This window comes from Crinia signifera, chromosome 5, assembly GCF_055691185.1.
Source record: "Crinia signifera chromosome 5, ASM5569118v1, whole genome shotgun sequence".
NCBI classification, from domain to species: Eukaryota; Metazoa; Chordata; class Amphibia; order Anura; family Myobatrachidae; genus Crinia; species Crinia signifera.
Window position 1 is genome coordinate 26,526,910 of NC_139221.1, and position 54,626 is coordinate 26,581,535.

The following is a 54,626-nucleotide window of genomic DNA, read 5'->3' on the forward strand; positions in this document are numbered from 1 at the left end:
CATCGCATCTTAAGCATATCGCAAGGCACATACGATGCATGCGATATGCTTGCGATTTGTGCTAGATAGAGTGTGCTGCCCACTCTATCTCCCCTCCGATCTCTCCTTAAACGGGAGCGCGCATCGGGCTAGGAAGCCCTTACAATGCATACAATCAGTATGCGATATGTATGCGATATGGCTTCCGATGTTGACGATATCGTCAACATCGGAAGCCATATCGAACCGTGTGTACACACTATAAGAATCTGATGGTGATTGGTTGTATGGTGTATGCAACGCTACATATACAGTACAGTAAAAATCTGATGGTGATTGGGTGTACAGTGTGCGCGGTGCTACATATACAGTAAAGTAAGAATCTGATGGTGATTGGTTGTACGGTGTGTGCAGCGCTACATATACAGTACAGTAAAAATCTGATGGTGATTGGGTGTACAGTGTGCGCGGCGCTACATATACAGTACAGTAAGAATCTGATGGTGATTGGGTGTGCGGGGCGCTACATACAGTATTTATAGAATAAACTAACCATTTAATCAATCACTGAACATGTGCAAAAGTGTATGGTGTGTGCGGCTCTACATATACAGTACAGTAAGAAGCTGATGGTTATTGGGTGTATGGTGTGCTTGGCTCTACATATACAGTACAGTACGAATCTGATGGTGATTGGGTGTACGGTGTGTGCAGCGCTAAATATACAGTACAGTAAGAATCTGATGGTGATTGGTTGTACGGTGTGTGCAGCGCTACATATACAGTACAGTAAAATCTGATGGTGATTGGGTGTACAGTGTGCGCGGCGCTACATATACAGTACAGTAAGAATCTGATGGTGATTGGGTGTGCGGGGCGCTGAATACAGTATTTATAGAATAAACTAACCATTTAATCAATCACCGAACATGTGCAAAAGTATTAAGGCAACCTATAATGATGTGCACAAGATATTTAAAAAGGCTCAGAATACATTCTCATCCATAGTAATATAATAGTTCTAAAGGTGAAAATAATTTTAAAGGCCCACATACACTGGGTGACTTTGAGCTGAAAGCAGCTCAGTTTTGCCGTTTGAGCTGCTTTCAGCGCAAAAGTCACTCAGTGTGTACAGCCCAGCGCAGGATGTGTGGCCACACGCCCAAGCAAACATTACAGTGTACATACGTTTTGAAGCAGGGGAGCTGGCGAGCCTCTCTGCCAGGGGCATCTTGCACTCCGTAGCAGCAGCTTCTGCAGTACCGCACACTCCAGTGTACCCACTCGCTGTGTAAGTCATAGCCCACTGCTAGCAGTACAGTTTCCTCAGCTGGGCTGAATGATCCAGTTTGAGATCCATTGGGAGTCTTGCAGTTGCGTGTGGGAACCGACTTGACCCTGGAGACCTTGGGGGGGGGGGGGGGGGGTATTGGACCCAGGTTTGATGCTGCTTTGCAAGTGTCCCTGGCCATCAGTAGCAAGTGAGGGCATTTTTTGCACATGTCCAGTGGGAGCAGCGTAGGCACAAGGAGGAGATGGGTGAGGAATGGGTGGGGGAATGAGATGCAGTGTCAAGGGTGTGGGAAGGTGCGTGCAAGGGGGTTTAAGGGTGTAGTGGGTGAAGGCCAGTGTGTGCTGACATGATGGGGAGCAGGGGCATGGAGCAGGGAGTGTGTGATGGGGAGCAGGGGCATAGAGTGGGGTGGCTGAGGTAGGGGGTGTGATGGCGAGCAGGGGGAATACAGTGGGGTGGCTGCGGCAGTGTGTGTGTGATGGGTAGCAGGGGGCATAGAGTGGGGTGGCTGAGGCAGCGGTGTGTGATGGGTAGCAGTAGGCATAGAGTGGGTGGTTGAGGTAGGGGGTGTGATGGCGAGCAGGGGCATAGAGTGAAGTGGCTGGAGTAGGGGGTGTGATGGCGAGCAGGGGGCATAGAGTGGGGTGGCAGAGGCAGCGGTGTGTGATGGGGGAGCAGGGGGCATAGAGTGGGGTGGCTGAGGTAGGGGTGTGATGGCGAGCAGGGGGCATAGAGTTAGGTGGCTGAGGCAGGGTGTGTGATGGGGAGCAGGGGGCATAGAGTGGGGTGGCTGAGGCAGGGTGTGTGATGGGGAGCAGGGGGCATAGAGTGGGACGGCTGAGGCAGGTGTGATGGGGAGCAGGGGGTGTGATGGGTAGCAGGGGTCATAGGTGTGTGATGGGGAGCAGGGGCATAGAGTGGGGTGGCTGAGGCAGGGGGTGTGTGATGGGTAGCAGGGGGCATAGAGTGGGGTGGCTGAGGCAGTGTGTGTGTGTGATGGGTAGCAGGGGGCATAGAGTGAGGGGGCTGAGGCAGCGGTGTGTGATGGGTAGCAGTAGGCATAGAGTGGGTGATTGAGGTAGGGGGTGTGATGGCGAGCAGGGGGCATAGAGTGGGGTGGCTGAGGTAGGGGGTGTGATGGCAAGCAGGGGGCATAGAGTGGGGTGGCTGAGGCAGCGGTGTGTGATGGGGAGCAGGGGGCATAGAGTGGGGTGGCTGAGGTAGGGGGTGTGATGGCGAGCAGGGGGCATAGAGTGGGGTGGCTGAGGCAGGGTGTGTGATGGGGAGCAGGGGGCATAGAGTGGGGTGGCTGAGGCAGGTGTGATGGGGAGCAGGGGGTGTAATGGGTAGCAGGGGTCATAGGTGTGTGATGGGTAGCAGGGGGCATAGAGTGGGGTGGCTAAGGCAATGGGGTGTGATGGGTAGCAGGGGGCATAGAGTGGGGTGGCTGAGGCAGGGGGTGTGTGATGGGTAGCAGGGGCATAGAGTGGGGTGGCTGAGGCAGTGTGTGTGTGTGATGGGTAGCAGGGGGCATAGAGTGGGGTGGCTGAGGCAGTGTGTGTGTGATGGGTAGCAGGGGGCATAGAGTGGGGCGGCTGAGGCAGGGGGTGTGTGATGGGTAGCAGGGGGCATAGAGTGTGGTAACTGAGGCAGGGGGTGTGTGATGGGTAGCAGTAGGCATAGAGTGGGGTGGGTAGCAGGGGGCATAGAGTGAGGTAGCTGATGCATGGAGTGTGTGATGGGTAGCAGGGGGCATAGAGTGGGGTGGCTGAGGCAGTGTGTGTGTGATGGGTAGCAGGGGGCATAGAGTGGGGTGGCTGAGGCAGGGGGTGTGTGATGGGGAGCAGGGGGCATAGAGTGGGGTGGGCTGAGGTAGGGGGTGTGATGGCAAGCAGGCGGCATAGAGTGGGGTAGCTAAGGCAGGGTGTGTTATGGGGAGCAGGGGGCATAGAGTGGGGTGGCTGAGGCAGGGTGTGTGATGGGTAGCAGGGGTCATAGGTGTGTGATGGGTAGCAGGGGGCAATGAGTGGGGTGGCTGAGGCAGGGGGTGTGATGGGGAGCAGGGGGCATAGAGTGGGGTGGGTAGCAGGGGGTGTGTGATGGGTAGCAGGGGGCATAGAGTGGGGTGGCTGAGGCAGGGGGTGTGTGATGGGTAGCAGGGGGCATAGAGTGGGGTGGCTGAGGCAGTGTGTGTGTGTGATGGGTAGCAGGGGGCATAGAGTGGGGTGGCTGAGGCAGGGGGTGTGTGATGGGTAGCAGGGGGCATAGAGTGTGGTAGCTGAGGCAGGGGGTGTGTGATGGGTAGCAGTAGGCATAGAGTGGGGTGGGTAGCAGGGGGTGTGTGATGGGTAGCAGGGGGCATAGAGTGGGGTGGTTGAGGCAGCGGTGTGTGATGGGGAGCAGGGGGCATAGAGTGGGGTGGCTGAGGTAGGGGGTGTGATGGCGAGCAGGGGGCATAGAGTGGGGTGGTTGAGGCAGCGGTGTGTGATGGGGAGCAGGGGGGATTGAGTGGGGTGGCTGAGGTAGGGGGTGTGATGGCGAGCAGGGGGCATAGAGTGGGGTGGCTGAGGCAGGGTGTGTGATGGGGAGCAGGGGGCATAGAGTGGGGTGGCTGAGGCAGGGGGTGTGATGGGGAGCAGGGGGCATAGAGTGGGGTGGCTGAGGCAGGGGGTGTGATGGGTAGCAGAAGACATGCAATGGGGCACAATTGCAAATTCAAACTGAAAACCTCTCATTTAGGGTAATATTTTTCCTGGCTGTGGAACTGGAGAAACTGATTTATTACCCAGATTCCCACTGATTCCCTTAAAATTTGCCATTTAATTTTAAACGAGTCCAGTTCCCGATAACAGTTGGCTTTGCACTGACCATAAATAAAGCAGAAGGTCACACACGTAATGTAGCTGGAGGTGACCTAAGTGGGGAATGGTTTTCTCATGGCCAAATTCATGTGTGTTACATAATGTGTTCTCACGTCTGAAGGAAAAACAACAAATGTCATCTATAAAGATATTTTATAAGTCACTCATTTCTTATCTTTTAGTTACACACATCACTGTTATTGCTAGAAAAATGTACCCGTGTGAAGCAGGGGCGGGTCGCTAGTGTGTGTATATATATATATATATATATAGAAAATTCTCCCAATAGGGAATGCACACTCTCCACAATATCAAAGGGAACACACTTTGATAAAATCAAATCGTGGTTTTATTTTCATTTGGAGATATCCATTATTCATATGTCATAATTGCAGAAGCCCCGACGTTTCGGTCCCACATCTGGACCTTTATCAAGGAGCCTGAAAATCACATAAGGCCAATCACTACAAGTGAAGTGCAAAATGTGCTTTCAAAGTTTACAATGTAACATAAATCATAATAACAAAAAAGTTCTAAGCCATGTACTTACAAAGGCAAAATCGTTCAGCTTATGCAGCAGCACACATCAGGCAGATCAGCGTGGTTCAGGTACACCAACCATACCAGTGACTGCCCAGGCCCGGACTTATATACCCTGATATCGGAAGTCACATGTGGAGCTAATTCCCGCCATTTTCGCGGGTGACGCCGCACTTCCGGAAGCAAGTTGCCGGAAGTGTGCATCCAGTTAGAGCAAACAGAGACAACGCTGTATTTCTGCATAGCCCGCGATACCGGATATCCGGTAATTGGAACGCATCTTGGTTGCCGGCTATTAGCCGGAAGTAGGAAGTGGACGGAACACAGAGAGTGATCAATTGACACGCATGTAGGTGACACGCATCCCTGATATAGGTTTGTGACTATGGCAACAGTATAATGCTACCAGCGCGTGCGTCTCTGGGCTAAATGTATGATATGGTAGTAGTGACTTATAGTATCAAGGGTAACGCCGGGGACCTGCTGTTACCGATGCCATCGGACTAATGTTGGAAATAAATCCAACGAAATTGGTGTGAAAAACATTAACCATAACGATGGTCAGTATACATGAAATATAATATTTGTAGACAACCTATTACATATGCGTCATTATTTTGTATATACCAAGTCCAGTGGCATCGAGCAGGACAATTTAAATAGAACAAGCGATGTGACAAAAATTAGTGAAAAAACATGTGAAAAAAATTAGAAGAAATAAAGAAGTGCAAACCTGCAGAAATGTCTGTATATCATATAAATAATATATATAGAGAGAGAAAAAAATAGTGCTATCTAGTGCACCCATTGGTGTAACACCGTAATCAAACATTGGTGTTAGATACACGAAATTATACATACACACCGGAATATTTTATATTTATAAAAAATCATTACTAATGGAAGTTAAATACGTGCATAAATGCAGCTATCAAACATATCCAAGAGGGAATGGATGGTAAATAAGCAACAATATTATAGATTAATATAGTCTATCCCAAATCCTCACCTATTTATCAACCATTTAACGGCATACACTGGACTGATTCATATTGGAAACATATTATCCATTGTGTCTGAACCTGTCAGATCAATTTTAAGCAAAGATCAAGCCTCATGGATTTTATGAATTCCATACCCTGTTTGCCCTATTATTTATACTTTACCCAAAATCCACAAGTCCCCAACTAACCCACCCGGTAGACCCATTATTTCTGCCCGTCTGTCCCTCCTTCAGCCTTTAGCCATTTTTGTTGACTACCATTTACAGCCGCTGGTGATGTCCGGTAACACCTACATCCAGGATACCAATGATTTCATTAAGAAACTCTTGACGACTGATACCTCTAATACACGGTATCTAGCAACGATGGACGTCAACTCCTTATATACCGTGATACCGCATCTTGACGGTCTGAGAGTACTACGCAAAGCACTAAACTTGAGAGGCCTCCTTGAACCCCCCACTGAATTCTTAATGGATCTGGCGACCCTTATTCTCACCTGTAACCACTTCCTCTATGGAAAAAGCTATTATGTCCAACTAGCAGGGACCGCAATGGGTTCCAATCTAGCGCCAGCATACGCATGCTTATACATGCATGAATATGAAAATCAACATATTTTACCACGCTTCGGTGAAAAAATGACACTCTATAAACGATACATCGACGATGTATTCGTGCTATGGACTGATACTGCTGAGAACTTAGAAGCAATGGTTGCCCATCTTAATACGTTGGATAGTCCGATACGTTTTACACATGAAATCCAGCCGGACTCCATCCATTTCCTAGACATCAATGTCTCATTAATCAATGGAAAAATCAATACATGCTTGTTTAGAAAAGAAACTGATAGGAATACTCTTCTGTCTACCAGTAGCCAACACCCCCCTGCTCTTAAGGAGCATCTGCCGGTCTCGCAATATATGCGAGTCATTCGCAATAACACCTTGCCTGAAATGATGGAAATACAACTTAATGAGATGACCAATCGTTTCATTGAAAGAGGCTACCAACTAAAGAACCTCAAAAAATGCCTAAAAAAGGCAAGACACAACATGGTAACTCAGGCACAGACCCCCATGACACCCAAAACCAACAAAAAACCACGCATGTTATATGTAAACACATATGACCATGCATCGTCATCTATTCAGAAAAGCCTCAAGAAACATTGGCCCATAGTGGCCTCAGATAGACACTTGAAGTTACATCACCATGGCCCCCCAATGATGGCCTATAGGAGGGGACCCAATTTAAAACAAATCTTGATGCGACCAATGCTGAGTCCTGGTCCTGAGAAAAACACCACATGGCTACACTTGCAAAAACCGGGGTGCTACCGGTGTGCTGGTTGCACAACGTGCAACAGCATGCTATCAGGCCCCACTTTTCCCCATCCCCACTCTGGGAAGCCCATCAAATTACATTTTCGTCTGCATTGTCTTATGGACCATGTTGTGTACCTGTTGACCTGCCCATGTGGTTTAGCTTACACCGGAATGACCACCAGGAAGTTCCGTGAGCGAATGGCAAACCACAGAAACTCAATTAGGACAGCTCTGGAGACGAAAAAAACTGACTTACCTATTCCAAGGCACTTTCTAGCTGCCGGGCATCAAATTGCCAGCCTAAGATGTCGCCTTATTGACTGGGTGCCCCCTCCCCAAAGGGGCGGGGACAGAGCTCTCCTTCTCAAGAAAAAGGAAAGCAGATGGATTCATAGGTTGGGTACATTGGCCCCCAGGGGTTTAAATGAGAATAATCCCTTGAATATTTTTCTACACTAAAATTCATAAAATCCATGAGGCTTGATCTTTGCTTAAAATTGATCTGACAGGTTCAGACACAATGGATAATATGTTTCCAATATGAATCAGTCCAGTGTATGCCGTTAAATGGTTGATAAATAGGTGAGGATTTGGGATAGACTATATTAATCTATAATATTGTTGCTTATTTACCATCCATTCCCTCTTGGATATGTTTGATAGCTGCATTTATGCACGTATTTAACTTCCATTAGTAATGATTTTTTATAAATATAAAATATTCCGGTGTGTATGTATAATTTCGTGTATCTAACACCAATGTTTGATTACGGTGTTACACCAATGGGTGCACTAGATAGCACTATTTTTTTCTCTCTCTATATATATTATTTATATGATATACAGACATTTCTGCAGGTTTGCACTTCTTTATTTCTTCTAATTTTTTTCACATGTTTTTTCACTAATTTTTGTCACATCGCTTGTTCTATTTAAATTGTCCTGCTCGATGCCACTGGACTTGGTATATACAAAATAATGACGCATATGTAATAGGTTGTCTACAAATATTATATTTCATGTATACTGACCATCGTTATGGTTAATGTTTTTCACACCAATTTCGTTGGATTTATTTCCAACATTAGTCCGATGGCATCGGTAACAGCAGGTCCCCGGCGTTACCCTTGATACTATAAGTCACTACTACCATATCATACATTTAGCCCAGAGACGCACGCGCTGGTAGCATTATACTGTTGCCATAGTCACAAACCTATATCAGGGATGCGTGTCACCTACATGCGTGTCAATTGATCACTCTCTGTGTTCCGTCCACTTCCTACTTCCGGCTAATAGCCGGCAACCAAGATGCGTTCCAATTACCGGATATCCGGTATCGCGGGCTATGCAGAAATACAGCGTTGTCTCTGTTTGCTCTAACTGGATGCACACTTCCGGCAACTTGCTTCCGGAAGTGCGGCGTCACCCGCGAAAATGGCGGGAATTAGCTCCACATGTGACTTCCGATATCAGGGTATATAAGTCCGGGCCTGGGCAGTCACTGGTATGGTTGGTGTACCTGAACCACGCTGATCTGCCTGATGTGTGCTGCTGCATAAGCTGAACGATTTTGCCTTTGTAAGTACATGGCTTAGAACTTTTTTGTTATTATGATTTATGTTACATTGTAAACTTTGAAAGCACATTTTGCACTTCACTTGTAGTGATTGGCCTTATGTGATTTTCAGGCTCCTTGATAAAGGTCCAGATGTGGGACCGAAACGTCGGGGCTTCTGCAATTATGACATATGAATAATGGATATCTCCAAATGAAAATAAAACCACGATTTGATTTTATCAAAGTGTGTTCCCTTTGATATTGTGGAGAGTGTGCATTCCCTATTGGGAGAATTTTCTATATGTGGAGGAATGGACCTGGATCTGTACCCCCTATGTGCACCCCACTGATACTACAATTTCCATAAGTGAGAGTGCGATCAATAACTGGACTATATATATATATATATATATATATATACTAGGTGATTCATCGCGTCCTACGGGCGCTCTTCACACCGGCGTAAGGGGCTGCGCCCCCTTAATTTGTGAACGTTTGTATTGTGAGAAATATGGTTAGAATTGTATGTAAGATGCCTGTATTGCAGCTTGAGTTATAGGTGAAATGTGTTAAATAGAGAGCATATGATTTGGAAGGGGGTGTGTATTGTTTTGTTTAATTAAAAAGCAATTACAGAGTAAGATGTACATTGATAGTGTGGAGGGTACAGTGACATTTGTGGGGGGGGTGCGTGTTGTTGAGGTGTGTGTGTGTGCAATAGTATAGTAGGGTGTCTTTGAGTCAGCGGCTCCCTACTGGCGGAGGTCACGACACAGGAAAACAGGAGGCTGGGTAGTGATAGGGGTGTGTGGGCATAAGGGGGACTAAAGAGGAGGGTGGGGGACACTGTGCAGCTTCTGCCAGTGGGTGAGGGTCCAGCGTGGCAGCACAGGAGTACAGGACGGTGCCCCTGAGTCAGTGTCTCCTTCTACTGGGTGGGAGTTAGGGTGCATGAGAGCAGGAGGCTGGGTGGTAAAGCATGATAGGGGAATGTGGGCAACACAGGGTGAGTGGGTCCCCACTGATGGAAGTTACGTGGCAGGAGAACAGGAGGCAGGGCAGTGATAGAGGTGTGTGGGCATGAGGGGTAGTAAAGGTTTTTGGCTGTTGCTGAGTAGGGATAGGGATTGGTGCACACGCCATCGATGGTTGGCATTGATGGGGATTTTGCACCCTGCCATCGATAGTAGTAACATATTACTTGGATAACCATCGATTGTTGTAGCTATCGATGGTCATCCATTATATCTGACTGAATAGGCCGTGGGTCAATCAAAACTTGGTGGCGGGACTTCCGGGTGTGGGGGGCGGACCTATGCTCCGTGTCCCGGCACCATAATTGAAATCATTGATGGTCGATGGGCATCCCTAGAACTGGAGGAGGGTGGGGGACAGTATGCAGCTTCCGGCAGTGGGTGAGCGTCTCCTCCCACTGGGAGGGAGTGAGGGTGCATGAGAGCAGGAGGCTGTATAATAGTGGTATGTGGACACTGATAAAAGTTGTGGCGCTGGTGCAGAGGACCGTGGGGACACTTCTGGCAGTGGGGGAACCTGCAGCGCGGCAGCCAGGGCCGGATATCCCACCCAGGGGCGGCACCTGCTTGTGGCGGTACAGGATCCCCCTTTGTCATGGGGGGTACGTGAAGTGCGGGAGCGGGGTCGCGAGGGTCCGCTGGGGGGTGGAATTGCCGGAACGGGGTCAGGGGGGTCTGCAAATTGCGGGAGGAGGGGTGTACGGGGATCCGCGATTAGTGGGAGGGGGTGGAGGTCCGCAAATCGCGGGAAGGGGGTCCGCAAATTGCGGGAGGGGGGTTGTCGGGGTCAGTGAATTGCGGGAGGGGGGGGCTGGGGCTGTGGATGTCCGTAAATGGTGGGAGGGGCGTGGGGGGTGCCATGAATCAAGGGAGAGGGGACCGTGAATAGTGGGAGGGGGCATGAATCGCGGGAGGGGGGGTCGTGGGGGGCTGCGAATCGCAGGAGGGGGTTTGCGGGGGTGCCGTGAATTGTGTGAGGGGGGGCGTGAATCGCAGGAGGGGGTCTGCAAATTCCGGGAGGGGGTGCGGGAGGGGGGTGTGAATGGTGGAGGGGTCCGCGAATCGCGGGAGGGGGGGCGCGGGAGTTGCCGAGGGGGTCCGCAAATCGTGGGAGGGGGCGCTATGGGGAGTTCCGTGAATCACGGGAGGGGGCAGGGATCTGCAAATCCGGGGGGGTTAGAATCGCGGGAGGGGGGCGCAATTGCGGGAGGGGGGTCACAAATTGCAGGAAGAGGGGTGCTGTGAATCGTGGGAGGGGGCGGTGGTCCGCAAATGGCGGGAGGGGGAGCGTGGGGGTCCCGGGAATAGCGGCAGAGGTCACAGGGGTCCCGCGAATTGTGGGAGGGGGCACTGCAAATCGCGGGAGGGGGGGGCGCGAATTGCGGGAGGGGGAGTGCGGGTGGTGCCGAGGAGCTCCGCAAATCGCGGGAGGGGGGGGGGGGGCGCTACGGGGGGTTTCCGTGAATCGCAGGATGGGGGCGGGGGTCTGCAAATCATGGGGGGGGGTTGGTAGAATCGCGGGAGAGGGGGCGCGAATTGCGGGGGTGTGGATCATCTAACAGACCACACTTAGGTCGACAGTCATTAGGTCAACGGGGGAAGGTCGACAGGGGTATAGGTCGACATGGGTCAAGGTCGACAGGTGTTTAGGTCGACATGGGGCAAAGTCGACATGGGTTAGGTTGAAAGTTCATTAGGTCGACATGGGTTTTTCACAGTTTTTTTACCCGAATGTCGACACAGTCGACATGGACACAGTTGGAGGTGAACCGCACCTCCTCGCTTGACTCGCGATGCTTCAGAAACTTTTTTATTCTCCCACAACGCCCTAGTGGATGGTAGGGCATGAAATACCGCCTGTTGGCACATGTCGGCTCAAAAAACAGTGAAAAACCCATGTCGACCAAATGATCTGTCGACCTAACCCATGTCGACCTTGCCCCATGTCGACCTATACACCTGTCGACCTTGACCCCTTGTCGACCTATACCCCTGTCGACCCAACGTGATCGACCTAATGACTGTTGACCTAAGTGTGGTCTGCGAATCGCGGGAGGGGGGGGTCGCGGGTTTCCCGCGCGAATCGCGGGAGGGGGGGTCGCGGGGGTCCCGCGAATCGGGGTAGGGGGGGTCGCGAGGGTCCCATGAATCGGGGGAGGGGGGGGTCGCGGGGGTCCCGTGAATAGGGGGAGGGGGGGGTCGCGGGGGTCCCGCGAATCGCGGGAGGGGGGTCGCGCGGGGGGTGATGGCAGAGGGGGGGTGCGGGAGTAATGGTGGAGGGTGGCTGTGGAGTAATGGTGGATGGTGGGCGTGTACTGTAGCCCTGGCTGGGCGGGGAGAGGTGATGTCAAGGGGGTGGAACGTTATACACATGAAAATGTTCTACACATAGAACACTGGTCTTTTCCCTAGGGGGGGCGGGCTTGTGTATCCCGCTGGGCGGGAACATTACCCACACAGGGGATGAGTGACAGATCTGGCTAAATATATAAGAGATATATATATATATATATATATATATATAAATATAACGGTGTGGATAGGTGCGGCACTCCCAACAGTAATAAAGTACACGAAACTTGTGGTAAGTTTAGCAACGTTTCAACGTCATTTATTAGACGTTTTCATCATGCCTGATGAAAACGTCTAATAAATGACGTTGAAACGTTGCTAAACTTACCACAAGTTTCGTGTACTTTATTACTGTTGGGAGTGCCGCACCTATCCACACCGTTGTCTATTCCTACTGGTGAAGGCACCCAACCACTACCTACCTAGCGTCGGAGCTGTGGATGTGCCGGTCATCCGTCCAATCTATATATATATATATATATATATATATATATATATATATATATATATATATATATATATTACAAGATTTCTGCTACTCAGCACCCCACGTTTGGAACTCATTATTTCCCTCAATCTCCCCAGCTGCGAGCTGGCAATAAAAACACACACCTCTTCATTAGAGCCTGCCCTCGCTTCTCTGTATTCTCCTCCACTACTCCCTCGCTTATGCTCAGTTTACCCTTCAACTATTCTCCCCTCCACATAGCATGTAAGCTCCCACAGGCAGGGCCCTCCTTCCTTGTGTTTTATCCCTAGCACAATCCTTGCCCAAGTTCCTCTTGTCTCCTACACTCAGGGGTATCATCTAGTAATGCCTTAAGCACGAGTAGTGGGAGATCCAGCACTGTACCCCAACACTGTCGTACTCACTGTTTCTAAATGATCTACCCTGTAATTAATTGCATTTTTTTTTATATCAATTTTTTTTCTTTACAGAAAGCCGCTGACCAGACGCAACAGAAGCCATAATGTGTCTTCCAGTGCTGGCCATGTCCCTCGTCATCACCTTCTCCTCCAACTTGGCCATGGCTGTTAAGAAGGAAATCCACTCCCCACAGACGCTGTCAAGAGGTTGGAGCTGATAGTAACTGTGGGGCAGATTTATTAATCTTGGAGAAGAGATAAACTGGAGATAAAGCAGAGAAAAGGTAAAAGGAGATAAAGCACCAGCCAATCAGCTGTGTTTGAAAAAGACAGTTGGGAGCTGATTGGCTGGTGCTTTATCTCCTTTTACCTTTTCTCCGCTTTATCTCCAGTTTATTTCTTCTCCAAGCTTAATAATTCTGGCCCTGTGTTCATGTTCCCGTTAGTAGAATAGTCTGATATTAATTACTAGTTTGTAGACCACAGCAGATGACTGTTCAGCAAGTAATTAGGGCAAAACTGAAACAGTAACGCTCATAACTGATTATAACAAATCTGAATTCCTTTACAGCGAGCAATTATCCTAAATATCCTTTTTTTATTATAAATATTATTATTATTATTATTAATAATAATACTAATATACATTTTTGCCTGGGTTTGGGGTATTTCAAATCTGCAAATGGGTAATATGTCACTACAAGTCCCATCTTTCTGAAACTTTAGTTAAGCTCCTTGAAACCTGTAAAACATTTCTATATTTTTTTTACTGTGGGAGACATAACGGACTTACTGTGGGAGACACAAAGACGTGTATTCTACTTAACATCTGATGGGCAACCAATCCGAATCTACTTCTTGTTTATTTAGCACCCTTTAGAAGATAGTAGACAGGATCTGATTGGTTTCCCATAGCAACATCACATGTGAAGTAGAATACACATTTTAGTAAATTTCCCCCATCAAGTCTTGGTGCGAAAAAAGTGGAGACGTTGACCAAAGCATCCAATCATCTTCTACAATAACTGTCATTTTTTAGACTGCTAGATTAATGACAGAAGCTGATTGGTTACTTTGGATAACGTTTCCACTTTATCTCTCTCTCCAAGGATACATCTCCCCCGAAGTCTGTGTGGGTTAAGGCTTATTTTGTGCCTGCCTTTTATTTCTGTGGTCCTCAGAGGTCCAGCTGGGGACGGGCGATGCAATTTAACGTGGTTCATCCTGCGAGAAGGTGGTCTACTCTTACAGCAGCCTGGGAGACCTCCCCAAATGGGTCCGGGTGATACAGTGGCCAGATAGACATGCAATAAGTCGATATGGTCAAAAGGTTGCCATGAACTGGTAGACATATGGCAAGTTTGACATCAGTTTTTCATGATTTTTTTTCCTTTAAACCGGCTTGTACTTACTTCATCATCTATATCGGCATAGAGGGAGAATATACTAGTGCCCGAAACCTGGTATTAATGGGTGCACATATAGGCCCTTATTCTGATCGCTTCGCTCTGACCTGTGCACAGGCTGAAGCAAATGTATCAAACCAAGCCTAGCGAATGGATGGCCGGCGCCGCCCATTCGCGCGCCTAATTCGGACGGTCGGCATGCAAATTAAGTTTAAAATTAAGCAGTATTTTTTATATGTTGCTTAGCAAATGATAAAACACTTTTAGTTAGTAAAACACTATAAAGGTGCTAGTGCACTAGACTTAAGTCCCATGATTCCTGGGGAGATAGAATGGAGGTGGGGAGAGGGGATCTGTCCGTTCCTATTAGGCCCTTTTGCAACACTCCCAACAACATAATAAGGGGATGTTTGTTTTACCGTCCACTCTTGGGGCACAGTCCTGCGCTATTAGCGGCCTCCTCAACAGATGTGTATGCTGGTCCAAATGGATGTCCAGTTTTCCTTCCCCAGGATTCAATGGGGTCTGGGTGGCAAGGAGTGCCACCCAGACCCCGTGCCACCCAGACCACTGCTTTTTTAATTGTATTTGATCACATCACGTGTAATAAATTGTGTTTTTTATCGTGAAACCAGTCCAATTGGTCCCAGTATTTTAAATTAGCGCTGCTATTCGTTCTGTTTGCTTTTTTGCTTATCCCCTTTCAGGGACTGACTATCCCTACTTAACAGCAGCTCCGTGTAACACACTCAGTCAAGCGCTACTAGCATCACCCCCCAGGGGGCGCTGCATCTTCTCTTTTTCCTTCGTAGGCATGCAAATGGATGTTTTATGTGAACAGCGACCATCGAATGATGTGGACAGCGCTCACCCATGCACAAGTGGTCTAGACCACTCGCACATTTGAGAGAAGAAAAGCCGGGATATGGGCGGGCAGCTGACATCCGGTTAAGTCATCTCTCCGCCCCCCACACGCATGTCACGACCGCATTTCCATACGCATGACCTGCGTTTTCATGGAAACGCCCATAAAATCCAGGGCGTGCGCATATGGTAATGATCCTGATCAGGCCACAGCGCCCCTCTCCACCCCCTGCTCGGGAGGCCCAGGAGCGAGCACTCGGCGACTGGAATTCTTCGAGTTTGCTCTCTACCTCCGTACAGACACGTGCATGCGTATATGCACAACATCGGTACACTGGCCGAATTCTCGTCCGAGCGAAGAGATCTGAATAAGGGCCATAGTGTTTGTGCACCTATTGAAGGGCAATTGAATAGGTCCCATCAAATAATTTCATCGACCCCCTTAGTGCCTAAATCGTACTTTGCAAGAGGTGCCTTGAACCAACGCACACACACACGCACACACACACACACAGAGAGAAGTACATAAAGCAATGTTTTTTCCCCTGTAGGAAGAATGTTATTATGAAAAATAATACCTTGAAACACTAAAAAACAGTGTTTGCTCTGACTGTGCATAAAGACCTTTACGGACATTCCAGTAACATAAACCGCTGTGCTCGTGTATCAGTTCCATTACTAGGTTTCATTTACAGACACCGTAAGTTTAGTGAATAAAGCGTTCTTTTGTTGTATATGTTTATGACTTATAGGTTTGGTCTGTGTCTAGACGTCCAAGTGACGCATTGTGGCCCTTATTCAGACCTGATCGCAGTACAAATTTGTTCTCAAAATGGGCAAAACCATGTGCACTGCAGGTGGGGCAGTTGTAATATGTGCAGAGAGAGAGTTAGATTTGGGCGGGCTGTGTTGAAACTGAAATCTAAATTGCAGTGTAAAAATAATGCAGCCAGTATTTACCTTGCACAGAAACAAAATAACTCACCCAAATCTAACTCTCTCTATACATGTTACATCTGCCCCACCTGCAGTGCACATGGTTTTGTCCATTTTGAGAACAAATTTGTACTGCGACCAGATCTGAATAAGGGTCTATATAAAAGTTGTCACAAATCATACAATAAATAGTGTTATTTCCTTTAGGTTGGGGGGACACCATCTCCTGGGTTCAGACCTATGAAGAAGGATTGTACAATGCAAAAAAAAGGTATATATAAAAAGAGGCAAATTTACTGCATGCAGGTGATGTTGCCCGTACCAACCAATCAGTTTCTTTCTATTATTTCTCTATTGCATCCTAGAACATGATAGACAGAATCGGATTGGTTGCTATGGGCAACAGAACCCCTCTTCATTTTTACATATTGACTGAAAAGTGTGAGGGGTTTGGATCGTTTGGTCAACAGTGCCTAGGGTGATAGTCAACAGGTCGACTACTACTGGTCGACAAGCAGAATGTCAATACATGAATAGGTAGACATGCATTAGGTTGACGTGCATTATGTCGACATGGACCGTTCTGGGAGGGTAGGCCAACCTGGGTTAACCTTTTGACTGTGGACTTAGACACTGTTGACCTAATGCCTGCACTGCAACCTCATTGCTCCACTAGATGGCGACAAGCTGGTGATTTCCATGGAGAGTACTGCAGGCTGGGCCCTGAATGTATCTGATTGCACTGTTACAGTATGAATGCTTTGTGTGCATATACTTCTCATGATCAAGCTAATGGAAGTTCTCAGAGGTCCCCTTCACAAGGCACCTCATTCTTTTTAATGCCTTCTGAAAACAAGTAGCCTTCTATTCGACACCCCAAAAAAATGTGAAAAACTCACCGTCAAACACGCTGCCGTCGCTCTATCGCTGGCGTCCACCTTCCATTTCTGTTGATCTAGATGAGGCCGACTATCGTTAGGCGTCTAACTAGATGGGTTTGACTAAGCGTGGTGGACCATAACATGGTCCATCTAGACATCGTAGATCCGTCGGCCTGATACGATATATGTTGGGTATTATGTGTAACATCCAGTACAGAGGATGCCTCATGTGTGTACACCCTGACCCAACATCTCTGCTCTCTTCTTTTCCAGCAACAAACCCCTCATGGTAATCCACCACTTGGAGGAGTGTCAGTACTGCCAAGGTATATACCAACATCGTACGGCTCTACGTACATACTGATCAGGAGCAGCGGTTGTTGTACAGCATATATCCAGGATTTTCTGTTTATATACAGTTGTGCTCATAAGTTTACATACTGTAGGAGAATTTGTGATTTCTGGCCATTTGTCAGAGAATATGGATGATAACTCACAAACGTATCTGTCACTCATGGTCAGTGGTTGGGTGAAGCCATTTATTGTCAAACAACTGTGTTTACTCTGTTTTAAATCATAATGACAACAGAAACTGCCCAAATGACCCTGATCAAAAGTATGCATACCCTAGAGATTTTGACCTATTACAGGTAACCATTCTCACCTGTGATTTGTTTGCTTGTAATCAGTGTGTGTGTGTATAAAATGTCGGTGAGTTTCTGGTCTCCTGAAAGACCCTTGCATCTTTCATCCAGTGCTGCACTGATGTGTCAGGATTCTGAGTCATGGAGAATGGTCAAAGGATCTGGGGGAAAAGGTAATTGAACTGTATAAAACAGGAAAGGGATATAAAAAGATATCCAAGCAATTGAAAATGCCAATCAGCAGTGTTCAAACTCTAATTAAGAAGTGGAAAATGAGGGATTCTGTGGAAAACAAATCACGGTCAGGTAGACCAACAAAAATTTCAGCCACAACTGCCAGGAAAATTGTTCGGGATGCAAAGAAAAATTCACAAGTAACTTCAGCTGAAATACAGGACTCTCTGAAAAAAGTGGTGTGGTTGTTTCAAGATGCACAATAAGGAGGCATTTGAAGAAAAATGGGCTGCATGGTGGAGTCGTCAGAAGAAAGCCATTACTACGCAAATGCCACAAAGTATCCCGCTTACAATACTCCAAACAGCACAGAGACAAGCCTCAAAACTTCTGGAACAAAGTAATTTGGAGCGATGAGACCAAAATGTAACTTTTTGGCTACAACCATAAATATTACAATTGGAAAGAAGTCAACAAGGCCTATGATGAAATGTACACCATACCTACTGTGAAACATGGAGGTGGATCGCTGATGTTTTGGGGATGTGTGAGCTACAGAGGCACTGGAAACTTGGTCAAAATTGATGGCAAGATGTCAAACATCTGTGTTTACAGAAAAATTTGCACTCATCAGCCCGGAAGCTGCGCATGGGACGTACTTGGATGTTCTAACATGACAATGATCCAAAACACAAGGCCAAGTCGACCTGTCATTGGCTACAGCAGAATACAGTGAAGGTTCTGGAGTGGCCATCTCAGTCTCCTGACCTCAATATCATTGAGCCACTCTGGGGAGATCTCAAACGTGCAGTTCATGCAAGACAGGCCAAGAATTTACAGAAACTGGGGGCTTTGTGCCAAGAAGAATGGGCAGCTTCACCATATGAGAAAATAAAGAGCCTCATCCACAACTACCACAAAAGGCTTCTAGCTGTCATTGATGTTAAAGGGGCAAAACAAGGTATGAACTGGGGTATGTAAACTTTTGATCTGGGTCATTTGGGCAGTTTCTGTTGTCATTATGATTTAAAAAGAGTAAACACAGTTGTTTGAGAATAAATGGGTTCATCCAACCACTAACCATGGGCGGTATTCAATGAGGCTGATTCGCCAGGTTTTTATGGCGATTTTGTGCTGTACAGCGAATTTCTGACTAAAACGGTGAATCACCCTATTCAATGACCAGATGGCGAATACATTTCAAGGTTTTTTTCGCCATGATTCACCGAGTAGCAATCGCTATCTTTTTATGGTGAAGTGGAAGGTGAACTTTTAAAATAAAGTGTTTTGTTGGTGTCAAAAAATCTGAAATTTTATTCTGAGGAGGGGCATGCTATTTTTATTCATGTGCTGTAAGCACATGAATATATATTTAATTTAAAAAAAAATATATATATATATATTTTTTTTTACACAGACCAGCCAGCAGGGGGCCGGAGCCGAGCCGCTCATTAGATATTCATATATTCACTTCACCCGATCATTACATATTCATGATCGGGTGTAGTGAATATACCCGGTCCCCTGCTGGCACCCCCGGGGGGCAGCCTGTGCTGCCTGGCACCCGGGGAGCCCACCTCCCCCCCACAAACGTTCTGGGGCAGGCAGGGAGACTTCCATCTCTCTGCCTGCCGCCGTCCTCAGGCTCCCTGCGGCGTCCGCCGCAGGAGCTCAAATTCGCCGGTCAGGGGCAGCGAGCCCCTGACTCGTTGAATACCGGAGCCGGCGAGGCTCCGGAACGCGGCGACCAGTGGCGAATGTGTAGCGAATCCTAAACAGGATTCGCTGCACGTCGCCGGTATTCACATTGAATACCGCCCCATGAATGAAAGAAATGTTTGCGAGTTATCATTCATATTCTCTGACAAATGGCCAGAAAATCACAAATTGTGCTAGAGTATGTAACCTTATGAGCACAACTGTATTTCATATATGACCATATGTATCTGTCCTAGTATTCTGGGGCTTATGAAGAGTTGGGTGAACATTACACTAATGTATAAGATTTGCAGAACTGCACATGTGTAGTGTCCATGCATAAGTCTACATCCATCCCTTTGTGTATAGTTGACTTGAGCGAGAGGGGGAGACTCAGCATTTAGGAGGTTTATCGCTGGCAGGTTCTTAAGGAGTGGTGAAATGATCTGCAGTGATGATGATGATGACCAGCAGCGCCTAGTCGTGTCTGATTGGCTACTTGTGCCTTTTCCCATCCAGGATTTTTTATTCATTAGCATTGCAACTATATTACCTCAGGTAACCATATCCTATATACATTACTCCATTCTTGCCTGCCCTCCCAAAAGCTGCGGGAGACTTTTGATTTTTGGGGTAGCCCCCTGCAGCCCCAGAGAAGGTGGCTCTCCCACAAGGAAGCGGGCAGGGTGGTGTGATGATCAGCAGCAGTCACAGAGGCCATGGGAAGGGGGCGGGGCTACATGGACAGAAGACATTACAATTAATATGTCCTGGGCAGGATGTAATGACACCCATTTTTTTAAAGGGGCAATCACTTAAAGGGCAATTCCATGCCTTGTAAGTGATCACCCTTTTAAAAAAAAAGTTCGGCCAGCATCCGACATGGCCGCCAAAGTTGGGCATTGTTACATCTCGCCCAATGTGTTAACAATTAAACTACATCCCCATTGTTAGAGGACTACTCTTTCTATTCATGTCATATAACCCAGTGGTCATTTCCCGTCAGCTCTGAAGAAAGCGTTCGCAGAAAATGAAGAGGTCCAAGAATTAGCCAAAGAAAGTTTTATTCTGCTCAATCTCATGGTAGGTGACCGGTCATCCCTCCAGAAAACACGTTCACCAGGGGCTTTGTATTGCATTATAATATGAACTGGGGGCAATGTGTGGTGTGAAATAATAATTGGGACTTCACTGAAATGTTGCATTGTATGAACTATGAGCACTACATTGTGGCGTAATATGAAATGTGGAAACTACAATGTGGCATAAAAGGAACTGGGGCCCCTTCATTGTACTGGAGGCACTACTTTGTTTCATAATATGTACTGGGGGCACTACACTGTGGCATACTATGTACTGTAGGCACAAAAATGTGTCATTATGAACTGGAGACGCTTGAATGTGGAATAATATCTACTGGGAACACATTATGCTATATTATGGATTGGGGGTACGTTGTGGCATAATGCGTACTGAAAGCACTACAATGTGGCATATTGTGAACTAGGACACTACTATGGGGCGTAAAATGAGCAACTGCTTTATAGAAGGTTGTTTCTCTAGAAGCATAAGGATAGGGGCCCTTTTATAATGTGGCTATGGGGCCCATTTCCCTGCAAATGTTTCATAAAACATCTCTGCAGTACAGAATTTCTTATTGCCGCAAATAGCAGTGATAATACATTATAATTGTCAGATGTAGGACATAAGGGTGATAGAGTGATAAACATCCAGCCAATCAGTTCCCAACTGTCAAATTATAGGCTGTGTTTGAAAAATGTAAGTTGAGAGATGATTGGCTGGTCATTATCACTCTTTATCACCCTCGCATTTATCCAGTTTTAAGGCTTAATACATCTGCCCCATAGTCCGCTCTTACTGAATACATGGTTTGTCTCTCCTATCAGCATGAAACTACAGATAAAAACCTGGCCCCAGATGGGAAGTACGTTCCCCGTATAATGTTTGTCGGTAAGCAGAGTACATTATATACAGAACTGAGACAATACACAATTTTATCCTCCATATGACATACTGTATATATGCCTCCTTATTCCTGTACTGTAAGCACAATAATGTCACTTTATGTGTACACAGACCCGTCCCTAACAGTGAGAGCTGACATCACCGGACGTTATTCCAATCGTCTTTATACTTATGAACCACAAGACCTACCAATTTGTAAGTAATGCTGGTATCTGTAACTGGGTGACTTAGGGTAAGCTCCGACCTAAGGTTATGTGTCAATCAAACGATCTAGGTGGGGATTTTCCACTCTCAGGCTCCCCTGTAACAATGCTGATCTTTCCCAGGTCTTACCGCCAAGTGGAGCTTGTACAGGGCACATTGAGAGATCCTTTAGGCCAGTGGTTCTCAAACTCTGTTCTCACATTTTCTAGGTTACTCAGCAGGAGCGCTGTGTATCACCAACTGCCCGAATTCAAGAACCTGTGCTTTAGATTAATATTTGCTATGGGGCTGTACTGGGGAAGGTGTGGTATGCCAGTCCAACAGTCACAATTCTGTCGGTCGGTATACCGACATTAGAATACCAACTGCCGGTACACAGACAGGGGGGCAAGCGCCAGATTGCCCGCACAGCTGCGAATGGATGTTTTGGCAAAACATCCATTCGCAGACTAAGGGGTAGACACCCACATCATTCATTGGTCGCCAACCATCGAATCATGTGGAGGGTGCATGCATATCTGAGGTCACTTAGATTTCCGTGCACACTCAACAGGAACTGGACGGGCAGCTGCCCGCCCCCCCACACCCGCATCACAGGGTGATATCCTTGGGAATGCTGGGCATTCCCATGGGCGAGTCCCTCGGCCCACCATCTGCAGTCTTGGGTTTTGCTGTGGTCATACGCACCCGGCACATGCACAGAAATGCGCATTTAAAAAACATTGTGGTCACATGTGAGCGTGTAGACCAGCATAACCCCCAAAGAGTGGGCACTGTAAGTAATGCCCATCCAGTTTTTGAGCCCTTTAACTGTTGCTCCAATCAGACACAACTGTTGCAGACACCCAAAACTTATCATTCTTGTTGCACCCAAAAGTAGTGACTTAATGCAGCCAACCCATCTAAACTATCGGGCATATTGCCAATATGGCGGATTGATCTCCTAACAGAGGTACTTTCACTGGTTTCTGCTCACCGCCTCAGGAGCAGAAGTAATGGGGCGCGAGATCGGAGCAGCAATTGAATAAGTCCATCTTGCGTACATTAATTAGAGCTAAAATAAAATGACTATTGAATCCCAACCGTAGATTTTGCACATAAGCAAAGATTTTAGAAGGTTAGCTACAATGGGGTCTAGAATTTTTGCGAATCATGACACTTTCTCTGCACAAGGCTGTATATATATATTTATAATACTAAGTGTATCTTTTTTGTTTTATGCAGTGATAGAAAACATGAAGAAAGCACTACATCTTGTTCAGACGGAGCTCTGATTGTCTATCCGGATTGCCGCAATATTGGGGTCTGAAGACTGGAAGGGGTCCGTCATCATCGTCAACTGTCAACTGTCTTTTTTTTTTTTTTTTTTTTTTAGATTACTTTTCACTCCGGTCCTTAGAAAATTGATATCCAACATATTACTGGCCACCAGTGGCTTTGTGGCTCTTTTCCCAGAAGCCCCAGCATTGGTTCCACCGCTCCCTCCAAAGTGTGTGTTAATAAAAGTGTTATAAACTGAAAAAAATTGTAAAAGTCCATTCAATCATTGTTTTACAGTAATCTATGAGAATATAACAATCTTCTAGAAAATGACGATATGTTGTCGTGTATTTAATCCTATGGAACTCTCATTGGTGCAGCAGGTGCAGTGTATTGGGGCTCTAAGGAGTAAGGGGCCCACTGTTTTTCCCTGCCACCTTCTGCCTCTCCCTGTCATTCACTGCCGTGTTGCATATTGTGAACTTGATTTGAGGTTGAGGAGGTGGGCCCTATAATATTTCTGCACCCACAAGTTCCGCCACTGCCTATGCTTTTATACTCTTTGATAGTATTCCACAAGAAGAATAGCAAACACATATCCTACGGCCATAAAGGACTATTTTTTTCTTCAGAAAAACTGCTATTCCTACTTTCCTCAGACTTTCCGTTGTTGGGGCACTGTCGTAACAACATGGTGATAATCATATTCCAGAAACAGGATAGAGGTTAATTGCAAAGTGCCAAACATTTACTGCTTAGTGCAAAACCAACTGTGGCTGAGCTCGTCCGCGATTTGCCTCTTTGTTTCCGCTAAAGCACGAGAGCTGTAACACAAGATGGCGGCGATTGCAGAGAAGCAGATGCCAACTGCCTGTGGTGAGGAGTAAATGCCTTCCAGGCACAATACGGCACAGTGGCCCTGGTGTCCCCAGTCCTGGTGATATCCTCAGGTGACAGAGTCCGTCAACATTCTCTGACCATTGAGAGCAGCTATTCATGGTCAAACCATTGTTGGTTTGTGGAAGCGCATGTGCAGCCAAGCATACGGGGGAGGGGGATCTTGGACCACACCCTCATTACACACATCAAGAGGTGCTATCATGCTGGGACTTATAGCACTACAAAGAAAGAAAATACCGTGCTGATACATACTTTACAATAACTATAATAAGCTGCGCTATCTAATATTGAGCATCGAGGTTCTTGGTGTATTTATGTGCCAAGAAATACTAGCAGGGGTGGTTTGGGACTCTGGGGGGGGGGCTGTGGCGGCGGTATGTAATGCGTGCCCGGGGGGGGGAGGGGGGGGCGGCTCACCTGCTGCTTCTGTTTTCTGCGGCCGGGAGGAGGGGGAACAGGAGCTGGGAGTCTGGGAGGTGCTGTGCAGCAGCCCTCCCGTGGACATTTTGGATTTGGGCAAAGTGCTGCGGACAGCCAGCCCAAGGGGGAGCGCGGCTGGCCCCTTTTTAATGAGTTTTGGGCCAGCCCTATCGGGAAATTGCCCGGTTTCCCGGTGGGCCAATCTACCCCTGAATACTAGGCCACCAACCAGCATCTAGGTGACCTCATCTCTGGTGGGTCCCTAATCCTACATTTAAATAGCGCGGGACCCCCAAAAAGTTGGAGAAAGCCAGTCAGCCGGGGTTTCACTAGTGAGAAGCTAATGTGTTAGAGAGTTAATAAGAAAGAGATGAAAGCGAGGGGTTAAAAGGTGGACTATTCACAGTGCAGATAGAGCCTGGGGTCAGCCCAGCATCTTGGAGCGTTCTAGGCACATCCCCATAGTGATGTAAGCGTTGGTGCTTTGAGGCTCCGCACCTTCACCAGAGGCTCCGCCTCCTTTATAAGCCCACATGAGGACTATTGCATATGGAGGCAAGAATGTTGGAAGATATGCAACGTATATGTGTGTGATGGTCATGCAATGGCGATTTGTTCGAAAAGTGATTGACAGTGACCAGTTGTGGGAGGTAATGGGGGAGTGGTGGGAAAAAAAAACATGTGAGTCACCACCAGTTTGGGGGCGGGGTGTTACTGCCTGTGACTATGATCCCTGTATGCAGTTACAATGGCTCCAGCGTTAGTTACTTACCTTACTTCCAGCAGCCACGCTGCCACCGAAGGGCTATTCGGAGAGGCAACGTTCGATCGATGAGTGTTCGAAGGTTGCGTCTTTGTGCCTCCAGTGCAGGAGTAGCCAACTCCAGTCCTCAAGAGCTACCAACAGTTAACATTTTCCAGAATCACAAGTGAAGTAATTATCTCCACCTGTGAATCTTTTGTAATTTGGCAGTGAGTGAAGAGTGCACCTGTGTCCCAGCTAGGTGGTCTGAAAAAAACATGAACTGTTGGTTGCTCTCGAGGACTGGAGTTGGCTACCCCAGCCCTAGTGGGTGCATTAACACAAATCTTGGAGGCCGCAACATGTGCACATTTTCCCACAACCGCTGAATACAGATTTGTAGCTGCGGTGGCATTGGCACACATCTCTGATTTTGGCGTTCTTTTGCTCCTTGTTGTGTGAACATTGGATCTGCATCTTGCGCGTGCCCTGGTGCGGTAACACCAGCCTCCATCTTCTCTCTGAATCAGCATTGATAGAATACTACTACTGCTTTAAGTGTAAGGACAGAACACTCTATGGGGAAAGGCGTTGCTGCGGGTTACTGCCCCGTCACAACAGGTTCTAATGACGTATCAGGTGTCAGTAGTGTTGTGTTAGCTGGAACTTTTTTAAAGATCTAAAATGAAAAGCAGAAGTTGGCGCTTATTCACCTTATACATACGGAGTACATACAGGAGACTGGCAGATGGGATGCTGGATGCCAGTAGACAGACAGCGGCATGCCGAAGATCAGAATCCCGACAGGGGCTGGTAAGTATACTTACCTTCTCCCTCTATTCTCCCCGTTAGCACCTTGCCATTAACCCCCCTAACCCTCCCCTTTGAGAGCCTAAACCTACCCCCCGACCCCTTTCCTTCGGCCTAATGCTAAAAAACTCTAGTATACCTTCAATCGGGATGCTGGCAGTCAGACTGAAGTCATCTTCAGCTCTTGCTGTGGGCGCTAAATGTCACCCCCATTGCCAGCATTAACAATGTCCAAATCCACAGCGGCATGTAACATATAAGTGGAAAGTACTTAAAAGTCACACCAAGCCCCACCCACAACACGTTTCATCATCAGCACTTCTTCAGGGTCTTGGCTTTAAATGAATGTTAGAAATAAACTTTCCAGGGGTATATGAGGGGCAAAATGGTGTTTACAATATATTATGAGCCTGATTCAAATGGTTAATCATCTCCCATATAAAGCGATGGGAGATCGTGCAACAATATTCATTTGATCACACCAATCGCAACCACTATGGCCAGGTTAAAGCGGCTAAAGCCAACCAAGGGAATGGGTGCGATGCAAATAGTCCAGTTTGCGGGTGACTTTTCTTGCCTCTTGGCTCACCAGGGGGGTCGAGCTGAAATGCCGGCGCCAACAGCCATATGTGTCGGAACGGAGCTGCATTTAAAAAGCTCCGTAGGGTGCCCTCTTGTGGCTGCCGGTGTGAAAAACATTTGAATCCGGTCCTATATATCTATTATACACTTTCATATATTAAAACTGTTTATGTGGGTTTATATCTGAGGCGCATACATTCAACATGGAACAGTGTACATGTAAATACATAACCATCATCATCAGTGCACAATCTGGCACCCAGTTTCTGCACGCACAAATCCGATACTGCAAATAGGATGCGTCTAAGATGTGGCATCTGCACCTTGTCACTGGCACAATGCAAAAGAGAGATTCAATGCCACAAAAGTGCCACGTGCAGTACTAAGGAGCCACCCGTTTGTTTGGGTCCAAATTCGTCCCCCATGTTCGGGGTTTGCGCATGTGGAACACCAGGAGCGAACGGCTTCATGAGTGGTTCGCTCCGGGAAGGGAGAGCAGGGGACACTCAATGTTTTATTGGCATTCCCATAAAAACGCTGGTTGTTCCTCTACGAACACATGCAATGCGTTTCCTGCTCGGGGCAGGGGACTAACGTCACGTGACATCAGCTCCCGCCCCAAATTCAGCAGATAGAGCATGAGAGATTTCAAATCTCTCACAGAAAGCGTAAGTGACTTTCGGGGAACCGATCCTGGTTTCCAAAATACGGGGGACAAAAGGAGTAGGGGGGAAGCCAGCATCGGGCTCAAACAGACATCGGGGTAATGTCACAGCCGGGGGTCACTTATTATAAAAGGTCCTGTGGCCAAAGCATTACTTCTGTAGCTGGTCAGCCCGGCCTGGGTCCCTGGAGGAGTGGAACCCCCCCCCCCCCCCCCCAATGAAGAGCCCCCCCCCCCAGGGTGCCACTGGCCCGGACTGAAGCCAGAGGCCTGTCCCTGTTGCCCCTGGGTGGGGGGCGCCAGGCTGATGGTGGATAATAAAATCATTGTTGGCGTTACATAAATAAACATCGGTGGCCAGTCTAAGCAGTGCCCCCCCCCACAAACAAATAAACGTTGGTGATACTGCGTGTGTCCCCCCCCCTGGAAAAACATATAAATGTTGGTGATACAGTGTGTGTGTGTGCGTGTCTGTGAACATTGGGGGCATACTGTAAAAAAAAATACTTACCAAGTCCGGAGTCTTCAGCGACATGTCCTGTCACTCAGCTTCCACACTGACTGAAGAGGGCTGGAGCTGTGGGGAGGCTACAGTGCAGCAGCTCCGGCGGCTTCAAGGGGGACAGATCTCCGGCGGTTTCAGGGGGACAGATCTCCGGCGGTTTCAGGGGGACAGATCTCCGGCGGTTTCAGGGGGACATCTCCGACAGCTACCTATCGCTCAGAAGGCCCTGCTTAGTCGCCCACACCACACAAGCAGGAGATGTGCAGAACCTTCTGAGCAACTGCACTGAAATTATCTGACCCGGCGGTTCTGAATCACGGCCAGATACAGACCCGCAGGGATGCGCTTTTCAGTCGCTGCGTGGTCTACACACACACAGCGATATACACCCATTTTCTGAGTGATTTGAAATCGCTCAGAAGGTGCCTGAATATCGCTGTGTGTGTGGGGCCCTTCAGCCTGATGTCCCTTGACTCTAATTTATACTTCTTTTGCCTCACTGCAGACAGGTCATTGTTGTATAGATGAATAAATTCTTTAATTAGCTTAAACATTCTTCCTCTGTCTCCTCGGGCTCGGTGGACAAAAAAAATAAAGCAATTGAACAGGCGGAACAGGATCTGCTCCAGTATCCGTCTCCGACAGGTAGAACTGGGTGTTGGCCAGTTCAGCTGTGCAGATGGCCAGTGTGAACTCTGACAAGCGACATATATTTCCCAGTATGACACAAGCAAATATTTGTACAAGTAGAGAACAAAGAAGAAATATCGCTCAGTTGAGAGTGATCTGTAGATGTCTGCGTTAAGGACACCTCAGCATATAGAGCTGTTGTGTCACAATGGCACGGAGTTGGCGTCGTCATTGTAGAGTCTTTAGGAATGTGATTCAGGGGGGATACAGTCGTATTATCGACCACACTTCACTTCAAATCCATGTCGACTTTGCGACATGTCGACCTAATGCTATGTCGACCTAAAACCATGTCGACCTAGACACCATGTCGAGCTAGAACCCTGTCTACCTTCCTGCATGTCGACCCAACGGTGTCGACCTAATGACTGTCGACATAAGTGTGGTCGTTAATACGATCCACACCCATTCAGTGGCATATTTAGCAATTACCGGGAATTGGTGCCAATAATTAAAAGTTGGTATAACACAATTTAGCAGCCGCCTATAGTAACATTTGGGGGCTGATCAGGGCCGGCGCTACCCACTCAGCAGCTCCTGCAAAGCAGGGAGGCGCCATGCTGAAAAGGCGCTGGCTCCCTCCCTGCTCTAAAGCTGCCTCAGCACTCACTGTCACTGCCTCCTGCATGCCGCCCGCAGCGCCTGTCTGACACCTGGCGGACGGCAGTATAAAGAGCTGCACCGTGAGTGCACACAGCCTGCACGCCGCCCTCAGTGCCTGTCTGACAGCGGGGTCGGCAGTATGGAGAGGCTGAGCAGCTCCCTGCACCGCGCACACACTGTCCTCCTCCTGCGACCTGCCCCCTCTTCCTCACGGACACTTGCGAGGAGGCATGTAGCTCTGTCTGTGAATGCCTGGATGACATGTCATGTCCAGATCTGCCTCCTACCCTATCCTACCCTGCGCCTGTCAATCATATAACGAACAGGCAGCAGCGCCGCATCCCCTTCCTTCCCTCTTCTCAGTATGCTGTGCCAGTGCCAGTGCCAGTCCTCAACACTCCGCCCCCTCTATCTCCTCCGAGAGGGGTGTAATGGCGTCCTCAGCATCCTGCCTACGCAGATAGAAGAGGAGGGACTGCACAAGAGTTAAACAGCAAAAGAATAGTGAGTCTTTTATTATACACTAGGTGATTAATCGCGCCCTAGGGGCGCTCTTCACACCGTCGTAAGGGGCTGCGCCCCCTTAATTTGTGAACATTTGTATATGAGAAAGATGGTTAGAATTGTATGTAAGATGGCTTGTATTGCAACTTGAGTTATAGGTGAAATGTGTTAAATAGAGAGCATATGATGTGGAAGGGGGAGTGTATTGTTTTGTTTAATTAAAAAGCGGTTACAGAGTAAGATGTACATTGATAGTGTGGATGGAACAGTGACATTTGTGGGTGTGGGGGGGGGGCTGTGTGTGCATGTTGTTTAGGTGTGTGTGCAATAGTATAGTAGGGTGTTTCTGAGTCAGCGGCTCCCCACTGGCGGAGGTCACGACACAGGAAAACAGGAGGCAGGGTAGTGATAGGGGTGTGTGGGCATAAGGGGGACTAAAGAGGAGGGTGGGAGATAGTGTGCAGCTTCTGCCAGTGGGTGAGGGTCCAGCGTGGCAGTACTACTGGGTGGGAGTTCGGGTGCATGAGAGCAGGAGGCTGGGCTATGAGGCATGATAGGGGCATGTGGGCAAAACAGCGTCAGCGACTCCCCAGTGGTGGAAGTCGCTGTCCATGTCCTTAACCAGGAGAGCAGGAAGCTGGGTAGTTATAGGGGTGTGTGAGTATACGGGGGACTAAAGAGGGGCTTAGGGGTGCCGTGAATTGCGGGAGGGGCGCGGGGGGTGCCGTGAATCAAGGGAGGGAGGGGGCGCAGGTGTCGGCGAATCGCGGGAGAGGGCGGGGGTACTCAAAGCGTGGGAGGGGGTGTGAATTGCGCGAGGGGGGGTTGCGAATCGTGGGATGGGGTTGCGCGGGGGGTCCGTGAATTGCGGGAGGGGGGGGGGCACGGGGCGCGATGAATAACCTAGTTGGTTATATATTCTTGTAGAAGGATGGTAGGATGGTGCTGTCATTCAGAATGCATTTACATAAACAGTAATAGTAGCAGTAAAAGATCTGACTTAAAACACCTACAGTAAAACAGAACAGGTGTTATATATTATACAAAGAATTGGTTGATGATGTGTAGGTTGACGTGCACATAGTTCATAGTTGTCACTGGAAAAAAATTGCTACACGAAAAAATCAACACAGAAAGTTCAACACATGTAAATGTTGACATAAGTGTGGCACTTCATCGGTGTCCATGTCGACACATGAGAATGAATATGAAAACATTGAAAAAAAGAAAAATAAATCTTCAAAAACTCATGTCAACCTTTTTCATTGTCGACCATAGCCGTGCATGTGCCATTTAATCCTGGGGTTGCCGTGAATCGCGTGCGGGGGTGGGGGGGGGGGGGAGGAGGTGAGGGGTGTCCGCGAATCACGGGAGGAGGGGTCGTGGGTGGATGCCGTGAATTGCGGGAGGGGGGGTCGCGGGCGGGCGTGTGGGTGCCGCGAATCGTGGGAGGGGGGGGCGCGGGTGGTTGCAGTGAATCGCGGGAGGGGGGTCGCGGGGTGCCGCGAATCGCAGGAGGGGGGGTGTCACAGGGTGGGGCCGCGAATCGCGGGAGTCACCGGGGTTCCCGCGAATTGTGGGGGGTGTGCTGCAAATTGCGGGAGGGGGGTTGCGGGGGGTGCCGCGAATCGCCACAAGAAAGGTCAACACATGTAATTGTTGACATAAGTGTGGCACTTCATTGGTGTCCATGTCGACACATGAGAATGAATATGAAAACATTGAAAAAGTGAAAAATAAATCTTGTCAACCTTTTTCATTGACCATAGCCATGTCAGTGTTTTGCATGTGCCATTTAATCGTGGTGATGCTGTGAATTGCGGGAGGGGGGGTCACGGGGGGGTGTGGGTGCCACGAATCGTGGGAGGGGGGGCGCGGGGTGTTGCAGTGAATCGCGAGAGGGTGGGTCGCGGGGGCGGGTAGTTGCTGCAATGACAGGAGGGGGGGTCAGGGGTGGGGAATGGCGGGAGAGGGGGTCGCGGGGTGCCGCGAATCGCAGGAGGAAGGGTGTCATGGGGTGGGGCCGCGAATCGCGGGAGTCACCGGGGGTGCCGCGAATTGCGGGGGGTGTGCTGCAAATCGCGGGAGGGGGGTTGCGGGGGGTGCCGCGAATCGCCACAAGAAAAAATTAACACAGAAAGGTCAACACATGTAAATGTTGACATAAGTGTGGCACTTCATTGGTGTCCATGTCGACACATGAGAATGAATATGAAAACTGAAAAAGTGAAAAATAAATCTTGTCAACCTTTTTCATTGTCGACCATAGCCATGTCAGTGTTTTGCATGTGCCATTTAATCGTGGGGATGCCGTGAATGGGGGGGGGGGGGGGAGGGAGGTGCATACCCAACATGACCCTCTCCAGGAGGGACACATTGCTCTGTTTCTGGACTTATTTCTTAATTTATGGATTACCATCACCTGTGCTTAAACACCTTTCTTATCAATTACCCTGTTTAAAACAGGTGATGACAATCCTAAATTAAGATGGAAGTCCACAAACAGAGCATTCTGTCCCTCCTGGAGAGGGTCATGTTGGGAGGTATGTGGGGCGCTCACCTGGTGTGTCTGGTGAGTAGCTGTGTCTTTGCTGGGTAACATGGGGAGGCAGAGGGTGTCTGGCACTGTGCATACCTCCCAACATGACCTATGCCAGGAGGGACACAATGCTCTGCCGTTGGACTTTCTTCCTAATGTATGATTACCTCCATCTGTGTTGAACAGGTTAATTGATAGGAAAGGTGCTTCAACACAGGTGATGGCAATCATACATTAAAAGGAAAGTGCAGGAGCAGAGCATTGTGTCCCTCCTATGACTGTGGGCTCACTGGGCTGGTTCTCTGTCATGTGAGTCAGAGGCTCCACCCAGCGTTACAGCTTCAGACACACTTTGAGTGACAGATGTAGCCAAATATATAAGAGATATTTATAACAATTTTTTAAAATAATGGGCTGGTTTATGTGAGTAAAGGTGGCCATACACGCTGCAAGAGCAGCGTGCGATGCGATGTGCGCTCCTGCGGGCATCGCATCGCACAGACCAAAAAGTATGTGCTGCACATACTTTTTGTACTCAGGGCCGGTGCAAGGCATCTTGGCGCCCTAGGCAAACCTAAAGGATACCGCCCCCCCCCCCCCCCCCCCCAACTTCACATTACGCAGGAGCTAAAAATCACATTACGTCACACAGTAGGAGACAAAAATACATTACACTGCACATTAGGAGCCAAAAATCACATTAAGTCACACAGTATGACCCAAAAATCACATTACGCCGCAAAGTAGGGGCCAATAATCACATTACACCGCACAGTAGGGGCTAAATATCATATTATGCTGCACAGTAGGGGCCAAAAATCACATTAAGTCACACAGTGGGAGCCAAACATCACATTACGTGGCACAGTAGGGGCCAAAAATCACATTACACCACACAGTAGGGGCCAAAAATCACATTATGACACACAGAAGGAGCCAAAAATCACATTACATCGCACAGTAGAAGCAAAAAATCTGTGGCAGGAGAAGTTAACATTAGGCTGCGGTAGGGAAAGTGACGGCTAGATTGAGGCGGGGAAGGTGACATCTAAGCTGCGGCGGGGAAGGTGACAGCTAAGCTGCGGCAGGGAAGGTGACAGCTAAGCTGCGGCGGAGAAGGTGACGGCTAAGCTGCTGCAGGGAAGGTGATGGCTAAGCTGCGACGGGGAAGGTGGCGGCTATGTGCCAGGGGAAGTTAGTATTAGGCTGTGCCAGGGGAGGGATGGTATGGATAGGCTGTGACAGTTAAGGTGATAGCTAGGCTGCAGCAGGGGTTGTGATGGTTAGGCTGTGGTATGGGGGTTAAAGTTAGGCTGCACACTCCCTGCTATCTTCCATTTGTGCCACCATGGTCTGCCGCATTGGAATTACGCCACTGGCGTATTAGCTGGTAGCAGCGGGCGCACATAGAAATGTATGGACAAGCAGTGATTGGCTGAGAGCTCTCTCAGTCAGAGAGCTCTCAGCCAATCACTGGCTGTCTATTCATTTATATGTGCAGGGTGGGTGCATGATTACTACACTGGGAAGTGGGCACATAGCTAGTCCCCAGACCAGCAGCTGCCTACTACAGTGATTATTTAATAAGTACAGGCAGCAGCAGGACAGTCACACAGGCGAATCAAATGATGATGGTGGCATATTCTCCAGGGGAGGATGAAAACACCGGTTTCCTCACTCACCAATCAGACAATGGCAGTGCCCCAGGATATCTACACGTTTATGACCTGCAGGACCTCACCCAAGCTACCCTTAAGCAAACACAGTCAACCCATGAGCAAACTCAGACCACATGGGGACAAACATAGGCATTTGTTGCCTATGGATATTAAAAGAAGGTTCATCAACCTCAATAACAAGCTCCCAAGCAACCAGCCCACAGACTGCCTCATCGGTGACTCCAATGCATAGTGTCCATATGATGAGCAAGGAAGGACACAGGCGGCACACTCATGAGCAATGCTTCCTTGTTAATCTCCGGCGGGTGGCGGAGCCGCCGCCCGCCCAGCTACTCAGTGACACAGTACGTGCTGCCAGCACAGACTGTGTCAGAGTAGCTGGGGGGGAGGGGGGCGGATGGCGGCTCCGCCACCCGCCGGAGATTAACAAGGAAGCATTGCTTTCTGAGTCGGAGCGTGCCGCCTGTGTGACTGTCCAGTCCAGCGCACCGGGTAGGGGGGCAGTGGATTGACCGGCTGGGGCTGGGGCGGCCGCCATCGAAGTTTCCCGCTGGCTGCTGTAAGCCTCATGACCGGGCGGCAGCCAGGGGTGGGGAGTGACTGTCTGTCAGCGGCAGGCCGGCAGCAAGGTACACATCGGGCTCCGGTGGGGGATATGGGGGGGGGATCTTACTTACCTAATAGCTGCTTGTTGTTGCTGCAGTCTGCAGATGATCGCTGACGCTGCAGACTGCATGATCTAGTTGTTCCTCCGGGCTCTCCTCTGCGTAGCTTCCTGCTGCTGCTGCCGGCATGCTGGCTGGCTGCAGCTCACTACCGCCCTCCAGTGGCCGGCGCCCTAGGCAAATGCCTAACCTTGCCTAGTGGTGGCGCCGGCCCTGTTTGTACTGCTTTCGGATCGCATCGCACACACATTGCATGCATGCCCTGCTATGCGATCTAGCCCATAATGTATGCGATTCTCGCAGCGTGTATGGGCACCTTTCGTGCCTGCAACATTTTGCGGACACAGCACTGAGATGGTGTATGCATACATGTACATGCACCCAAGATCATCCATAGGATCGCATGTTTCTCCAGGAGTTCAAGGGAAATCATGAGCGGCGTTGTATAGTTTGCATTGTCATATAACGTGTAGCCAGCTGAAAGGAGGAAGACTAATGATCATCACCTATCAATATAATAGTAGTGACACTGGGCAAAATTCTGATATTTTCATATATTCTTTATTTATGTAAATCAGTGTTTCAGATCTGCGCATGCGCAGAAGGTGGACTGTGTACACAAGGATCTGGGGATGCAATGTCGCTTGCAGTGCCCCAAACGCTGCCACATGATTGTTATGGTGCCAGCATTTGGGGGCAGAGGCATGGTGGCAATAGGAAGCTTCTGATTTTCTGTCAGTCTGACAAAGCTAGTGACAGCACCCTTGGACACTGCGTCACTGACCTCAGAGTCAGCATGATATGGCCAGACATCCTGAGTAACCTGAAGCCTTGTGAGCATCTTTTTATTTTCGATGCCTCCTGCGGCTTTGACTTAAATGCCCACAGTTCAACTCCGCTAGATGGTTGTATTTAGAGTAGAGATGTGCAGTTCTGGATTAACCAGGATTTACCCAGATCTCAAAACAAGATCTTATTGGCTATCCAGATGTCACATGTTTTAGAGCCAAAACATGTGACAGCCGATAGCCAATAAGATCCCATTTTGAGATCCAGGTAAATCTGGACCTGCACGTTTCCAGTTTAGAGATACATGCAGGGGCGGATTGGCAATAAAAACCACATGGAAGATTCCTGATCGTCCAAGAGGGGCGCCGGTGGCCGGAAGAGGGTAGAGGGCGACAGACTGGTGGCGTGGGTGTGTTAGAGGGTAGAGGTGTCAGGCTGAAAATGTGGGTGTATAACATACCTGCCGACTTTTGAAAACTCCTCTCCGGGAGAAACCTGGAGATGAGTGAAAGGGGGGCAGGAAGAGGCTTCGTTTTGGGGGTGGGGCGAGGCTGACGTCATCAAGCCCCACCCCCATGACAGGCAGCCGCATCTATTTTCGGGTCCTTGGATGGGGGAGGGGCTAAAATGATGCAAAATGTGTAATTTTAGCTCTGCCCTCTCCCCGCAAATTCATAGTTTTATACCACGGGGAAGCAGGGGCTGTGGGAAAAATGCGGGAGACTTGCCCCCTCCCCGGGGGGCCAGGAGGGGGACCCAATTTGCGGGACCCTCCCGGCCATTCCGGGAGGGTAGGCAAGTATGGTGTATAAGGGGCCACTTTTCAGAAATCTTGGGATATCAGATAAAGTATTGGCGAGCTGCAGTCTGTTTGGCAGTAGCCTGCAAATGCTGAGTTAATCTCTGGGTCAAACTGCAGCCAAAGTACACTATCAGTATCTAATGCAAATACACTTTTGGGCTGTACGCTGTGATACATAGATGGATTTTAACATAAAACACCAAATAGTGGCTGCGATACCTATCACTGAATAGCTGAGAAATCTAGCCAGCACTTGTACCCTCTCCAAAATAAGTTTTCAAATGTATAATATTTTCAAAGCTTCTTTACGAGGCTCATACTGTATGTGGCATGTCAGCAAGAAACAACACACAACTCCAGCACTGATTTTTATATTGTCCCGCCTCTACCATTTCCGCTGCGTTGTCATGGCCAGCGGGCCCCAATTTTCCCAGTATGTCATTTTGGGGTCCAGCCCAGCACTCCCCGAGCAGCCCTCAGCTCCCCTCCCTGCACTAATAGATGCTCTGCAGGGCAGCGATGATCACCGGCTCCCCCTCTGGCTGCGGGGTATACTGCGACCCAGTGGCATAACTATACATTTTGTTCCCCCCTGTGGCGACCCCCCCTCCAGGCTCCTCTCCAGCATGTTTCCCCAGTGTGTGACATGATGACGTCACACGCATAACGGAGAAGCTGAAGCAGGAGAGAGGAAGAGAGACCAGCAGACACTGCTGCTTCCCATGGCTCCGACGCATCCCAGGCCGCCCCAGCAAGCCCATCCACCCGCCCATCCTGTACACAGTAGCCAATAGCCGTCTCTGTGTACAGTCAATTGAATCAGTGGGAGAATTTGCCATCTCTGCCATGGCCCCACCCGCTCTGCGGCTGACTTGCCTCCAGTGCTTAGTCAGTGGGCAGCGGCAGGCGTCAGCATGTCAGTGCTTCGAGCGGATGCCGGCGCCCACACAGACCCTGCTGCTTGCTCCCCCAAGTGGCTGCTGGAGCTGCCTTACAGTAGTTACGCCACTGCTGCGACCCGTGGGTGGGAGTGCATCCAATTAACTGGACAGTCTCGCTGTAATTGGGACAGTTGGGAGGTATGCTGTATGTGGCTGACAGAAATGGCATTATTGGCATCCTCTTGTTTTCCCGGAAATGTTTGTTATACGGGAAGTGTTTGTTATACAGGAAGTGCTTGTTATATGTGAGGTGTTTGTTATATGTGGTGTTTGTTATACAGGAAGTGCTTGTTATATGTGAGGTGTTTGTTATATGTGAGGTGTTTGTTATATGTGAAGTGTTTGTTTTACAGGAAGTGTTTGTTATGCAGGAAGTGTTTGTTATACAGGAAGTGGTTTTTATACAGGAAATGTTTGTTATACGTGAAGAGTTTGTTATACAGGAAGTGTTTGTTATACAGGAAGTGTTTGTTATACAGGAAGTGTTTGTTATACGGGAAGTGTTTGTTATACGGGAAGTGTTTGTTATACAGGAAATCCTTCTGCAGCGATTGTTCAGTACGACTTGCAGTTAGTAAAGTTGTACCCGTGTAAAATTGCCTACCAGTGTATCGGCCCACCATGTACTTGAGTTGTGTGTGCATTAATATAATGGGTGTGCAAAGCTTCTATGTCCCCAACCAGCACATGTGAAAAGACCAACAATGGTTTCATACAGTCTCTGTGCACTTTCCCACTAATTGGTCACTAAGTATTTGTTTGAAATCGGATCCTTCTATGTACATTGCTCTTGTGAGCAGACAGCAGTATCCCGGATATACTGCAGGCCAGGATCTCGTCTCAGCCAGGTCATGCTTAGAGAACTGGCTTACTGATGACTCAGCGCTAGCCGTCCGAGATTGTACTGAGGATGACGAGTCTCAATGCTCCGAATTCTATAGTCCGGGATATGTCTCTGGCACAGTGATACGTCCTCATTTAAATAAGATTGATTGTTTTTGCTAAATGTTAATGGAAAAGAGATTTAGCAGAGCGGCAGCTTCCATTAGGTGAATGTACCGTAGGCAGTAAGGCACCGGTGATTAGGGGGAACCTAAAACCAGAGATGTAGTGCAGAGACTCTTGCCTATGCATTAGTGCCTACGACCCCTATACTGAATTTCATCAATGGCTGGACGGCTGCTAACACTACGTACTCCTCACATGGGGGACTTATACCATAAGGCAAAGTTATCTACCCTCCTACATTCTCCCTGAAATAGTATCAATCTCCATGACTCCCCGAAGAATCTAGAAATCTCCCTGACTCCCCGAAGAATCCATGCCTCCCAACTGTCCTGAATTTTGCAGGACAGTCACAATTCTTTGTGACTGTCCCACATCCTACCCATGCCATCAATGTCCCACGGTAGGAGGGGCAGTTGGGAGTCCCTCCTGCCCGTCACTGCTCTGCAGCGCAGCGGGGAATAGAAGCTGTGCACATCTGTTCAATGAGTCATGGCCAACAGCTCACACAGCCTGGCCATGCCCCCTCAGAGATAAACATGAGGCGTGGCCTCCGAGAGAGGAATTAGGGTACTTGTGTATTAGAACGGCGCCCAATACACAGTTAGCATAGCGGCGCTGTCAGAACCAGTTTATTGTTCGCGTGGCCAGCGTAGATAGCGTAGTCAATCAGAAGTAGCGTAGTGTTCCCGCGGCCAGAGAGTTTCAGCGTAGTGCTCGCGTGGCCAGCATAGATAGCATAGTTAGTCAGAAGTAGCATAGTGTTCCCGCGGCCAGAGAGTCAGCGAATGCGTAATGGCTGCAGAACCTGTTATTACGTAAAGAGCTCCGGGGCTCTGCTGCTGGACGGGATGCAGTGTCAAGGGGTGGCCTCCCACTTGGGCCGCATGTCGCGTGCACGTGCCCTACAACAAGGCTGAGCTGCAGGAGCTTTAAGTAGCTGAGCGGACTCTGTTTTAGCTGTCAGGTGGGGGGGGGGGGGCAGGGACTGCACAGTAGTCTGGTAGCAGCATTGGCGGTAATGTACCAGTGTTGCTAGTTTATTAGCACTTGGAATTCCCCAGGTTTTGCCATACACTGAGCAGATCCGATGATCCCCCATGTTTTTATACAGTGAGCGGATCAAGGGCAGCTGAAAGGTGGAGGGGCGGAGCTTACTGCACCAAAGTACATTTTTAACTTTGATGTGTAAACAAACAATACAATGTGCAATTGTAAATTAACAATTCGTCATAAGTGGAGAACTTAATCATTCAAATGGTACCTCATTTATCAATTTACGAAGGGAGAAAAAGGGAGCGTGATAAAAAATCACCTTATAGAAATAATATATATATGGTTCCCCACCTTGGCTCAATACATTGTTGATGCACCTTTGGCAGCAATTACAGGTTTTTGGCAATTTTTTTTACAAAATCGCATGCGATCGCATGCGTTTTTTAACAGAAAAGCATCCAAATGCATTGTAATTAGTATCAAACATGTTCATTGGCCCCCAAATGTCATTTTTGAGGCTGTACCACCCCCACTATCAACGCGAACCCGAAGCGTGGCGAGCTCAGCGAGCCCGCGAGGGGCGGCGGTACGCGTCCTACAACCTTTTCATACCCCCACTATCCACGTCGGTGTGGAGTTGAGAATAGAAAGTGTGGCGAGCGCAGCGAGCCACCGAGCCCAAAGCGTGGCGAGCGCACGCGGATACCTGTGAAGTCTGCGAGGGGACGCGTATACCTGTGATGGTATCCGTGTCCCCTCGCGGGGCTCGCTGCGCTCGCCACGCTTTGGGCTCGGTGGCTCGCTGCGCTCGCCACACTTTCTATTCTCAACTCCACGCCGACGTGGATAGTGGGATAGTGGGGGTATGAAAAGGTCGTAGGACGCGTACCGCCGCCGCTTGCCACGCTTCGGGTTCGCGTTGATAGTGGGGGTGGTACAGCCTCAAAAATGACATTTGGGGGCCATTGAACATGTTTGATACTAATTTTAATGCATTTGGATGCTTTTCTGTTAAAAAACGCATGCGATTTTTTTGCTATGCGATGCACATCGTGGGAGCCGTGATAATCCACAAGTACCAAAAAAAGAATTGTGGAAACGTTGCCGGGAAGCAAAATAAACACAAAATGTCTTAACTGCTGATCTAGGCAAAGTATCATCCATAGAATGGGTGGTGGACTGTACTTTGGACAAATTTGTATTCTGTCAGCTGTCATTTATTAACCCCCGGCTATAGAAATTCTATATTGCACCAGGTGGGCATCGATTTCCTGGGTCTTCATGTGCCCAGGACAATCTGAAATTCTAATTCTACTACTGTGCACCGTCCAAATCCAAAACACCCGGATTCTGCTTTCACTGCCCTCAGCTGAGACGGGGAAGGCAGGACCCAAATCCTGTTCCACAAACAAAGCCACTCCTCAGTCACCATGGTGCTTCAGCTGAGGCCAACACCCAGACCTGTGAGATAGCTGCCTAGTTTTTGAGACTTAACAAACCTGAAAGAAATAAAATAACTGTTGACATAACGTCAGCGTAATGTGGAGAATCGCGGTTTCTGGCAAGCAATTAGAGTGGAACTAAACCCTGACAAAAAATTTGATTTGTCATAGAATTATTTTACATGTTCTTGGGTGCAAGGCGAGCTTCCTTCTTGTATCAGAAAAGTAATCAGAAGTTGCCTGCTGCGTGCTACCATATTTATTCCCGCAGGCAGTTCTTCTCCAGGTGGTCATGTGCTAATTCCCATAACCTAAATAACGCAATGTTGATTATCTGTGAACCAGTAATGTTACAAAGAAAGAGATAAATTAGGTAGGATGCTGGGAATAATATACTAAACGTTAGTTACTAATGGAATTAGCTTTTAATATCCTCCAAATCACTGACAAATAAACCTTGTTGAACAACTACTGTACATAAATGTGGTGTAACTTGTACACAGCCATATTGCTTTTAAGAAGGCTGCCTATGTATTGATTCGAGTCAGTGATGGTAAGTATTACTGCCTCACAGCACTGAGGTCATGGGTTCGATTCCCATCCTGGCCCTAACTGTGCGGAGTTTGTATATTCTCCCCGTACTTGGGTGGGTTTCCTCCAGGTACTCCAGTTTCCTCTCACAATCCAAAAATATACTGGTAGGTTAATTGGCTCCCAACAAAATTAACCCTAGAATAAATGTGTGCATGTATATGTGGTAGGGAATATAGATTGTAAACTCCACTGAGGCAGGGATGTTCAAATATTCTCTGTACAGCGCTGCAGAATATGTATGCGCTATATAAAGATCTGGTGATAAATTCTGTAGCAGTCTTTCTTTCAGCTTGTATTAATTGCTTGCACCAGATGCATTACACAGGTTCTGTGACCGGCATTCCCTGTCATTACAGAGCTAGAGAACAGGTGTAATTTGTTTGTGTCCTGGATTAAAGTTATAGTATGGTAATCCTACTAATTAGAAGATTACACAGACAGACATTACTTCAGGTGGTGTAAACTCCTTTTATCCTATGGAGGATAGCAGCAGGAGAGAGATCTTCTGATCCCCCTCCCGCAGCCTCCGCCTGGTGCCGGCTCTGATCCCAGAAAAATATATTGTGGGCAGTGGCGGATCTACCAAGGGGCGGTTGCCACGGGGCCCCCACACATCAGGAGCCCCCGCACTCCAGGTGGGTGGTAAGTAGGTGGCAGGCAGCGGGGTCTGGGCAGCAAGTCCATGGGGTCCGGGCAGCGCAGGGCGGGCAAGACTGCCCATCCACCGCAGCGTGGGAAGCAATGCAGCAGTGCTGGGGATAGATGCCGTGGGTTCCACTCACCTGCCAACCCCGCTGCCCTGCTCTTTTGTCACACTGTCTCTGGGGGACCTACCCTGCTCTCCCCACCTGATCAGCCCGTGCAGCAGTTCTGACTTCGATGGGCAGCGAGAATAACTACTCTGGTGAATTGTAAACTTCAGGTACTTACAGGTCCCACTTCTTCCTGAATGTCGACTCGGATGAACTCATAGGTAAGTACTATTTTTATTCACAGGTGAACGCTTCTTCACGGAGAATCACAAGAGAGTTTAAAGGAATTTATTCCAACATTTCCAAGCAATAAATATAGGGTTTACAGATTATCAAGTGCTGTTTCAGAACAATAGCTATGTACAGTAACAAGTCTTCACATTAGATACGCAATACAATACACAAATTGTTTTTTATTAAACCGGAACATGTATTCCTTCTCTGCGACTCTCCTTCTGTCACGTTTCCCTCAATTAAACAAACATAACACCTTACCGTATTTACTGAAACAGAATAATGCAATTAATACAAATGCTTAGTGGCAATAACCAGGGTTTCTATGAACAGATGCAGCGGTAGGTTTAGATCAAGCTATTTAATTTACTGTATACGTTAAATAAGAATATTACGGAGATTGCCACTCTATTATTGCGCAATAATATCTTAACTCTATCTATATTTACCACAGGGTTTGTATTAAGCTTAACAAGCGCTTGTTATCCCCTTTAGGTGAGCACTCAATAACCCAAGTCCCACAAGTCTTCCTGCAATAAGAATGTTGTTCTGTTCTTAAGTCTCCGGTGAGTAGGTGAATTAGGGTATAATCAATCAATTGTATCCCACTGCAGTATGTAGAAACTATGGAATTATGGATATACTGATGCGGTAGTCACAGGGTTTCCTGCGGGGCGTCCCCTGGCTGGAGCCGGGTTTAGCCCAATACTGCGCCTTTAGACAGTGACAATGTACTGAGGTCCTTATTCTCTGCCAGTTAGAATAGCTGCGGTGCACTGCTACCCTTTTATCCAATTCTGACCAAAATCTGACTAGAAAGATGCAGCCCTACGATCGGTGAAAATATCCTCCATACAAAGTATTACAGCTGGGATTGCTATGGTTACCGCTCCTCACGGCGGGCTCCTTGCTGCCCCAATACTTAGGCTCATTCGGCACGTTTTCACGGGGTATTCTGTCTATTTCCTAGCCTCCCCAGGCCAGAAGGGCCGGGTTTCGCTATTCCCCGTTTATAGGGTTAATTCAGCTGTGCCAACTATTAATACTGTCCCTTCCTGGTTGTGCTTGCTTCTGTAGTGTAGGGAAAGGGTTAACTCCGGCAGCGATGGGGTTAAATACAATCACAGGGCAGCCTCTAGCTTCACAAGCGGTGAACTACTCTCCGTTTACCACTATATATATACAGATCAGTACTGGGTCACGCTTCCTTTCAGCTGACGTGGTACTGTGTCAGGATTCCCTGATGAATTACTGCCTGCAGGGGCGCTGTCCCTGAGCTAGGGAGATACTGTATTCAAGGTACTGCAATAGGCGGGTGCTGGGTTAATATCAGTGACTTGTATGGGCGGAACAGTGTGTGATGGACACAGGGCTATGACGCCACTCACCACACCTTCCTCCGTCTATTTGCAGGGCCCGTCCGGTCACTCCCTCCGACACCGCCTTCTCCCTCTTCTCGATGACGCTGAAGATGGCACCGCCTTTCCGGATGACGCGACTCTCACCGGCCGGGACTCCGTTTCTTCAGCTGCCGCTCCACCGATCACCGACCTGCAGGGGATATCGGCTGTCAGCACCGGAGCTCCAGGTAAGAGGATCCCACCTTCCAGCACTGCTTTCCGTCGCGATGCGCAGCTCTGCTTTACCGCTCTGTCTCTCCTCAGGGAACTGCGCCACAGCCTCCAACGGCTGCTTCTTATATATCTCCCGGCACGCGCTCCCTGCTTTCCCCGCTCACTGCACGAGCGGTATAACTTTATTTATCTGCGTACTTTCTGGGGCTGACAGGAGGCTCGCGCTGGACGCGAGACTTCCAGCTTTATTGGTCAGTGTTTCACAGTCAGCATCTCGGGGACACGGTTCCCACTGCTCCATTCGCACATAAGTTCAGTCCTATAATTTCCCCCATGGGGACAACATTTTAACAACACATTATATGGACATTTCAACATTCTCCATAGGACAAACCAGCGTGACTTTACATATTGGGTGGGGATTACATACTCCCCCGCTGAAACTTGCTGGTCCTCCAGCACATATTTTAACAATGCATACTATTGCTGAATGCACAATAGGTGCCTATACGATTATGCAGTTAGTCGTCGTATCGACGGGGTGGAACCCCTCTCGTGGTCCTGGTGGACCTTCTCAATCCGACAGGCTCGCCGGCTGTCCGGTCCCCCGCGCCCTCTATTTGATCCACCTCGGGTCCGGAGGACAGGACAGCGGACTCACCCAGGGGATCAACAATTTCCCTACTGGGGTGTACATGAGCAATTTCAATTACAGGGTTTGGGTTAACATCAGGGGAATTGACAACCCGGCTTCCGTAGATGGGCCAGAACATCTGCAGCATTTCCTGAAAGAATCGCTGGTCATCCATTTCCTTTGTCGAATTCGGGCTTTCACTTGTCTGCTGGACTTTTCTCTCATCAGTTTCGGATTGATAACATTTCTTGAGTTGATTTCGATGAACGTTGGTAGCCGCAGTTGCACCTTCTTTGAGCACCTGGTAGACATCGATGTCGCTTTTTAACGTGTCTATCACCCGGTACGGGGTTTCCTCCCAGAAGGGATCCAACTTGCTATGACGCCGATTATCTCTTTTCCAGACCAAATCTCCCACGTGTAACGGTTCGGCTTTAGCAGTTTCGTTATAACCTTGGGTCTGCTGATGTTGAGATCGTTTAGTCGACTGCTCCACGAGGTCGTATGCGGCCTGTAACCTCTTCCGATGTTCTTGTACCCAGTCACTGGGGGGCAGTCCCTCTGGACTAAACTCAGAAGGGACATTTAGTTCGAGATCTGCGGGTAACCTCCCCTCTCTTCCGAAAAGCAAATAATAGGGAGTGAAACCGGTGGTGCTGTGCTCCGTGTTGTTGTAGATAAATGTGATTTCGGGTAGCAGGACGGGCCAATTCTTTCTTTCGGGCTCAGGTATTGTCCTTAAGATGTTGATGAGAGAGCGATTCATTCTCTCGCAGGTCCCATTTCCCTGCGGGTGGTAGGCTGTAGTGCGTATTTTTGTACATCCATATAGCCGGCATAGCTCCTGGAAGAGTTTGGATTCAAATGCTGGTCCCTGATCTGTTAGGATCCTTTTGGGGTATCCATAGGGTCGCACAAACGCTCTCCATACAATTTCGGCCGTGGTACTGGCCGACAAGTTTTTAACGGGTAGGGCTACGGCATACTTGGAGAAGTGGTCGATTATAGTGATCGCATATTGGTACCCACTGGGACTAGGCTCGAGTTTCACATGGTCAATTGAGATGAGCTCCAAGGGTTGATGACTGAGAATGGGGTGTAAAGGAGCCTTTTGTGTCCCGGACGGGTGTTTTTTCCTTGCGCAGGTAGAACATCTCTGGCACCACTCTTCCACGTCTCTCCTCATGCCCACCCAATAGAACCGTTGACGAATAATGGCTTCCATTTTGTCAGCGCTGAAATGTCCAGAGCCATCATGGTATGCTCGAAGAACTTCCTCTCGCTGCCGGCGAGGAATGAGGATCTGAGCCAGGGGCAGGTGAGTTTTAGGGTTAATGGTGGATCGGATTACAAGTCCCCTTCGGAGATGAATTTTATCTCGTTGTCTCCACAACTGAATTAACTCGGGTTCCACCCCTTGCCGTTCCTCTTTAGTCCAACCACGTCTAGAGGCCAACTGTAGTTGCAACTCCTGGAACACTGGGCTGTCTTGTTGTACCCGTTTCCATTTGGCCTCTGCATCGGCATCATCGAGGGTGATCTCGTTGCTAGTACAGATCAGTTGAGGCCGAGACCGTGGCTTATGTTCGTAGGCGAGCAGCGTATAGAAGGCCGGCATCTCCAGGTCCTCCCACACGTCCTCCTCCTTTTCCTCCAAGCTCGCCCCCAAAGGCATCCGCGATAGAGCGTCGGCATTGTTGTTACTTTTTCCACTCCGATATTTGATGGTAAAGTTATAATTAGCCAGCCTCGAATACCACCGTTGCTCTAACGCTCCCAATTGTGCGGTGGAGAGGTGAGCGACGGGATTATTATCGGTATAGGCCACGAAGGGGGTGGAAAACAAATAGTTCTTAAATTTCTCCGTCACGGCCCACACCAATGCCAGTAACTCTAATTTGAAAGCGCTGTAATTAGCGTCGTTCCTTTCTGTTTTTTTTAGGCTTCGGCTGGCACAGGCAATGATGCGCTCCTGGCCATGTTGTCGCTGGGACAGAACCGCTCCTAACCCCAAATAGCTTGCGTCCGTGTACAGGATAAAGGGCTGATTAAAGTCTGGATATGCCAACACGGGCGTGTTAGTCATGAGCTCCTTTAATGCTTCGAACGCCTTCTGTTGCCGCTCAGTCCACTGGATGGCCAGATGTTTACTGGTATGTTTCTTGTCGATTCCACGTAATAGTTCATGAATGGGGTTTACCACCTGAGCAAAGTTTTGTACGAATCGGCGGTAATACCCCACAAATCCGAGGAAGCTTCGTACCTCCCTTACATTGGTGGGCACGGGCCAATTTCTGATAGCTTCAATCTTTTCTGGGTCAGGAACCACGCCAGCGGCACTAACGACATGCCCCAAATATTTGACACTTTCTTTTAACAGATGGCATTTTGCAGGTTTGACTTTCAATCCGTACTCGGCCAGGCGTTTGAAAACTTCGTCTAGGTGGGCTAAATGTTCATGATATGTTTCAGAAAAGATTATGATATCGTCCAGATAAAGTAATACCATATCAAAGTTTCTGTAGCCTAGACAATGTTCCATTGCTCTTTGGAATGTTCCGGGGGCATTGCATAACCCAAAGGGCATGCGATCGAACTCATAGAGTCCCATAGGCGTGGTGAATGCCGTTTTTTCTCTGTCCTCCTCAGCCATCTGGATCTGCCAGTATCCAGACGTGAGATCGAGTGTGGAGAAATATGTGGCGGCTTTCAAGGCAGTAAGCGACTCTTCGATGCGCGGCAATGGGTAAGCGTCTTTGTGTGTTATTTGATTAAGTTTACGATAATCTATACAAAAACGCAGGTTTCCATCTTTCTTTTTTACAATCACGATCGGTGCCGCCCACGGGCTGTGGCTCTCGTGCACCACCCCTGAGGCCTTCATCTCCTCCAATAACTTCCGAACGGGTTGGTACAGAGCGGGTGCAATGGGGCGATATCTCTCTTTGATGGGAGCAGCATCCCCGGTGGGTATATGATGCCGAACCGTTTCCACTCTCCCGAAGTCGGCGGAATGCTTGCTGAAAGTGGCTGCATTTTCCTGGATGACTCTCAGTATGCCTTCCTTGAGTTCCTCAGGGGTCCGTTCATCCCCTATATGAATTTCCTTCCACCACGGTTGTTCTGCTACTCTGGTGGCTGCGTCTTCTTCGGCCTGCATCAGGTTCAAGGTTACGGAGTCGTAGATGTCCGGAAAGTCAACCCAGGATAATTGGGCAAGGGTATAATTCCGATGAAGTCTCACGACGTAATCGTGGGGATTCAGAATCCGCACGGGGACTCGGCCATCTGTCACCGTCACCAGAGCCCTAGCGATGATGATATCTGTTCGACTGGGCGCAGCACAGGGTTCCACAATAGCATCATAGGGTCTTCCCGAGGGACCACACCTGGCTTTGCCCCAAATAACAGTCTCGGAATTTGGCCTGAGAAGTATAGCTTTTGGATCGGTGGTCTTGACTTTTCCCACATTTCCTGCTGCATTCAAGAAGCTGCGCTGTGCCTGGAGGACTCTGATCACTCTCTGTAGGGGTGGCTTTAATGGTTGTGGTACTTGTCGGACTCTAAAGGTTAAAGCTTCGATAAGGGCCTCTGGGCAATGCGCCAAAATGTTCATGCCGATGATGACGTCTGGGACGGTGGGATCGGCGACGTCCGTAATGATGAACCCCTGCTTGGAGAGGACGGCTGGTCCTACTTGAAATTCAAATTCACAGTAGCCAGTACATGTGATGTCAAGGCCGTTCCCTGCCAACAGTCTCAGCCAGGTTGGAGGTGGCGGTTCAGGGTGGTCTAGGCCCCAGAAATGGCGATACGTCTCACTCTGAATGGTGGATACCTGAGAGCCGGTATCGAGTGTAGCGGAAAACGGTATGCCCCCAATTTTGACTGATATGGTGGGGCAGGGTCCAATATACTGTTCACACCAGCCCTGGGGTTTTTGGCCTATTGAAGGGGTGGGCCCCGAGGGTCGGCCTCCGTCCTCGGGGTTGGCACGTTTAAACTCTACTCTTCCCTGCAAAACCTTTCGACGTGTCCCGCCCGGCCACATCTCCGACAGATCGGTCTGCCCTGCGAGTCGAACTGGTCAGAAGCTCGTCTTCCTTGGCCATTGCCCTGCCAGTCATTTCGGGGTCGTCTGGGCCCGGAGCGCCAATTACCCTCAGTTCTCCCTGAGGACCCTTTATTGGCCAGTCTCTGCATATCCCTCCTCATGTGGGCCATCTCAGAGGATAATTCTTCCAGCTGTCCTCGTAGATCAGGGGCGGGGACTTGCCCATACTGAGCAGCTGGGGGCATTCTTCGGGCACGCCCCGACGATTCTAGGTGCGCGCTCTCTTCGCCTGCAACCCTTTCCTGGTAGCCAGGGAGTTCGGGGAAGGACAAGTCTGCTTTTGGTATTGTCCCAATCAACTTGATGGCTTCTTCCTTGAAATCTAAGAAAGAGACTCCCACCTTCTGCAGTCGTAACAGTTTCAACTGAGATTTGATATTGCCACAATGAACTCCTTCAATGAGGCGGCTGATCAGCGTATTGTCCACGTCTACGATCTCTGTGCTACTGACGGCATTGATATCCTGGTAGGCCTCTAGTACACCTAAGGCGAAATCCCGTAAGCTCTCCGTGGGCTTTTGTCTTCTCGCGTAGAACCTGGACTTAAGTTCAGATAAGGGCGTGGTCTCGAACGTGGTAGATAACCTCTTAAACACGTGCTCCGCGGTTTCTTTCTCGGTTTCTGGCCAAGACAACACTTCCCGTAAAGCCTCCCCTTTCAGTTGTCCCATCACAATCTCTACATGTTGTTGTGTTGTCAGTGTGTAAATTTTGAGTATGGATCTCATCTTGTTCCTAAAATCCGTGAATGTAGCCGTCTCCTTTCTGGGACTTTCTCCGGAATAGGTGGGTAACCAAGGGGTTCCAAAGTAATATGGCATGGTAACTGTACTTCCACCCGCGGCACCCACTTGACCAAGCGCAGGGTCCGCCAGAGGGCCAGCCCCGACTGGGCCAGGTATAGGATCTGATGAGGAGCTAGCTACCACCGGTGGTTCCTGCTGTCCTTGGCTTCCTGCTGCCTTTTCTCTCTTTGTTTCTTCGTCCGCCATTTTCCCGGTCGGATCCTGTTCGTGCGACGCCAAATGTAAACTTCAGGTACTTACAGGTCCCACTTCTTCCTGAATGTCGACTCGGATGAACTCATAGGTAAGTACTATTTTTATTCACAGGTGAACGCTTCTTCACGGAGAATCACAAGAGAGTTTAAAGGAATTTATTCCAACATTTCCAAGCAATAAATATAGGGTTTACAGATTATCAAGTGCTGTTTCAGAACAATAGCTATGTACAGTAACAAGTCTTCACATTAGATACGCAATACAATACACAAATTGTTTTTTATTAAACCGGAACATGTATTCCTTCTCTGCGACTCTCCTTCTGTCACGTTTCCCTCAATTAAACAAACATAACACCTTACCGTATTTACTGAAACAGAATAATGCAATTAATACAAATGCTTAGTGGCAATAACCAGGGTTTCTATGAACAGATGCAGCGGTAGGTTTAGATCAAGCTATTTAATTTACTGTATACGTTAAATAAGAATATTACGGAGATTGCCACTCTATTATTGCGCAATAATATCTTAACTCTATCTATATTTACCACAGGGTTTGTATTAAGCTTAACAAGCGCTTGTTATCCCCTTTAGGTGAGCACTCAATAACCCAAGTCCCACAAGTCTTCCTGCAATAAGAATGTTGTTCTGTTCTTAAGTCTCCGGTGAGTAGGTGAATTAGGGTATAATCAATCAATTGTATCCCACTGCAGTATGTAGAAACTATGGAATTATGGATATACTGATGCGGTAGTCACAGGGTTTCCTGCGGGGCGTCCCCTGGCTGGAGCCGGGTTTAGCCCAATACTGCGCCTTTAGACAGTGACAATGTACTGAGGTCCTTATTCTCTGCCAGTTAGAATAGCTGCGGTGCACTGCTACCCTTTTATCCAATTCTGACCAAAATCTGACTAGAAAGATGCAGCCCTACGATCGGTGAAAATATCCTCCATACAAAGTATTACAGCTGGGATTGCTATGGTTACCGCTCCTCACGGCGGGCTCCTTGCTGCCCCAATACTTAGGCTCATTCGGCACGTTTTCACGGGGTATTCTGTCTATTTCCTAGCCTCCCCAGGCCAGAAGGGCCGGGTTTCGCTATTCCCCGTTTATAGGGTTAATTCAGCTGTGCCAACTATTAATACTGTCCCTTCCTGGTTGTGCTTGCTTCTGTAGTGTAGGGAAAGGGTTAACTCCGGCAGCGATGGGGTTAAATACAATCACAGGGCAGCCTCTAGCTTCACAAGCGGTGAACTACTCTCCGTTTACCACTATATATATACAGATCAGTACTGGGTCACGCTTCCTTTCAGCTGACGTGGTACTGTGTCAGGATTCCCTGATGAATTACTGCCTGCAGGGGCGCTGTCCCTGAGCTAGGGAGATACTGTATTCAAGGTACTGCAATAGGCGGGTGCTGGGTTAATATCAGTGACTTGTATGGGCGGAACAGTGTGTGATGGACACAGGGCTATGACGCCACTCACCACACCTTCCTCCGTCTATTTGCAGGGCCCGTCCGGTCACTCCCTCCGACACCGCCTTCTCCCTCTTCTCGATGACGCTGAAGATGGCACCGCCTTTCCGGATGACGCGACTCTCACCGGCCGGGACTCCGTTTCTTCAGCTGCCGCTCCACCGATCACCGACCTGCAGGGGATATCGGCTGTCAGCACCGGAGCTCCAGGTAAGAGGATCCCACCTTCCAGCACTGCTTTCCGTCGCGATGCGCAGCTCTGCTTTACCGCTCTGTCTCTCCTCAGGGAACTGCGCCACAGCCTCCAACGGCTGCTTCTTATATATCTCCCGGCACGCGCTCCCTGCTTTACCCGCTCACTGCACGAGCGGTATAACTTTATTTATCTGCGTACTTTCTGGGGCTGACAGGAGGCTCGCGCTGGACGCGAGACTTCCAGCTTTATTGGTCAGTGTTTCACAGTCAGCATCTCGGGGACACGGTTCCCACTGCTCCATTCGCACATAAGTTCAGTCCTATAATTTCCCCCATGGGGACAACATTTTAACAACACATTATATGGACATTTCAACATTCTCCATAGGACAAACCAGCGTGACTTTACATATTGGGTGGGGATTACAGAATGCTGGGGGGTGTGAGAGTGGGCGGAGGGGCACTATTTTGTTGTCCAGGGCCCCCACAGACCTTAATCCGGCCCTGATTGTGGGTATGCAGTGGCGGAACTTGTGGGTGGTGCAAAAATAAAATTCCACCACAACCCAACTTCACAATATGCAACATGGCAGTGAGTGACAGGGAGAGGCAAAGAATGTCAGGGAGAGACAGAGAGTGACAGGGAGAGGCAGTGAGTGACAGAGAGAGGCAGTGAGTGACAGGGAGAGGTCGTGAGTGACAGGGAGAGGCAGTGAGTGACTGGGAGAGGCATTGAGTGACTGGGAGAGCCAGAGGGTGACATTGAGAGGCAGAGAGTGACAGGGAGAGGCAGAGAGTGACAGGGAGAGGCAGAGAGTGACAGGGAGAGGCAGTGAGTGATAGGGAGAGGCAGTGAGTGACTGGAAGAGGCATTGAGTAACTGGGAGAGCCAGAGGGTGACATTGAGAGGCAGAGAGTGACAGGGAGAGGCAGAGAGTGGCAGGGAGAGGCAGTGAGTGACAGGGAGAGGCAGTGAGTGACAGGGAGAGGTAGAGAGTGACAGGGAGAGGCAAAGAATGTCAGGGAGAGACAGAGAGTGACAGGGAGAGGCAGTGAGTGACAGAGAGAGGCAGTGAGTGACAGGGAGAGGTCGTGAGTGACAGGGAGAGGCAGTGAGTGACTGGGAGAGGCATTGAGTGACTGGGAGAGCCAGAGGGTGACATTGAGAGGCAGAGAGTGACAGGGAGAGGTAGAGAGTGACAGGGAGAGGCAGTGAGTGACAGGGAGAGGCAGTGAGTGACAGGGAGAGGCAGAGAGTGACAGGGAGAGGGTGACCGGGGCTGCAGTGGGCCTCTTAGTACTCAGAGGTCCCGGAGCACTGCACCTGCAGCACCAATGGTAGGGAAAGTCACTGGCAGGGAGAGCAGTTATCGCTACCGCTGCCCCTGCGGCTGTCACTTAGTACAGAGCCGATACGTCTTCATTCTTAATGAAAATATTTGTTGCAAAAACGGAAAGTTAAAAATTGCAACAATGCAGAAACTATTAATACATAGGCCCCAAATAGAGGGAAAAAGCTGTGATAGAACTGGTCCAGTATGTAACCCCCGGACTGTATGAAAGTATTAATAAGGAGCCAAAGTAGTGAATTTGTGACTGCAAATGTTATCCAGATTACAGGTGTACACCATAGGGACAACATGCTACACTTCCCAGCATGCCTTGCCATGGTTTTAGCATTCCCTATTAGCAAAACTGTGGCATGATGGGACTTGTAGTTTCACAACAGCTGGAGGGCCATAGTTTGGACATGCCTGGCTTAGGGTTTCCGTGAACCCTTGGTGTGTTTTTCTGACCATCGGGATCCCACCAGCTGGGATTCAGATACCAACCCTTTAAATCAGAAGAACAATAAATATGACATACTTAGCAGGGTCCCATTGTCTTCCCTGTAAATGGACTATGTCAGAACAAAAGATGAACCTGGGAATTACACACAGAACACTTATGAACCAATTCTGCCAGTGAAAAGACACGGACTGCTGTGCCATTGCTCCGCCCAGAGGCATAACTCTAGGAGGCAATGGAGTATTCTGCCACAGGGCTCCTACTCCCAAGGGGGCACCTCTCCTCCCCTGCTAGTTTGAATCAGTTAATTAGAAGCTGTCGATATCGCTTCTGTGACTGACTTCCCCTCCTAGCAGGACCTTAGGAACCATACTCTCTTTATTCTAAACATATTTTTTGCAAGTGTCACACTTTGTATTAGAACCTATGACCTGTTTAACTAGAAGTAGACACCTTACTGATTGAGATATTTGCTCCTTCCTAGGAAGCCTGTGAATTCTAGTTATATCAAGTTACTAAACTACATAAATCTGCCTAATAGCAATGGTTATGAACTAACGATTATACACAGTCAGAATCTGCATACTTACAGTGTAGGAGCAAAAAGTTTTATCAGTAAGGTGTCTGCCTCCAGTGAGATAGGTTACAGGTTCTAATACTGGGTATGTTTGGTACCAATATTTATCTTGCCTCTGGGCAACTGGGACAAACTTACGCCACTGGTATTTTAATAGAATAAGATGAAAGTGGATGAAGGAGGATGTTCTAATTTGAAGTGTCTTTACCACTAGTTTACTGCCAAGCTCCACTGTAAAGGTTGATTGTTCCAGTAACCACATTTGAAACTCCCTGCACATACCTGTAGGTTCCCTTTAGTGTCCTTGGTACAACAGGGTCTGGGCAAGTATTCATAATGACACAAATAAGTACATAATGGATATGTCAAATTTGTTTCTAAACCATTTAACGAACCAGGATTATTGTCTAAAGACAAAAAAACTCATTAAGTGTCATTACACGAACACATATTTAATATTTGCCTCTGTGGCTGCCAAACTCTCTGGAACAGTAACAATTGTAACCACAGTCTGAGGACACCGATGTTTCCTCTGGTTACACTCAGCTGTCACCACAGTAAACAAGAGGATTGGCATTTACAGGGAAACTCATGTGGAATATTGGAATGTGCAGAGAATTATCTTCTTATTAATCCTTATTTATATCCTTATGTCAAATGATTTAGACAGACAGTTCTCCTGGATGGGATACATACGTTATCCCAGTGTTCAGGACTCTAAAACAGTCAGATAAACTGACCCCCGGATCCAGATTCAGATAATCTTGCTAGGGCCTCCGTAGGCATCGGGACCAGCAGCGACTCCTACCTTAATGTAAGAGGGGGGCTGCCACTGGTTCCAAGTGCCTTAACCTAACCCCTCTTCCTTGGCCTGGCTTTAACCCACCATGTATACTCACCTACTGGGATGCCGGCATACTTGCCTACTTTTGAAAACTAGTTTCAGTGAGATTATAGTTGGTAATAGAATTTTGCAAAGGGGTCAATTGGGGGGCGTGTCTATTTCCATATATGGAGAGATTGTGAACGTGACACCTAGAAGCGTGGGTGTGTAGTGCTACAAAATGCAAGGAATCTTTTAAAATTACATATCCAAATGTAGATGAGCCCCAAAGCAGTTAGTAAGAGATACTATACTTGGTAAAGTGCTAGGAAATTGGGCTAATGATTTAATGTAAATGTATCTTTCTGTCATTCATTTTTCCCCAAAAATGTAACAGTGTAATGTGGGCTAGGTGACATGAGGGAGATTGCTAGACTAATGAGTGGGAGAGGGAGATTGCTGTTATTTCAGGGAGTCTCTTGCAGAATGCAGGAGGGGAGGTAACTATGATGTAACAGTGTAATGTGTGCTAGGTGACATGAGGGAGATTGCTAGACTAATGAGTGGGAGAGGGAGATTGCTGCTATGTCAGGGAGTCTCTTGCAGAATGCAGGAGGGGAGGTAACTATGATGTAACAGTGTAATGTGGGCTAGGTGACATGAGGGAGATTGCTAGACTAATGAGTGGGAGAGGGAGATTGCTGCTA

The 54,626-nt window shown here is 48.5% G+C and overlaps 1 protein-coding gene across 1 annotated transcript; it reads left to right on the top strand.

The window, feature by feature from the left end:
- Window positions 1-12,621: 12,621 nt before the first annotated feature.
- LOC146079396 (anterior gradient protein 3-like) lies at window positions 12,622-23,209 on the top strand. Its single transcript, XM_083186191.1, has 8 exons — window positions 12,622-12,668; window positions 12,896-13,030; window positions 16,237-16,300; window positions 17,184-17,236; window positions 20,433-20,509; window positions 21,334-21,397; window positions 21,524-21,607; window positions 22,841-23,209. Exons 2-8 carry the CDS (start codon window positions 12,928-12,930, stop codon window positions 22,888-22,890), a joined length of 495 nt encoding a protein of 164 aa, XP_083042317.1. The 5' UTR covers window positions 12,622-12,668; window positions 12,896-12,927; the 3' UTR covers window positions 22,891-23,209.
- Window positions 23,210-54,626: the final 31,417 nt, after the last annotated feature.

What these genes read in the sequence shown, in the direction of transcription:
- LOC146079396 (XM_083186191.1), top strand. Translation starts at nt 12,928, where the DNA reads ATGTGTCTTCCAGTGCTGGCCATGTCCCTCGTCATCACCTTCTCCTCC. An exon ending in CCCACAGACGCTGTCAAGAG is followed by an intron (nt 13,031 to 16,236) that starts GTTGGAGCTGAT and finishes TATTTCCTTTAG; the next exon opens with GTTGGGGGGACACCATCTCC. An exon ending in TTGTACAATGCAAAAAAAAG is followed by an intron (nt 16,301 to 17,183) that starts GTATATATAAAA and finishes CTTCTTTTCCAG; the next exon opens with CAACAAACCCCTCATGGTAA.